Source organism: Bombina bombina, chromosome 5 (assembly GCF_027579735.1).
Source record: "Bombina bombina isolate aBomBom1 chromosome 5, aBomBom1.pri, whole genome shotgun sequence".
NCBI classification, from domain to species: domain Eukaryota; kingdom Metazoa; phylum Chordata; class Amphibia; order Anura; family Bombinatoridae; genus Bombina; species Bombina bombina.
This window is the reverse complement of record NC_069503.1, coordinates 159,022,618-159,094,706: the sequence shown is the minus strand read 5'-3', so window position 1 is coordinate 159,094,706 and position 72,089 is coordinate 159,022,618. Positions and strand designations below refer to the sequence as shown.

The 72,089-nt window shown below is 36.1% G+C and overlaps 1 protein-coding gene across 1 annotated transcript; it reads right to left on the bottom strand.

Moving 5' to 3' along the window:
• Window positions 1–25,027: 25,027 nt before the first annotated feature.
• Window positions 25,028–51,953, bottom strand: ZBTB47 (zinc finger and BTB domain containing 47). The gene is made up of 2 exons (XM_053715661.1): window positions 51,758–51,953; window positions 25,028–26,449 (listed from the first exon to the last, which is right to left on the bottom strand). Exons 1-2 carry the CDS (start codon window positions 51,758–51,760, stop codon window positions 25,028–25,030), a joined length of 1,425 nt encoding a protein of 474 aa, XP_053571636.1. The 5' UTR covers window positions 51,761–51,953.
• Between the last annotated feature and the right edge of the window lie 20,136 nt (window positions 51,954–72,089).

Sequence of the window (72,089 nt, the reverse complement as noted above, 5' to 3'; positions counted from 1 at the left end):
TTTTGTGCTCATTTTGCAAGAAAAACAAGTTGTTTGCTGTTTTTTTTTTTTACACAATCTATTTCTTTTTATCTTTACTTTCATTTAGTTTCCTTTTTTTTTTTCTAAATGACTTTTATATCCCTTTGTGACCACACCAAACCACAGCCCGTAATATGTTCCACTAAAGCGAGTGCCAAAGTTTTTTGTTTTTTTCTAAAATCTCACTAAAGGACCATTAAAGGGACAGTCTAGTTCAAAATAAACGTTCATGATTCAGATAGGGCATGTCATTTTAAACACATGTCCAATATACTTTTATCACCAATTTTGCGTAGTTCTATTGGTATTAGTTGAAAGCTAAACCTAGGAGGTTCATATGATAATTTCTTAGACCTTGAAGGCCGCCTCTATTCTGAAATCATTTTGACAGTTTTTCACCACTAGAGGGTGTTAGTTGAGTGGAGTTACCTAGGAGCCAGCACTGATTGGCTAAAATACATGTCTGTCAAAAGATCTGAATTAAGGGGTCAGTTTGCAGAGGCTTAGATACAATTTAATCAGAGGTAAAACATGTATTCATATAACTGTGTTGGTAATGCAAAACTAGAGAATGGGTAATAAAGGGATTATCTATCTTTTAAAACAATAAAAATTTGGGTGTAGACTGTCCCTTTAAATACTAAAGAATTGGATAATCAACAAGTGCATAATAAAAAGACCATGCAATAGCACCTACTCTGAATTTTAAATGAGTGACCAATTTCAAAATGTATTTCAATTTGCTGCCCCTTGTATCATGTGACAGTCATTAGCCAATCTCACTCAGCTACGTATTGTGCACAAAATAATGGAAAATAGTATCTATCTGAATGCTGAAAGTTTATTTTTCACTTTAGTGTCTTATAGGAATTTCAAAAAGTATTTTATTAGTAAAGAAAACTTTACAATACACTTTCATTAATGTACTATGTCCCCTGAATGAATTTAGAAGTTAAAGAAACATGTTTCGGTTTTACATTTCACATTTAGAAACAAGGTTATTTTTCAGGGGTGTCCGGCTAATCTCCTACACCATCAAAAAGGCACTTGGAAACAATTTCTGAGAGTCAAAAGCTTGCGCAATAGGAGGCTCCCAGTGCAAAAGCGTGCATAATAGACAGCTCCCAGGGCAAGAACTTGTGCAATAGGCAGCTCCCAGGCAACAGCTTAAAGGACCACTCACATAATTAACATAATAAAAAAGACAAGGGAATAACACCTACTCTGAATTTCAAATAAGCAGATTTATTCTCCCATTTTCCACCCCCTGTATCATGTGACAAACATCAGCCAATCACAGACTAGTAAACATATACCCTGTGAGCTTGTTCCCCAGAAAGTGTGAACAAGGTCAAAGTAATCAGGTCTCTACATTGCAGGTTCGACTAGTCAGTTGGCAGTAAAGAAGCCGTTGCTAAGGTGGAAAAATAAGAAGAAAAAAAAATAGGCTTGACCATGGAGCACCACAAGTAGACTACTAAAGACTGGAAGAAGGTTTTATGGACCGATAAATCAAAATTAGAAATGGTCAATTCATCCTATGCAATAGGATGGTTCCTCATTGTGCAACACCAACTATCAAACATGGAGGAAGAGATGCGATGGTCTGGGGCTTGTTTGCTGGATCCAGAGTCAGTGACTTACACAAAGCAAGTGGCACCCTGAACCAGACAACCACAGCATTTTACAGCGCTATGCAATATCCTCTGGTATACGCCTAGTTGGTTGGTGGTTCATCCTACAGCAAGATAATGGCCAGCAAAGTGGATTTAAAAACAATAAAGAGACATTGTACACCATTTTTTTCATAAAGGTTGTCTAGACGATCCATTCATATAGCCCATCTTGGAGTATTTTTGTAAAAATGTATAGTTTTGCTTATTTTTAAATAATATTGTGCCGATTTTCAGACTCCAAGTCCTAACCAAGCCCCAAAGTTTTAGATGTATACAGACTTCAGACTGCTTCTGTTTGTATAATGTTTTTTTTCATATGCAGGGGAGGGGGGAGTGGCTGCTCTTCCTGCTTTCCAGACCATTTCAGTGGGTGCCCCAGCCTAACCTCATCAACAATGCTAAATTAGGAGCTTCTTAGTAAGTTTTTAAAAGGTTTCATACTGGTTTTTTATACTGTATCAGTATCTGTCCATATTCTTGTTTATAGCCGTGTCTATTTACATGCAGTTATATATGGTGTATACTGTACATTTAAATAGGATTTTTTATTTATTTTTTTTAAAGAAAATGCTTTTTTTAAAGAAACATACCATCTAAAGATAGTTTTCTATTGAAGATACATTATATCCCAGGGTTATTCATCCTGAAATCAGAGTTAGTTTTAATTATGTAGAATGAGGATAGATATTAATGACTAATGTTAATTACTCAGAGAATACAAATTTAAACAACTTTCAGATTTACTTCTATTATCAATTTTGAAACATTCTCTTGGTATCTTTTGTTGAAATAGTAACGCTACTGGGAGCTAGCTAAACATAATGGGCGAGTCAATAATAAGACGCATATGTGCAACCACCAATCAGCAGCTAGTTCATAGGATTCCAAAAGAACAAAGCAAATTAGATAATAAAGGCAAACTTCAAATGGGGAGTAGTAGATTTTGTTCAGAGAAATTTCAAAGTTCTGTCTATTTCCACTCCCCCTGTATCATGTGACAGCCATCAGCCAATCACAAATGCACGTATGAATATTCTGTGAATTCTTGCACATGCTCAGTAGGAGCTGGTGACTCAAAAAGTGTAAATATAAAAAGACTGCACATTTTGTTAAAGGAAGTACATTGGAAAGTTGTAAAAATTGCTGCTCTGAGTCATGAAAGTTTAATTTTGAAGTGTAATTCTAAACCCCATCAAGCTGGTTTAGGATGAACTGGACAGAAAGGGAAAGCAAAGCAACCTAAAAAGTACAACACATTTGTGGGAACTTCTGAAACAGGACTGTGAAGAACTTTCTGAACAATATTTGAAAGAAATCCACAAGTTTTTTCAGCTGCAAAAGGTCACTGTCGATGAGTAAAAAATTCTAGATGAAATATTGTTATGATGAATTCCTTTTTATTTCCAATTATTTATTTGTTCAATTAAGTACATTAAGACTTAAAGGGACACTCAAGTCAAAATAAAGTTTTATGATTCAGAAAGAGCATGTTTAAGACACTTTCCAATTTACTTCCATTTTCACATTTTGCAGTCTTTTTATATTCACACTTTCTTGGGAACAAGATCCTACTGAGCATGTGCACAATCTCACAGGGTATACTATACTAATCTGATTGGCTGATGTCTGTCACATGATACAGGGGGCCAGAAAATGTGAGAAAAATAAATAAGTCACACAAAAAAAAAAAGTTCTAGTGCGTTATCTTTATATTGTGCACTTGTTAATTATGTAATTCTACTGCATTGAGTGGTTCTTTAAAGCAGTGTTTTTCAACCAGTGTGCCGTGAGAGATCCTCAGGTGTGCCGCGGCAGACTGACAACAGTGCGGGGGTGTCCCTCTTTCAAATATTGGTAGGTATGTGACAGGCTCATCAGGCATCATTTACAACCATGACATTGACATTCATTCACAGACACTCATTATGATTGTTTGTGAATGAATGTCAGTATGTCATGTATAGTTTGTAGGAGGCATGGCATGACAGCACAGTACACTGTATATACGGTATATCCTGTATCAGGCTACAATGTGTGATTTGGTAAAATTTTGGGTTGGTGGCGTGCCACATGATTTTTTTAATGTAAAAAAGTGTGCCACGGCAAAAAAAGGTTGCAAATCACTGCTTTAAAGAGATAAGATACCCATATATTTAAAAAAAACTAAACTTTAAAATGTACTTTTATCATATTTACTTTGTTCCCATGATATCCTTCGTTGAAGTGGTACGTAGGTAGGTGCCTGGAGCACTACATGGCAATAAACTCTGCATAAATACCCCCCAGACCAACCAGAGAAACAATACAATAGTTATTCCTAAGCAACGTTGGAGGAGTAATAGTGATGGTTCCCCATGAGCCAATGTTCTTCACAGAAACTTTTGCCAGCCAGGTGGCATTATGAAGAAGCCGGGTGGGGGCATTGTAATTATTTTCTAATATTATATCATTTTCTGCTATCCAAAGCACAAAATTAATTGCATAATTTAACGCAGGGCTCGACAAACCCAGGAGCCTGGGAGCCACTGGCTCCTAGAATTTTACCCCTGGCTCCTAACTTTTTGGGTTATTCTCCATATATCTATATACAAATCCAACTGTCTGGCGCCTAAAAATATGCCTGGCTCCTAAATATTCTTACTGGCTCCTAATTTTTAACATATTTGTCAAGCACTGATTTAACGTAAGTGTAGTTCATAATAATTTGCGCAAAAAAAAATATAAAAAATGTGAACATTTTTAATATTGGCTAAAATGTTAGCCGATGCGGTTAGTAAAATGCGCTATTGTTACAGGATAATCACATTTTAAATGCTCAATGGGGTGATGCAGAAATGTACCCACTAGATACTGACACTAAGGTTTACATGCTACAGCAAGGTTAGTAGTGTACAACCTATTCAGACCATTCCCCCTTACAGATCTCTTAGCTGACCCTCCAGGACCATTCGCAGGCAGAGGTCCAGACAATGGTCATAGGGTGGCTGTAACCTTGCAATATGTAGCAGGGCGTTCCCCACCGCTCTGACTTCTGGGAAGTGTTTACACCTACTTCAAGGGACATGAAACCCCATTTGCACTACTGGGAGTTAACTGAACACATCAAGGGAGCCAATGATAAGAGGCATATATGTGCACCCACAAATCAGCAGCTAGTGCATTGTTGCTCCTAAGTCTACCCAGGTAACCCTTTTTACGTCCCTTTCTTTTAGGATTCAGATTGAACATACAATTTTAAAAAAGTTTCATATTTCTATTATCAATTTTGTTTCATTGCCATGGTTTCCTTTGTTGAAGGAGTAGTAATGCACTGTACACATTGAGTGAGCCAATGATGAGGCATTTATGTACAGCCACCAATCAGCAGCTAGCTCCTAGTAATGCACTGCTGCGTCTGAGCCTACCTAGATATGCTTTTCGACAAAAGGATACCAACAAGATCCTGCAGGAGAACATATGACTATTTTCTTTACCAATCATCTTTATCCAACACCAACCAATCATTTGATCCAATTTAGAGATCACAGGACTACCAAACCCAATGAAATTTGTTAAAAAAACAGGACCAACATCTTTAGAGATCATATGATCAATATTACCCAATCAATTCCATAGAAAAACGGAACATACCATTTTTATATTTAGGAGAGTAAAGTCGCAATTGGACATTCATGATTTAGACGGAGTATACAATTTTAAACAACTTTCCGATTTACTTCTATTTAATTTGCTTCCTTCTCTTGTTATCCTTTGCTGGAAGGTTTATCTAGGAAAACTCAGGAGCAGCAAAGAACCTAGGGTCTAGCTGCTGATTGGCGGCTGCATATATTTACCGATCGTCAATGGCTCACCCATGTGTTCAGTTAGAAATCAGTAGTGCATTGCTGCTCCTTCAATAAATGATACCAAGAGAATGAAACACATATATTCTCTATCTAAATCATGAAAGAAAATTTTTGGGTTTCATGTCCCTTTAACTTGATTTTATCACATTTAATGAAAAGTAGGTTTACCTTAATACAATGTATGGTTTTATCTATATCAATAATTAGGCAATAGCTAAATATATATTACTACTATTATAGTAAACCAAACAGGAAAATCTGTATAAAAGGCGCTCATTGTTTATAGCCAAATATGCCTGAAGAAGCAGCTAGTTTAAATTGAGAAACGCGTAGCATATATTTTTATATTTCCCTTTTACCTAGTTTTTTTTAGCCTTTACTACTTTGGATCTTCCTGTTTGTCTTTAATTTTTGGAGCAAACAATAACCTTCAGGTAGAATCAGCATTGGATTTCTCACCCTGGGAGAAAAAAAGGAAATAGTCAGCTGGAGACTATGAAGCCCAGCCTGCTCTATATGCACTTTTTCACGTGAGTAACCATTTGTGATAAGTATCATTATTATCTCCATCTTTAGTATTTCTGCTTGACAAATATGTTAAAAAATTAGGAGTCAGACAGTTGGATATGTATATAGATATATGGAGAATAACCCAAAAAGTTAGGAGCCAGGGTTAAATTCTAGGAGCCACTGGCTCCCAGGTTTGTCGAGCCCTGCGACTATTGGGTGCTTTTTTCTCTTTTGTTTTCCACTTTTGAAAGGACAGAAACATCACATTCCCCCCGAGCCAACAACTCTCACCAGTTCCTGGGCGACAGCCTTATACAAGTCAGCTGGAGACTTAGACACCCAGCCTGTGCCAATTGCACTCTCTCACAGTGCAGATCTCCATGCGAGTAGCCATTTTATTTGGTTATTAACCCTTCACAAACCAAGATTTCTGCACCATGAGGCGCTCTTTCTTATTTCATTTATAGATCATCCCTGCAAGCCCAATCCGCTGGAAGAAGCGCTGACTTTTGGGCTCTATTTATTGTCAGACATTATTTGATTTACTTATTAATACTATTTGCCTTTTTTCCCTTATTTCATTGTTCTATTTGAATATAGCGCCCTCTACCTTTTTCTCTTCCTTAGAGAAAATTTGTGGTTCCATCAAGAAAATTAAAAGGGACAGGAAAGTCAAAGAGCAGGTCATTTTAAAACGCTTTTAAAATTCACGTCTATTTGCAAAATGTGCTTCGTTCTCTAGGTATCCCTTGTTGATAAAGAATACGCACATATCCTACACTAGTAGGAGCTAGCAGCTGATTGGTGCCTGTACACATTTGTATTTAGTGATTGGCTAACAAGATGTTTTTCCGCTTTCTGCCAGCAAAGGATAACAAGAGAATTAAGTAAATTTGATAACAGAAGTAAATTGGAAAGTTGATTAAAATTGTACGTTTTATCCAAATCATGAAAATGTTTGGGGTTCCTGTCCATTTAAGTAAATTAGATTAGAGAAATACAAATGAAAATTTAAACTTGCATGATGCCCTATCTGAATCATGAATGTTTGATTTTGCTGTCCCTGTCAATGGTCAGAGGACATCTACCATTAGTACTGATATGGTGTCTCAAGAAGATGAACAACTATTAAAGGGACATGAAATGAAACCCACAAATATTCTTTCATGATTCAGATAGAGAATACAATTTTAAAAAACTTTCCACTTTACTTCTAGTATTTAAGTTGCTTCCTTCTGTTATCCTTTGCTGAAAAGTGTATCTAGGCAAGCTCGTGAGCAGCAGAGAACCTAGGTTCTAGCTGTTGATTGGTGGCTGTATATATTTAGCGATTGGCTCGTTCATGTGCTCAGATACCATTAGTGCATTGCTGCTCCATTAAAAACTGATACCAAGAGAATGAAACACATTAGATAGTAGAAGTAAATTAGAAAGTTGTTGAAAATTGTATTCTCTATCTGAATCATGAAAGAAAAAAAATTGGGGTTTCATGTCCCTTTAAATCAAGTCCAGTATGTTTATATGCCAAGAACAGTGTAATAATAAAATGTCTAACATTTACTTTTTGCACTTCTGTCCCTTTAAAAAGGGACCGTACACCGTAAAATTGTTTTCCAATGAATGTATTTTAATGACTTGTTATACCAGCTGCAGAGTATAAAATGCATGAGAATTTGCATTTTCAGGTTTATTTATGTATAGGATTTAGCTGGTTTTGTGCTTTTAACCCACAGCCTATTTCAATGGGTTGAGCTTTAGCTAATATCTCATTTTTTTTATCACTTTTTTACACAGATTTGCTTCCTTATCTTATATCTGTTTGTAAACCAAAGCTCAACACTTAGAAAGAACAATGTAAAATGATCATTTTATTACTTAAACTATCCTGCACCACACAGAGTGTAATTTCTTCTGATGGCTGTGTTTAGTCTGTCAATAGCATATACTCCAGTAAAGGTTGGGAAACCACAAGCTAAATCAGCTATTTCATATGCTGAAATAGGGGTAAAGGTGCTACTTGTAAACAATTTAATACACTACAGCAGGTAAAATTCCTCATTGGGAACAATTTAAAAAGGGGAGAAAAAATTTGGGTGAACTGTCCCTTTAAGGTGTCACAGAAAGAATTGGCCATGTATTTATGTTTAACCCTTTAGATCACACCACTGACTCTCTATGGAGCAGGACCTTTAAATCCATCAGACCCAGCCTGACTTCCTCTGTATTGCTCTGCAGAACCCCTCGGGAGTAGCCCTTTAAACTAAGTCTACATTTGGTTGCTAATGCATGTGGTATGTAGAAATGTCATGAAAAACTCATTTCCTGCCTTACACAGTGATACAATTAACGTATTTGAATGACACAGGTGTTTAAAGGGACAAATACTAATTACAGTAAAAGCAGGCAAATACAAAATGAACTTATATTACAAAATTGTTGTTGTCTTTCATACAAGTTCCATGGGGGTGGCAGCGTTTTGGGGTTAATGTATTTCTTTAGAAGGATGTCTAGTATAGTAGGTAGTTCCCTTGGATATCACTGACGCAGAGGTCCTGGTGCACAGTACTTGCTGTCTGCACCAGCTTTTGATTAATAAAATGACAGTGGTAATCCTTGCCTACTACAGCAACATGTAGTGATTCACTCCTCCCAATTAGCTATTGAAAAAAAAAACAACTGCAGCAAACAATGCTAATCTATATACAGGTAGCCCTCAGTTTACGCCGGGGTTAGGTTCCAGAAGGAATGGTTGTAAATCGAAACCGTTGTAAATCGAAACCCAGTTTATAATGTAAGCCAATGGGAAGTGAGGGAGATAGGTTCCAGACCCCTTTCAAAATTGTCATAAGTAGCACCTAATACATTATTTTTAAAGCTTTGAAATGAAGACTTTAAATGCTAAACAGCATTATAAACCTAATAAAATAATCACACAACACAGACTTCACTTGCATTTTTCTGCAAACAGTTCTTTCTATGCATTCCAATCTGGACTGATTTATAGACAGGAAGATCTTGTTCCTTTGAAATCTGCTCGATAGCTCAGGTCTGGTTAAACTGATTAATTTCAGCTTGCTTGGCTTTGCTGCAACACAAGCGGACAGCTCCACCTACTGGCTATTTTAATAAATGCACTGCTTCTCAATGCTTTTCAATAGCAGTCACATGACTGGAAAAAAAGGTTGTTATTCTGAAACGGTGTAAATTGAACCGTTGTAAAACGAGGGCCACCTGTACAAAGCTTTCTGCCTGTATATAAATTAATTGCAACACAGAACTAAAGTCTTGAAAATTACAAGGTGTTTTTTGTCACTTAAAAGGGACATGAAACATAAAGTCTTTTCTTATTTTCTTGTTTAGACAGAGCATGCAATTTTAGACAACTTTCTAAATTTACTTCTATTATTAAGTTTTCTTTATTCTCCTGGTATCTTTTGTTGAAAAACAGGGACGCAAGCTTAGGAGCCATCCCATTTCTGGAGAACTATATGGCAGCAGTTTAGCAGAAAACGTAACCATTTGCAAGAGCACCATTTCCTGCCATGTAGTGCTCCAGATGCTACCTAGGTATCTCTTCAACACAGAATTTTATGGGAACAAAGCACATCTGGTAATAGAAGTAAATTGGAAATCTCTTTTAAATGAAATGCTCTGTCTGAACCACAAAAGAAAGAAAAGGACAAAAACCACTAAATAAAATGCTAGATAGAATGATATACTCAAAGCAAAGTTAAGACCAGTTGGGAGCACAAAGTCACAATATAGTATTACTTTAGCGCACACAGTGTCACAATATAGTATTACTTTAGCGCACACAGTGTCACAATATAGTATTACTTTAGCGCACACAGTGTCACAATATAGTATTACTTTAGCGCACACAGTGTCACAATATAGTATTACTTTAGCGCACACAGTGTCACAATATAGTATTAATTTAGCGCACACAGTGTCACAATATAGTATTAATTTAGCGCACACACAGTCACAATATAGTATTACTTTAGCGCACACACAGTCACAATATAGTATTACTTTAGCGCACACACAGTCACAATATAGTATTACTTTAGCGCACACACAGTGTCACAATATAGTATTACTTTAGCGCACACAGTAACAATATAGTATTACTTTAGCGCACACAGTAACAATATAGTATTACTTTAGCGCACACACAGTGTCACAATATAGTATTACTTTAGCGCACACACAGTGTCACAATATAGTATTACTTTAGCGCACACACAGTCACAATATAGTATTACTTTAGCGCACACACAGTCACAATATAGTATTACTTTAGCGCACACAGTCACAATATAGTATTACTTTAGCGCACACAGTCACAATATAGTATTACTTTAGCGCACACAGTCACAATATAGTATTACTTTAGCGCACACAGTCACAATATAGTATTACTTTAGCGCACACAGTCACAATATAGTATTACTTTAGCGCACACAGTCACAATATAGTATTACTTTAGCGCACACAGTCACAATATAGTATTACTTTAGCGCACACACAGTCACAATATAGTATTACTTTAGCGCACACACAGTCACAATATAGTATTACTTTAGCGCACACACAGTAACAATATAGTATTACTTTAGCGCACACAGTCACAATATAGTATTACTTTAGCGCACACAGTCACAATATAGTATTACTTTAGCGCACACAGTCACAATATAGTATTACTTTAGCGCACACACAGTAACAATATAGTATTACTTTAGCGCACACAGTCACAATATAGTATTACTTTAGCGCACACACAGTCACAATATAGTATTACTTTAGCGCACACACAGTAACAATATAGTATTACTTTAGCGCACACAGTCACAATATAGTATTACTTTAGCGCACACAGTCACAATATAGTATTACTTTAGCGCACACAGTCACAATATAGTATTACTTTAGCGCACACAGTCACAATATAGTATTACTTTAGCGCACACAGTCACAATATAGTATTACTTTAGCGCACACAGTCACAATATAGTATTACTTTAGCGCACACAGTCACAATATAGTATTACTTTAGCGCACACAGTCACATTATAGTATTACTTTAGCACCCACAGTCACAATATAGTATTACTTTAGCGCGCACAGTCACAATATAGTATTACTTTAGCGCACACAGTCACAATATAGTATTACTTTAGCGCACACACAGTAACAATATAGTATTACTTTAGCGCACACACAGTAACAATATAGTATTACTTTAGCGCACACACAGTAACAATATAGTATTACTTTAGCGCACACAGTCACAATATAGTATTACTTTAGCGCACACACAGTAACAATATAGTATTACTTTAGCGCACACAGTCACAATATAGTATTACTTTAGCGCACACAGTCACAATATAGTATTACTTTAGCGCACACAGTCACAATATAGTATTACTTTAGCGCACACACAGTAACAATATAGTATTACTTTAGCGCACACAGTCACAATATAGTATTACTTTAGCGCACACACAGTAACAATATAGTATTACTTTAGCGCACACACAGTAACAATATAGTATTACTTTAGCGCACACAGTCACAATATAGTATTACTTTAGCGCGCAGTCACAATATAGTATTACTTTAGCGCACACAGTCACAATATAGTATTACTTTAGCGCACACAGTCACAATATAGTATTACTTTAGCGCACACAGTCACAATATAGTATTACTTTAGCGCACACAGTCACAATATAGTATTACTTTAGCGCACACAGTCACATTATAGTATTACTTTAGCACCCACAGTCACAATATAGTATTACTTTAGCGCGCACAGTCACAATATAGTATTACTTTAGCGCACACAGTCACAATATAGTATTACTTTAGCGCACACACAGTAACAATATAGTATTACTTTAGCGCACACACAGTAACAATATAGTATTACTTTAGCGCACACACAGTAACAATATAGTATTACTTTAGCGCACACAGTCACAATATAGTATTACTTTAGCGCACACAGTCACAATATAGTATTACTTTAGCACACACAGTCACAATATAGTATTACTTTAGCGCACACAGTCACAATATAGTATTACTTTAGCGCACACAGTCACAATATAGTATTACTTTAGCACACACAGTAACAATATAGTATTACTTTAGCGCACACAGTCACAATATAGTATTATGGTACTTTAGCGCACACAGTCACAATATAGTATTACTTTAGCACAGACCTCTTAAAAAGGTTGCCAGAACCTGGATTACACTGAGAATAATATGCAGATTTTCTAATATTCTATTAGTTGTTTAAATATAAAAAAATAAAGAAAAGTTTTAGTGCCCATAAAGCAACAGGTGCTGCCATATTTAAAACAAAAGGTTCCTTCTCTGCTGAGGCCAATCAGACAGTTATACATAGGTCAGTAGAGTGTACAACCAATGGCTGTGTGTAATATAGCAGTGTTAAATCTGCACATCTACTCTTAACAGGAACTGGAAAGGCCTCAGTTTCTGGAATTACAAGAAAAAGGGCAAAATTAAAAGTATATGAAAATTTCCTTGCAATATAATATGTTTTATTATAAATCTGTAAAAGTATTTAACTTCCTTAAAGTGAGAATTGCAAAGTGTGTTAAGTTCCAGGTATTGCTGTATCACATTAACAATCCGACAGTGTATAAATTATTCTGAGCCAATTTGATTTTTCAAAACAAATCCCTGAATGATGATATCTACCATGACTTGAAATAGGGCAACTTTTTCATGATAAAAATGATTAATAATAGAGAACATTTCACATAAGAGTAATGTAACATAGGGTTTACAATAGAGAAAGGAAGGCTGAACACTTGTTTATATACATTTTCAGGTTATTAAAGCAACAAACGGCCAACTGCTGCCTATCACACCCGCATATAGGTTAGTGCGTGCTAAACAGCGCCTTATTACTAGGAGACATATGGAAACAGATGGGGAGATGAAGCCGTTTCACGGGACATTAACAATTCTACACAAATGATCTTGTTCAATGAGGCAGTGAGCAGGGCAGCAGATTGTGACCCACAGCTGAATGGCATTTGTACAAAATGACGCTGTCCTTGAAAATTTTCGTAAGTGAATCAGCAGCAGAAAATAAAACCTCTCTCCGTAATAGCAAAGTCTCCTTACAGCATATGACACAAGCATATACGAAAATAAAAAAAATAGGATCTGACATTAAACAAAAACATTCTCTAATGCACATAAAAAAGTACTATTTAAATATTCTTTGCTTTAATAAGGTTGTGTTAAAGCAGTTTAAATGGATAGTAGGTTTATGCACAAATCATCCTAGGAAAAGAGGTAAGCAAAAGATTAAAAATCCCATTAAAAAGGACATGGAACCCAAAACTTTTCCTTCATGATTCAAGTAGAACATGTCATTTTAAAACAACTTTCCAATGTATTTTTATTATCCAATTTGCTTTGTTCTCTTTGTAGCCTTTGTTGAAAAGCATACCTAGGTAGGCTCCATCTGAATTAAGTATTATATGAGATCCATAACTACCATTATTTTTTTCTGGATGTAATATTTGAAAAATAAATCCAACACACAAATTAAATGCTCACTTTTTAAATTTTATTTTTGCTTTGTTTTTTAAACCCAAATATTTAAAATCTTTTTAAGGAAGTACCTAAAACACGTGGTCTTTTCTGCCAATCCTCAAGTTGAAAAAAAAAAAAATAATGTAATAAAGTTAGGAGGAAAAAACAAAAACTAAAAGAATAGAATTTCTGGAAGGTAAAACATCGGACAGATTTACATTGCGTTACCTGCAGGGAAATGTCTGGACTTCGGACACCACCTGAAGCTTTTAGTCCGGCACGAACGCTGCCTAAATGTCCTGCAGTCTCTATGTAAAGACATGGGAAAGAATTTTCCCTTTGCCTTAAAACGCCTCCCAAATATAAAAAAAATAAATAAAGTAGTGTGTGATAACAGTGACACTTTGTAACTAGTTACCACAAATAAGTGCTATTTAGTTACTGTAGGAGCAGCTGTTTTATTAAAAAAAACAAAAAAACACAGACTCACAAGGTCACGGTTTGTCCTTCCGACTGAAGCAACATTTACAAGGTTTTCTTGATTTGAGAATGAGACCGTCATCCGTTAAAATGATAAAGAATACACTTCCTAATCTGTGCAAGTAACAATACTGTTACACAAAACACCATATTACCCTCATATACCTCTGCCCTGTTGGCAGACAATACAATGATAATAATTATTGCAATATTAGTGATATTAGAGCAATTATTGATACATTTATTTAAAACCTGGAAGCAAACTATAAATTTCTCTGGGAGCTAAGCAACAATAGATATAGGATGAAGTAAAAATCTAAAATAAATAATACAATTAAGAAATCCAGGGTGCAAGGGCAACACCACTATGAATTGGAACAAACAGCTTTTATTTAAATATATTTAGGCATGAGAAATTTATAGCATGCGAGAGGGCTGCACAGAAAATATTTAAAACGTTTTAAAACAAAATTAGCCTTGTTTTGCAGTCCAATAGCACACCCCTTTGTCATTATCTTTGCTTCTTTTCTGTGGCCATTTAGAGACCGATATAAACGAGATGGTGCACATATAACTCAGTCACTTTGCAGCATGCAGGAGGTCATCATTTTGAATTTCACAGAATTCATTCATGTCTCTCGGGGGTAGTGGAAGAACTGAAATTTTTAAATTTAAATGGCACTAAGTGTGCAAAATGTAGAATGAAAGAAAAAAGCAAAAGGTTACGTGAACAATACAAGTAAGTGCATGGGTTTGAGTCATAGAACAACTTTCTAATTCTCTGATTAAATTTGCTTCATTATCTTGGTATCCTTTGTTGAAGGAGCAGTAATGCCCCAGTTTAAGCTAACTGAACATAATGAGTAAGTCAACAACAGGCATATGTGTGTGTAGCCACTAATCAGCTCCCAGTAGTGCATGGCTGCTCCTGAGCCCACCTAGGTATGCTTTTCAACAAAGGATGCCGAGAACTAAGCTAATTAGATAATATAAGTAAACTGGAAAGTTATTTAAAATGACATGCTCTGTCTAAAGAAAGTTGAGTTTTGACTTGACTGTCCCTTTAATATTTTAATCTTTATGTACATGTAATGTGACCCACAGCTGAATGGACAGCTGCCAGTACCCAAGATGGCGCCCATTAAGGCAGAGGGGGAGGGTTAGAGAGCTCTTTGGTGGGGGATCAGTAAGGCTGGGGGCTAAGGGGGGATCCTACACAGCAGCATATGTAAATATGCTAAAATAAAACACAAAAAAAGCCCAAATATAGCTTTTATTTTAGTACTGGCAGAGTTTCTGCCAGTACTTAAGATGGCGGGGACAATTGGGGGGTGGGGGAGGGAAGAGAGCTGTTTGGGAGGGATCAGGGGGTCTCATGTTTCAGGTGGGAGGCTGAGCTCTACACTAAAGCTAAAATTAACCCTGCAAGCTCCCTACAAGCTACATAATTAACCCCTTCACTGCTAGCCATAATACACGTGTGAAATGCAGCGGCATTTGGCGGCCTTCTAATTACCAAAAAGCAACGCCAAAGCCATATATGTCTGCTATTTCTGAACAAAGGGGATCCCAGAGAAGCATTTACAACCATTTGTGCCATAATTGCACAAGCTGTTTGTAAATGATTTCAGTGAGAAACCTAAAATTGTGAAAAATTTTACGTTTTTTTTAATTTGATCGCATTTGGCGGTGAAATGGTGGCATGAAATATACCAAAATGGGCCTAGATCAATACTTGGGGTTGTCTACTACACTACACTAAAGCTAAAATTAACCCTAGAAGCTCCCTACATGCTCCATAATTAACCCCTTCACTGCTGGGCATAATACACGTGTAGTGCGCAGTGGCATTTAGCAGCCTTCTAATTACTAAAAAGCAACGCCAAAGCCATATATGTCTGCTATTTCTGAACAAAGGGGATCCCATAGAAGCATTTACAACCATTTAAGCCATAATTGCATAAGCTGTTTGTAAATAATTTCAGTGAGAAACCAAAAGTTTGTGAAAAAATTTGTAAAAAAAAGTGAACGATTTTTTGTATTTAATCGCATTTGGCGGTGAAATGGTGGCATGAAATATACCAAAATGGGCCTAGATGAATACTTTGGGATGTCTACTAAAAAAAATATATATACATGTCAATGGATATTCAGAGATTCCTGAAAGATATTAGTGTTCTAATGTAACTAGCGCTAATTTTGAAAAATAATGGTTTGGAAATAGCAAAGTGCTACTTGTATTTATGGCCCTATAACTTGCAAAAAAAGCAAAGAAGATGTAAACATTGGGTATTTCTAAACTCAGGACAAAATTTAGAAACTATTTAGCACAGGTGTTTTTTTGGTGGTTGTAGATGTGTAACAGATTTTGGGGGTCAAAGTTAGAAAAAGTGTGTTTTTTTCAATTTTTTCCTCATATTTTATAAAACTTTTTATAGTAAATTATAAGATATGATGAAAATAATGGTATCTTTAGAAAGTCCATTTAATGGCGAGAAAAACGGTATATAATATGTGTGGGTACAGTAAATGAGTAAGATGAAAATTACAGCTAAACACAAACACCGCAAAAATGTAAAAATAGCCTTGGTCCCAAACGGACAGAAAATGGAAAAGTGCTGTGGTCATTAAGGGGTTAAATTGATTGTTACAGCACGTGCCACTTAAAGGGACACTGAACCTACATTTTCTTTAATGATTCAGATAGAGCAGGCAATTTAAAGCAACTTTTTAATATTGTCCTATTATCAATTATTCTTCGTTCTCTTGCTATCTTTATTTAAAAAGCAGGAATGCAAAGCTTAGGAGCCAGCCTACTTTTGGTTCAGAATCTGGGTTACACTTACTTATTGATGGCTAAATGTAGCCACCAATCAGCAAGCGCTTTCCAGAACGCTGAACCTAAAATGGCCTGGCTCCTAAGCTTACATTCCTGCTTTTAAAATAAAGATAGCAAGAGAATGAAAAATAATTGATAATAGGATAAAATTTAAAAGTAGCTAAAAATTGCACGCTCTATCTGAAAAACATGAAATAAAAAAAATTAAGTTTGGGTTTAATATTCCTTTAAGCACTACTATGCCAGATGACAAAACAGGAATTTGTCACAAGCAACAGTTTCCCCCACAAATCATTAATACTACGTAACACAGGGCTCAACGTCGTAACAGTTAAAAGCTATTAATATCGTGGAAAGAATCCACAACAATCGCATTCTCTAGTGTTTGTTTCCACGGGGGCTGAAAGCACTGAATGCCACGTTCTGTACCACAGCTCCATTTATAATGCATCCTTGGCAAAAGGGAATCAAACAGAAAAGGTCATCGGACAGCAGGACGCACAGAGGCTTCTTCTAATCAGAAACAGCAGTTTTTATTATCGGACTATACAGGCACACACACATATCAATCTCTGTATATAACAAGATACATCTCTGTAAGATAGTAGTGTGAAAACCTTTTATAAACACTACCAACATAGGGGTGGAGCACTAATTAATGCTTCCGCTCAAGCGTTAAAGGGACAGTCTACACCAGAATTGTTATTGTTTTAAAAGATAGATAATCCCTTTATTACCCATTCCCCAGTTTTGTATAACCAACACAGTTATATTAATATACTTTTAACCTCTGTGATTATCTTGTATCTAAACCTCTGCAATATGCCCCTTTGTTTCAGTTCTTTTGACAGTTTAACCAATCAGTGCCTGCTCCCAGATAACTTCACGTGCATGAGCACAGTGTTATCTATATGAAAAACATGAACTAACACCCTCTAGTGGTGAAAAACTTAAAATGCATTCTGAAACGAGGTGGCCTTCAAGGTCTAAGAAATTAGCATATGAACCTCCTAGGTTAAGCTTTCAACTAAGAATACCAAGAGAACAAAGCAAATTTGGTAATAAAAGTAAATTGGAAAATTGTTTAAAATTACATGCTCTATCTGAATCATGAAAGTTTATTTTGGTCTAGACTGTCCCTTTAATTGAGCTAGAAGTAAGCTTTTGTGCTTGTCGGGGGGTTGCGCTCGTATCAGCAACCGTGTGAAAACAGTTTACTTTCAACTCCTAACCAGACAAGCGCAAAAAGGCGAACTTCGAATGTTGCAGGTGTGTTCAACACTCTACTCGCCCACAAACTTGATTGCATATTCTCATGAGCGCTAACCAGAAATGAAAATTATTATTTTTCACATTCCATTGTTCTTCACATAAAAGAATATGTTCTATTTGTTCATAAATAAATATTTCTCTATTTATCCGATGGTATTTTAGTACAATATATAATTATACATACACACTTACAACATATTCTGCTATGTGCAGAACATTGGAATGTCAAATATTTACAGTAAATACCCCAGAACACCCCCAGATGGGGCTTTGTGCACCGATATTGAAGCATGTATGCCTGCTATTCACCAGCTGTATACTCATCTGGAATGTCACAAGGTCACAATAATGTATTTTACGATTTGTTTAACCTTTGCAAAATGGTTAAAGAAAGAAATGCCTTTAAAGCAATTGGTCTTTAATGAAAAAGCATTTTTTTTTTCACAATAGACTGGTCCCTTTAAATATCTGTGCAAAAGGCAAAAATAATTGGCAAGATCAGATGAGAACATAGAGAAGGGGACAGTGCCCACTAAAATCTCCTTGGCCTTAAAGAGACAGTGTACACCAATTGTCATAACTGCATGTAATAGACACTACTATAAAGAATAATATGCACAGATACTGATATAAAAATCCAGTATAAAACAGATTAAAAACGTACTTCGAAGCTTCCAGTTTAGCCGTTTAAAAAGGTTACTGGAAGACCCACTGCAATTGGGAAATTTAGCTGTTTAAAAAGGTTACTGGAAGACCCACTGCAATTGGGAAATATCAGACCCTCCCCCTTATTGTGCATATGAAAAGACCCTTTACACAAACAGGAGCAAGTTGGAGTAGGTATACGTTGGTATTCTCCTAAAACTTTGGGGCTTGGTTACGAGTCTGAAAATCAGAGCAATGTTATTTAAAAATAAGCAAAACTATCCATTTAAAAAAATAAATAAATAAATAAATAAATAAAAAAAAAAAAAAACAAACAAACAAACAAACAGTGAAAGCTATATAAAGGGATCTACAAAACATTTATAAACTACATTTTTTTCTTTGCATAATGTCCCTTTTGTGTGTTTCTAATGATCCATTTTACCTGCTGGCGTGTATTAAATTGTTTATAGATAGCCTCTTTGCCTTTATGTTGTCATTTAAAATGGCTGATTTTGCCGTTTGTATACTCCTATACTAAATAACACCTATGTAAACACAGCCAGAAGAAGAAAATACAATCACAGTGGGGAGTAGGAGAACAACTAAAAATGAACATTTTGGAACACTAAGTATTGTATACAAACAGTAACAAGAAAGGGCCGTATCTGAAGAAAAAAAAAAATAAAGGATGCCCGATCTCTCTACAAGCTTAGCCTATTTTGATGGGTTGTAGTTTGAAAGAGTAAAGCCTGCTATTTCAGTTATACAAATAATAAAGGAGCAATTTATCATAGCTTTTATACACTGCATCTGGTATAACAAGTCTTTGGAACAGATTAAGTGGAAACCAATTTTACAGTACACTGCCCCTTTAAAGGGACACTAAACCCAAATGTTTTCTTTTGTGATTCAGAGACAGAGCATGCAATTTTAAGCAACTTTCTAATTTACTCCTATTATCAATTTTTCTTCGTTCTCTTGCTATCTTTATTTAAAAAGCAGGAATGTAATGCATAGGAGTCGGCCCATTTTTGGTTGAGAACCTGGGTTATTCTTGCATATTGGTGGGTAAATGTAAGCCTCCAATAAGCAAGCGCTATCCATGGTGCTGAACCTAAAATTGGCTAGCTGCTAATATTTACATTCCAGCTTTTAAAATAAAGATAGCAAAGAAAAAATTTATTGCATGCTCTATTTGAATCATGACAAAAAAAAATTGGGTTCAGTGTCCATTTTACTTGTTAGGTGAAGAGCAATAAATTGTGAGTAGACTATATGGATGACAAAAAGGAACAAAACCTTGGAATATTTTTGACTACTACAAGTTGCGTCACCTTTTCACAATACATAGACACATTAAATCCTTTTGTCACCAGGACTAACACAATTAAGCATACATGGTTTATTAGACAGACCATGTGATTTGAAACAACTTTCCATTTAACGTCTAGTCTCAAATTTTCTTTGTTCTCTTGGTATCCTTCCTTGAAGAGTAAACCTAAGTAGACTTATAGGAGCTGAGAAGAGTGCACGTGTTTCTCGCTTTCTATGGCAGCAGCGTTTGCAACAATGTAGAACAGTGCTACAAACATCGTTGCAAGCATAGGTATGCTCTTTAACAAAAGGATACAGAGAAACAAAGAAAGTAAATTTGGAAAGTTATTTAAAATTGCATGTTCTATCTGACCTGATCACACAAAACTCACGCTCAAAACTAAAGGATGCAGAAATGTACTATTAATTTCCCTCTAGCACCTAGCGGTGCTTATCAACATTTCCTGTTGCTCACAATTTTTATTTAGTTTCTAATTATTTTTTTATTATTATTATTATTATAGAAAAAGCAATACTAATTTGAGTTACGATATAGATAAAACCATGAGATTAAAGTCCTCCATTACATTAAAGGGACACCAAACCCAAATTATTTATTTAATGATTCAGATTGAGCATGCAATTTTAAGCAACTTTCTAATTTACTCCTATTATTAATTTATATTAATTTTCTTGCTATCTTTATTTGAAAAGCAGGAATGTAAAGCTTAGAAGCCGGACCATTTTTGGTTTAGCACCTGGGTAGAGCTTGCTGATTGGTGGCTAAATGTAGCCACCGATCAGCAAGCGCTATCCAGGGAGCTAAACCAAAAATGCTTCTAAGCTTTACATTCCTGCTTTTCAAATAAAGATAGCAAGAAAACAAAGAACATTTGATAATAGGAGTAAATTAGAAAGTTGCTTAAAATTGCTGCTCTATCTGAAGCAAAGAAAAAAATTGGGTTTAGTGTCCCTTTAAAGATAGAAAATTATTGTATAGAAAATTTAGGCAAGTATCTCCACTTGCTTTCACTTAGAAGTACTCTGTGTGAGATATTGTATATCTAATTTGCATATCTTACCCAGAGTTCACCTGGTGCATTGGTAACATGTATACAGAGTACTTCTAGGGGAAAGCAAGCAGTGATACTTGCCTAGATTTTTGTGTGTGTATGTATATGTATCATATTTTATACTTGCACTTTATATTGTTTACCGGATCCGAATGAAATGTATGTTTGGCTTCTCAACATCTTATTTGGTCCCTAACTGCAAGACAGCAAGTGTCTGACATACACTGTGCAAATCATAGTTATTTTTTTATAAGCTACAACCAGCTCAGTTGTGCCAAGTTTCATTGATTTGCATTAAAACCCTTAAGGGCCGGGCACTTCAGACAAAAACTTCCCCAAAAGACCAGAGAATTTTTAGTATTTGACATCACTACATTTAAAAAGAGAAAGACATTTTTTTTTTTACCCATCAAAACTATATTTTTTTTTTAGTAGCCAACCCAAAGAATTGATCTAGTCCCATTTTAGTATAGATTTCATGCCACCATTTCACCGCCAAATGCGACCAAATAAAAAAATAAATCTAACTTTTTCACAATTTTAGGTTTCTCACTGAAATGATTTACAAACAACTTGCACAATCTTGGCACAAATGGTTGTAAATGCTTCTCTGTGATCCCCTTTGTTCAGAAATAGAAGACATATATGGCTTTGGCATTGCTTTTAGGTAATTAGAAGGCCGTTCAATGCTGCTGCGCACCACACTTGTAATATGCCCAGCAGTGAAGGGGTTAATTAGGTATCTTGTAGGGTTAATTTTAGCTTTAGTGTAGAGATTAGCATCCCACCTGACACACCCCAACCCCCTGATTCCTCCCTGACCCCTCTCAAACAGCTCTCTTCCCTCCCCCACCCCCCAACACGCCCATCTTAAAGGGACAGTCTACACCAGAATTTTTATTGTTTTAAAAGATAGATAATCCCTTTATTACCCATTCCCCAGTTTTGCATAACCAACACAGTTATAATAATATACTTTTAACCTCTGTGATTATCTTGTATCTAAGCCTCTGCAAACTGCCCCTTTGTTTCAGTTCTTTTGACAGACTTGCAGTCTAGCCAATCAGTGACTGCTCCCAGATAAACTTCATGTGCACGAGTACAGTGTTATCTATATGAAATACGTGAACTAACACCCTCTAGTGGTGAAAAACTGTTAAAATGCATTCTGAAAAGAGGTGGCCTTTAAGGTCTAAGAAATTAGCATATGAGCCTCCTAGGTTAAGCTTTCAACTAAGAATACCAAGAGAACAAAGCAAAATTGTTGATAAAAGTAAATTGGAAAATTGTTTAAAATTACATGCTCTATCTGAATCATGAAAGTTTATTTTGGCCTAGACTGTCCCTTTAAGTACTGGCAGAAAGTCTGCCAGTATAAAAATAAAAGTTTTTTTTTTTTAATTATATATTTTCTGCAGGGTAGTAACCCCCCTTACCTCTCAACCTCCCTGATCCCCCCCCAAACAGTTCTCTAACCCTCCCCCATTTATTTACAGCCATCTTAGGTACTAGTATATTATACTCATTTTCTGTAGTGTAGGCGCTGGTTGTTAAGGGGTTAATAAAGAAAGAGTTAAGTGTAAATTTTCTTTCAGGATTCAGAGCATTCAATTTTACATAACAATTTAAAGGGACATAAAACACAATTTTTTTTCCTTTTATGATTCAGTTAGAAAATACAATTTTAAACTTTCCAATTTACTTCTATTACTTCTATTACTTCCATCATCAAATCATGTTCGTTTTCTTGTTATCCTTTGTCGAAAAGTAGGGTGGTAAGTTCAGGAGCGTGCACGTGTCTGCAGCACTATTTCCTATCATGTAGTGCTCGAGACGTGCAGCTACCTATGTAGATATCTCTTCAACAAAGAATAACATAAGAAGAAAATTTGATAATAGAAGTTGGAAACTTTAAAAAATATTCTCTAGCTCAATCATGAGAAAAATGTTTGGGTTTCATGCCCCTTTAACATACTTTTCTTATGAAATTTGTTTTGTTATCTTAGTATCCTTTTTACAAGGAGCAGCAATGCACTGCTGAGAGCTAGCTGCTGATTGGTGGCCACACATTTATGCTGCTTCTAATTGGCTCACACAATGTGTTCAACTAGATATCAGCAGTGAATTGCTGATCCTTCAAAAAAAGGATACCAAGAGAATGAAACAATGTATAATAGAGTTAAACTGGAAAGTTGCTTAAAATTGTATGCAATGTTTCTAAATTATGAAAGGGAGAAAAAAAAATTAAGTCAAAGTGAAAGAATCTGGATAGAGCATAAACAAAAAAATAAAGCTATTTTCCCATTTAAATTCTGTCAAATTTACTACTTCCCTTCGTATCTTTTGCTGAAACTTAAAAAAGTGACAGTAAACACATTGAGAGTTTTATATAATATGTTTAGCTATGTATAATGAGATATATTTTCCAATATATACCCTTTATCTTGTATCCTTTATCCCCCCTTTATGTAATTTAGCTCTGAGATTTAAGAAATATAATAGGAGTAAATTAGATAGTTGCTAAAAAAATGCATCTATATCTGAATCATGAAAGGAGAAATTTGGGGTTTGTGTACCTTTAAATTGCACCTTGACTTCAAGGCCAACTCTGCTATATATCTTTTCCTAATGGGCTTTATGAGATAACTGCTAAACAGTCTCCTCTATACTAACATAGCTGAGACTAGCCTTGATGGCAAATGGTAGGTGGAGTTGGTCTATTGATAAACAGTTGCAGTAAAAAGGATTTAAATGGGTTTTAAAAACGTTAAAGGGACACTCAGGTTAAATTAAATTTACATGATTCAGATACAGCATGTAATTTTAAACAACTTTCCAATTTACTTCTATTAAAAAAAAATGTGCACAGTCTTTTATATTTACAATTTTTGAATCACCAGATCCTACTGAGCATGTGCAAGAATTCACAGACTATACGTATATGCATTTGTGATTGGCTGATTGCTATCACATGGTACAAGGGGAGTGGAAATATACATAACTTTGAAATTTGTTATAAAAAAAAATCTACTACTCATTTGAAGTTCAGACTAAGTGCTATTGCATTGCCTTGTTATCTTGCATTTGTTGATTATGCAAATCTAATGTGTTGACTGGTTGGCTGATATGTTATTTTATTGCAATACAGCAGAAATGTCTTGTAATTACAAGGTGTTTACTGTCCCTTTAAAGGGACACTAAAGTCAAAATAAACAAAAAAAAAAAATTCAGGATTCAGATAAAGTATGCAATATTTAAAAACGTCCTACTACACTTCAATTATCAAAATGTGAAAATTATTTTTACATGCTCCCTTTGAGGCTCCGTCTTCCAACTGAACATGTGAAAAATGTAACTGGTTAATGGCTGTCAGATAAGTGGGAGGGAAAATATTCTACTGTCCATTTCAAATTTAAAGTAAAGTGTTATTGCATTGGCTTTAAATATTTTGTATTTGTCAATTATTCAATTCTACCATGTTTAGTGGTCATTTAACACCTTTCCAAGACAGAATATCTTGGTAGACCCAGGAGCATGCATGTGTCTTCAGCATTATTATATACAAATTGAAACGAAACATGCACTCTTGAGCCTACCTATATATTATCTCATGAAAATGAGGTAGGTTTTAAAAGAAAAGTCAAATTTGATCAAATGTAAATTAGAAAGTTTTTGTTTGTTTTTTTAATTGTATTTGACTCATTAAGGTTTTTTTTACTTCCATCTCTCTTTAAAAGCTAATTAGACAAATTATATTATTCAAGTTTGCACAATTACAAAAGGTCTGTTGGCTTCTAGAACACCAAGACTCACCTGAATGTTCTTTTCACAGTCTGTCTGGTGATGCAGCATCAGTTCACTTTCCAATAAAAATCTCTTCCCACATTTATCACAAATCCTCATGCGACTGTGGGTGACGTTCATGTGCTTTTCAAGGTACCATCTATTGTTGAAAACTCTAGGACACTTTTTGCAAGGATAGTTCTGCTTCTCCTCAAATTTGGATTTTTGCCCCAACCCATCCTGCCCCTTCTTCCTCTTTTTTCCTCCCCCACCCAAACCTTTTTGATTTTGCGTTATATTTGTGTTATTATTTTCACTGGTTAACATTCCCCCTTCTACTTGGGAGTTTTCATCTTTGGCCAACTCTGAAGCTTCATCATCAATGTCCTTTTCTTCATCGTCATCATCATCGCGTTGCTCTTCCATGTCCTCCTCTTCACTATGTATAATATCATCCTCATCCTCTAACATATCCATAAAGTCATCCTCTTCCTCAAGACCACCTTCTCCCTCCTCATTTTCCTCATCTCCTTCTTCTGAGTCTCGATCATCTCCATCTGACCTATCTAAAACAGTTACTGCCTCAGAGGGAGTCTTACCGTCTGTCCCCTTAGAGACATTTAGTGTCTGGTTATTTAAGTTGACCTCTACAATAATCTGCTGTTCTCTGTTGTAAGAGGCCTGATTTTCAATGTCCTCTTCAGAATCTGCGCCTTCTATTTTACAGATCCTTGAACCACTTCTATCCTCATCTTTAAAATACTGCTTGGGTGATGCTGTACCAGGGAGATGTCCTTTGGTCATACTGTCCTCTACTCTAACTGAGTAAGGATCATTTCCTTCCCTGGCATAAATTTTTGTTGAAGGTGCATCCATTTCCTGTTTGATTTCCCGGTAAAACTGTGGAGGCATCACAGAAGCTGTATCATTCCTATTGTCCTCTACATCCAAGATATCATTCGCTAATGATAGATTCAAGGACCTACTATGTATAAGGTCCTGACATGATGTAACAATCTCATTCATCTGCAACACAGCTGCAGCATTTAAAACGTCCTGTACATTACAGCCATTGACCAGCAGCTTAGAAGTATAGATGAAATTAAGGATCTGTTGAAAGCCTCGAGATGTTAAAGCTTCTAGGGATAGTTCCACCCTCTGAAGCTGCTTGTTCTGTGTGAAAAGAGAATGGAAGAACTGGCTATAAGCAGCAAGGACACCTTTATGAGCAGGAAAGGTGCTTTTTTGCTGGACCAGCACAATGTCAACATCACAGAGGTCTGGTTGAAACAAGCGTTGCTCATTGAGTCTGTCCATCAAACATGTGAAGTGGAGGGCCACATCTTCCACAAGAGAGTACTCTGTGGAAGGGTAATCCGTTGTCTTTTCAACTATCAACTGTTAAGAGAAGAAAGAAAACAAAATGAGTATGAGGTGGAATAAATGTGCAATTTCATCATCTTCTAAAATTAAAGAGACATGACACCCAAAGGAATTATTTCACGATTCAAATAGGAGCATACACATTTGAACAATTTCCTTCTTTTATCATATCTGCTCCATTCTCCTGGTACCCTTTGTTGAAGAACCAGCAGTGCACTACTGGGAACTAGCTGAACACATGGGCGAGTCAATGACAAGAGGCAAATATGTGCATTATGTAGCCTACCTAGGTATCCTTTTAACAAAGGACACTAAGAGAACAAAGCAAACAGTCATCATTTTACCCCTGGCTCCTAACTTTTTGGGTATTTCTCTATAAAAATACCAATGTCTGGCTCCTAAATTTTATATATATTATTGCTGGCTTCAAAATTACAAATAAAAAAAAATGTGTTAACATCCATAATAAGGAAAGCTGCATGTATAGAAACTTAATTTATAATAGCTGAAGATGGTGTGTATTGCTTCTGTGCCATACAAGCCCCACTGACTCTGAGAAGCTGTGGTGATTGAATACTGGTGCAAGGCCCTCACAGGATGTGCGTTTGCTGCTGAAAAATACTAAGAACTTTTACTAGAAGCATTTTTTCTAATGTAAGTCTATTGCAAAAATGCTTCGATTTCACATTAAAATACACATTTACATTTTTACCTTTCTATCCCTTTAAATATCAGCAGTTATCACTGGCTACACAAACTCTTGTGCAACTATTGTGACAAGATTACCATACATTTATTAAAACTTTTCTCTAATATAACTTAAAAGGATATAAATTTCCAGAAAGTACAATGCTACAATGTGTTATTGGTGTTAGACCATTATTGCACATTATAGTGTTTAACCCCTGCAAGTCAGCTCTAGAGCAGTAATACACTACTGGGAGCCAGCTAAACACATATGGTGAGCCAATAAAGAGAAAGACATGTGTGTGTTTAGCCAATCTTTTTTTTTTTTTTTTTTTACACGTTTTTATTTAGTAATCAGCTAAAAATTTGAAAATACAAATACATCCAAGCTAAATTAGCCTTACACAGACTTACTTCTGCCGACACCCACTTCCACATAACCTCTCACCTCCACATCCTAGGACAGCTTGTGGAGTACAATTTAACACCCAGACTCCCAAAAAAGGGCGACATGACTTTGAATGGGAATACACTGCAGACCTCTCAGGAAGCCAAGGAGTTAAAATTGTGTCCCTCATGTTAAAGGGACAGTCAACACCAGAATTTTTGTTGTTTTAAAAAGATAGATAACCCCTTAATTACCAATTCCCCAGTTTTGCATAACCAACCAGTTATAATTATACACGTTTTACCTCTGTAATTACCTTGTATCTAAGCCTCAGCAGACTGCCCCCTTATTTCAGTTCTTTTGACAGACTTGCATTTTAGCCAATCAGAGCTGTCTCCATGGTAAATTCACGTGCATGAGCTCAATGTCATCTATATGAAACACGTGAAATAATGCCCTCTAGTGTTGAAAAAAAACGGTCAAAATGCATACAAATTAGAGGCGGCCTTCAAGGTCTAAGAAATTAGCATATGAACCTCCAAGGTTTAGCTTTCAACTAAGAATACCAAGAGGAAAAAAGCAAAATTGGTGATAAAAGTAAATTAGAAAGTTGTTTAAAATTACATGCCCTATTTGAAACATGAAAATGTTTTGGACTTGACTGTCCCTTTAATAGGCAAAAGAAGATTGGTTTCCCAAGCCTGCATTCCCTTAAAAAAAAAGTCTGGCAAAAACGTTAAATAGTTGTAGTAGCTGTATTAGTCCAGTACACACACACACACACAAAGATGTAAATTTACATTTTTACATATTTGAAATAGATGGCTTTGCTCTTGTAGCCACAAACCACTGCTACCAAAGAGTATGACAATTTAAAATGGGCTGACCCTGCAATGCCAGCAGACCCACTTATCCGTCTCTTTCGATAACTAGTTTCCATTATGGGTGATGATTGTTGGGGAAAAAAGAATAATATGGTCTCCCTTTAAGTTTCCAAACAAGGAAATCCTGAAATTAAACCCCTCCCAAAATCGTAGAATTTAGAAATATGATATATTTTTTTTGAGTTCAGTTCCCAAATATTTATGCTTTATCATTTTTGCACTGAACAGTCAGTCATTGCAGTAACAAATCCGCCAATTTATCAAAGAATTCTGATCTACAGGAAAGAAACAGACACCAGCGATTTTTATTCTTCTCACTCCCTTGACAATGAAATGAGCATTATATGTAGAAAAATAAATCAGATCAGACAAAAATGCTGATCAGTCAGTGCACACAACAGAGACATTTGTATTTCCAAGCAATAAACTAGTTTACAAGATTTGGTCTTCACAAATCCCAGAGGACAGAAAGTACCGGCTGCTATAATTTTACTTCTCGCTTCAGATTTTTTGGATATAGTGTATATAATACGGATTTATGTATCAGAGTTATTGTATAGAAAATTAGCAAATCTAGGCAAGTATTCCTGCTTGCTTATCCCCAGAAGTATAGATTGTTACCAATGCACCAGGGAACTCTAGGTAAGATATGTAAATTAGATACATCTAATGCTTTTTGCTTCCAATGATTGTGTTTAACCACAGCGATATATACACGCGCATTTACATATATACACACATATATATACACACCTGTAATTACATATACTCAGGTTCTCTGAGCAAGTGTTGTGTTTAAAATCTAAGGTGCTTGTATCAACTAATAGTGACTCAATTAGCAATGATAAATCTACCTCTGTGCCATTCAGGGAGGGTATAGCTTGCCAACGATTAAAGGGACATTAAACACTAAATAAATGCTAGATAGAATGATGCATTCAAAGAAAAGATTAGTCCATGACTAACATGTAGATGTATTTTTTAAAGTTTCATTAGTTGTTTAAAAAGTGACAATAAGTGTAAAGTTTTAGTGTCTATAAAACACTGGGAGCTGCCATATTGTAACTTAGGTTACCTTCTCTGCTGTGGCCAATTAGGGTCAGTCATAAATAGGTCACTAGAGTGTGCAGTCAATGGTTGTGCTGGATTTAACAGTGTTCTGCACTTCCATTTCTAACAGGAACTGAAAAGCTCACAATTTCAGAATGGAATTACAGGCAAAGAGGACAAAATAAATAATGAAAGTATATTGCAGAGTAGTTTAATTATATACAATTTATCATTTTATATTACCATCTCAAAGTGTTTAATGTCCCTTTAAGATGCTAAATTAAATATTCTTTTTAAAACTACCTATATAAATAAGAAAAAAAATAAAATTGCCCACACATTTAAACAAATTAGAACTGTAAAAAACTGTAAACATTTTGGACAAGCACAATAATAAACCGGAAATATTTATTTCCATTAATTTTCTGGAATTGTGTAAATGATCACTAGATATTTTTAGATATCGTTATCTAAGCTGATTGGAACGATCATCTCAATTTCTCCACACGGGCAACATATAAATACCCCAGCCGCTCTAATTAAAGAGAAATCCTAAGCCTCAGCCACAGGGTCAAAGCAGACAAAGGGCGTCATTTATCAAATACTTCCAAACACTATAATGAAGATTCATTACTGGTCACTCAGGGACTCAGCAGTCTGGTTACTGTAGTTGTGTGTCGGATAAACAATCTCAAGTAACAATAAATAAAATCACATCAATAGTTACAACATAGCTCATAGTATCGGGCTCTATTTTACAGTTTAGTCAAAATTAAATTCATGATTCAGATAGGGCATGCAATTTTAAACAACTTTCCAATTTACTTTTATCAATTTTGTTTGTTCTCTTGGTATTCTTAGTTTAAATCTAAACCTAGGCAGGTTCATATGCTAAATTCTAGGCCCTTGATGGCTGTTTCTTATCTTAATGCATTTGACAGCTTTTCACAGTTAGAGGGCATTAGTTTATGTGGGCAATATAGAAAACACTGTGCTCACGCCTGTTGAGTTACTTATGAGAGGGCACTGATTGGCTAAAATGCAAGTCTGTCAAAAGAACTGAAATAAAGGGGCTGCCTGTAGAGGCTTAGATAAAAAGGTAATCACAGAGGTAAAGAGTATATTAAAAGGGACAGTATACTGTAAAATAGTTTTTCCCTTAATTTGCTGCCAATCACTTTACCAGTTGCAGAGTATAAAACGTATGAGAATTTGATTTTTTAAGGTTTATTTGTATATATGAATTAGCTGGTTTTGAAGCCACAACCTAATAAAATGGGTTAAGCTTTTAGGTATAAGCAGATCTCGTCACATTGTGTACATATACATGTTTCTTTATTTTATATCTGTTCATAAACCAAATCACCAATACTTGGAGAGAACAATGGAAAATTAACATTTTATTACCGTATCTCTTCTATACCCCACTGGGAGTGTAATTTCCTATAATGGCTGTGTTTACACAGCTTGGCCTTAAAGGGACATTACACTCAGTTTTTCTTTGCATAAATGTTTTGTAGATGATCTATTTATATAGCACATAAAGGTTTTTTGTTTTTTTAAAATGTATAGTTTTGCTTATTTTAAAATAACATTGCTCTGTAGCAAGCTACATTGGAGTTTATTGGCGCAAGTGCAAAAAGTTCACAGTGTATACATGTTTTTGTCCGTGATTGGCTGACTGCTGTCACATGATACAGGGGCAGCACATTTAAACTTAATTTCAAATTTGTCTGGAAAAATGTTTCATTTTGTAGATGATCCATCTATATGGCCAATCTGGGAGAGTTTTTGTAACAATGTATATATATTTATTTATTTTTTTTAAACATTGTGCTGATGTTCAGACTCCTGCTTTCTCCGTTTGTGTAATGGGCCTTTTCATATGCAGGGGAGGGGGGTGTGCTCTTACGGCTTTCTCAGCCAAATCAGAGCTAAACTGGGAGTTCCCAAGTTTTTAAACGGATTTATACATCAGTATCAGTGCATATTCTTCTTTATAGTAGTGTATATTACGGTACATGCAGTTATATGAAAAGTGCTGTACACTATCCTTTTAAGATGTAGTTATAGGTTTCATTTTAAAAAACATTTAAACAACCACCTAGAATGAAAATGGTACATATGTACTGGCCTTTGAGTACATATACAGTGAATATAAAAAGTCTACACACCCCTGTTAAAATGTCTGGTTTCTGTGATGTAAAAAAATGAGACAAAGATAAATCATTTCAGAACTTTTTCCATCTTTAACCCCTTAATGACCGGACCATTTTTCAATTTTCTTACCCTTAATGACAATGGCTATTTTTACATTTCTGCAGTGTTTGTGTTTAGCTGTAATTTCCCTCTTACTCATTTACTGTACCCACACATATTATATACCGTTTTTCTCGCCATTAAATGGACTTTCTAAGGATACCATTATTTTCATCATATCTTATAATTTCCTATAAAAAAAAATATAAAATATGAGGAAAAAATTGAAAAAAAAACACACTTTTTCTAACTTTGACCCCCAAAATCTGTTACACATCTACAATCACCAAAAAACACCTATGCTAAATAGTTTCTAAATTTTGTCCTGAGTTTAGAAATACCCAATGTTTACATGTTCTTTACTTTTTTTGCAAGTTATAGGGCCATAAATACAAGTAGCACTTTGCTATTTCCAAACAACTTTTTTTCAAAATTAGCGCTAGTTACATTGGAACCCTGATATCTGTCAGGAATACCTGAATATCCCTTGACATGTATATATTTTTTTTTAGAAGACAACCCAAAGTATTGATCTAGGCCCATTTTGGTATATTTCATGCCACCATTTCACCGCCAAATGTCATCAAATAAAAAAAAAAAGTTCACTTTTTCACAAATTTTGTCACAAACTTTAGGTTTCCCACTGAAATTATTTACAAACAGCTTCTGCAATTAAGGCACAAATGGTTGTAAATGCTTCTTTGGGATCCCCTTTGTTCAGAAATAGCAGACTTATATGGCTTTGGGGTTGCTTTTTGGTAAGTAGAAGGCCGCTAAATGCTGCTGCGCACCACACGTAAATTATGCCCAGCAGTTAAGGGGTTAAATTAGGTAGCTTGTAGGGAGCTTGCAGGGTTAATTTTAGCTTTAGGGTAGAGATCAGCCTCCCACCTGACACATCCCACCCCCTGATCCCTCCCAAACAGTTCTCTTCCCTCCCCCACCCCACAATTGTCCCCGCCATCTTAAGTACTGGCAGAAAGTCTGCCAGTACTAAATAAAAGGAGTTTTTCTTTTTTTTAATAAAAAAAAATAAAATGTTTTAGCTGTGATGGACTCCTGCCTTAGCCCCAACCTCCATGATCCCCCCCCCCAGCTCTCTAACCCTCTCCCCTACCTAATTGCCGCCATCTTGGGTACTGGCAGCTGTCTGCCAGTACCCAATTTGCCCCCCAAAAAAGTGTTTTTTTTATCTTTTATTGCCAGTTTAAATTTTTCTGTAGTGTAGCAGCCCCCCACAATACCCCAACCCCCTCCCCGATCCTCATATATTTATTTTTTCCCCCCTCTTCCCTCCTCATTGGTGTCAGTGTGGGTAGCTAATCGCGCACGCGCATGCGCGCCCCCGCACGCTCCCGGCACCCGGCGTGCACATTGCACTTACAGGAGCCAGATGCCGGGTAGCGATGGGCCGCCCACCCGCCTCCCTGTTGCGCTCCCACCCACCAACGAACCGGCACCATCGCTACCGGTGCAGAGAGGGCCACAGAGTGGCTCTCTCTGCATCTGAGTCTTCTGAAAGGGTATTGCAGGATGCCTCCATATGGAGGCATCACTGCAATACCCTGAGAGCTGCTGGAAGCGATTGCGATCGCTTCCAGCACTCTCTTAGACAACTGACGTACCAGGTACGTCTATTGTCATTAACTGTAAGTTAATGCATGACGTACCTGGTACGTCAGTTGTCATTAAGGGGTTAATGTGACCAATAAACTGTACAATTCAATTAAAAAGCAAACTGTAAATCTTTTAGGTGGAGGGAAGTAATACAAACTAAAATAATATGGTTGCATAAGTGTGCACACCCGTAAACTAAGACTTTGTTGGGGCACCTTTTGATTTTATTACAGCACTCAGTCTTTTTGGGTATGAGTTTATCTGCATGGCACATCTTGACTTAGCAAGATTTGCCCACTCTTCTTTGCAAAAACACTCCAAATCTGTCAGATTGCGAGGGCATCTCCTGTGCACAGCCCTCTTCAGATCACCCCACAGATTTTCAATCGGATTCAGATCTGGGCTCTGGCTGGGCCATTCCAAAACTTTAATCTTCTTCTGGTGAAGCCATTCCTTTGTTGATTTGGATGTATGCTTTGGGTCGTTGTCATGCTGAAAGATGAAGTTCCTCTTCATGTTCAGCTTTCTAGCAGAAGCCTGAAGGTTTTGTGACAATATTGTCTGGTATTTGGAACTGTTCATAATGCCCTCTAGCTTAACTAAGGCCCCAGTTCCAGCTGAAGAAAAACAGCCCCAAAGCATGATGCTGCCACCACCATGCTTCACTGTGGGTATGGTGTTCTTTTGGTGATGTGCAGTGTTGTTTTTGCGCCAAACATATCTTTTGGAAATATGACCAAAAAGTTCAACCTTGGTTTCATCAGATCATAACACCTTTTCACACATGCTTTTGGGAGACTTCAGATGTGTTTTTGCAAAATTTAGTCAGGCTTGGATGTTTTTCTTGGTAAGAAAAGGCTTACGTTTTTCCACTCTACCCCATAGCCCAGACATATGAAGAATACGGGCGATTGTTGTCACATGTACCACACAGCCAGATATTCCTGCAGCTCCTTTAATATTGTTGTAGACCTCTTGGCAGCCTCCCAGACCAGTTTTCTTCTCATCAATTTTAGAGGGACGTCCAGTTCTTGGTAATGTCACTGTTGCGCCATATTTTCTCCACTTGACGATGACTGTCTTCACTGTGTTCCATGGTATATCTAATGCCTTGGAAATTATTTTGTACCCTTCTCCTAACTAATACCTTTTAACAATGAGATCCATCTGATGCTTTGGAAGCTCTCTGTGGACCATGGCTTTTGCTGTAGGATTCAACTAAGAAAATGTCAGGAAAGACCTACTAGAACAGGTGAACTTTATTTGGGGTTAATCAGAGGCATTTTAAATGATGGCAGGTGTCTACTGACTCCTATTTAACATGATTTTGAATGTGATTGCTTAATTCTGAACACAGCGACATCTTCCCCCAGTAAATCACATAGCAGGGACTAAGAAAGCACATGTCTGAATATATATATATACATACATACATACACACACATATATATATATATACATATATACATACACATACACACACACACACAGAGAAGCCCCGGGGTTCCTCTTAACATTGTGCACCCTTTAGTTGTCACGCATTATGTGTGGTATATTTGTACAGTTGGAATAGACCACTCCAGTAGATATTCAATATAATATATACACCGGTTAATATATTTTATTGGAGCACAACATATATAGAATAATGTAAGAGGATTAATCAAATATTCCCACACTAATGAGTCACGAATCATACGTTTACTATAGCACGCATTATGTGTGGTGTATCTGTACAATTGGAATAGACTACTACAGTAAATACAATAAAGTCACTAGCTAATATATTTTACTGGAGTATAATACATATCGAATACTGTAGGAGGATTAATCAAATATTTCCATACTAATGAATCACGTATCATACGTTGACTAAAGCAATCATATTGCAATTTATGGAGTTTGCACCTAATACACAGTATACTATATTTGCTGATTAAAGCGCTCTATAGGAGGATCAACAGTCCAAAACAATTTTAAAAAATATATATCTAGTTGTCAATCCTGAACAAATTTCTAAATTATCTTAAGATAATAACACTTATTGTGTAATCCATCATATCTCAGTATAAGAGATATTATTGTGTGAAATTGGTCGAACACACTAGTTATCCAGTTGTTTATCTAGGACTAATTTCTCAACCATTTTTAGATACTAGAACATATAACATTCATTGTGTAATCCATAATATCTTAGCATAAGGGATATTATTGTGTGAAATTGCTCTAACACACTAGCTATTGGTATATCTATTATATCAGACCATACAACTATCTCATAATATATTAAATGATAGAGCTCTCTATACATGATATACCTAGCATAACTAGGGGCTGATTAATCTGATTATATAAAGGGACCATTTGGTTCCAGTATGGCATCCACTATATATCATTGATACTGTTTAGAGGAGAGTGACTTAAAATGAAAGCAATAACGATGTAACTTGATACTCAATAAACAGTACCTATGACTATTAGACATTTATTATCTGCCTTAGTACGCTCAGAATTGCAGGTACAAATACTCTACCCTTATGCTTAGGCCAATATTGTGAGACTAATATCGGAATCCTCCTATAGTTAGGTCTTATCACACCATACGTTTTTTTTTTATTAGAACAGCCAATAGGATTGAGCTTGCATACTATTGGCTGATTGGAACAGCCAATAGAATGCGAGCTCAATCCTATTGGCCGATTGGATCAGCCAATAGGATTTTTTTCTATCTTAATTCCGATTGGCTGATAGAATTCTATCAGCCAATCAGAATTGAAGGGATGCCATCTTGGATGACGTCATTTAAAAGGACCCGTCATTGTTCCAGTCGGCGTCGAAAGAAGAGGATGCTCCGCGTCGGATGTCTTGAAGATGGACCCGCTCCGGATGGAAGAAGATAGAAGATGCCGCCTGGATGAAGACTTCTGCCCGACTGGAGGACCACTTCTGCCCGGTTGGGTGAAGACGTCTCAAGGTAGGGTGATCTTCAAGGGGGTAGTGTTAGGCTTTTTTAAGGGGGGATTGGGTGGGTTTTTAGAGTAGGGTTGGGTGTGTGGGTTGTAATGTTGGGGGGGGGTATTGTCTTCTTTTTTTTTACAGGTAAAAGAGCTGATTACTTTGGGGCAATGCCCCGCAAAAAGCCCTTTTAAGGGATATTTGTAATTTAATATAGGGTAGGGATTTTTATTATTTTGGGAGGCTTTTTTAGATTAGGTGTAATTAGTTTAAAAAACTTGTAATTATTTTATTATTTTCTGTAATTTAGTTTATTTAATTGTAATTAATTGTAGTTAATTTAGTTAATTTATTTAATTATAGTGTAGTGTTAGGTGTAATTGTAACTTAGGTTGGGTTTTATTTTACAGGTATATATTTGTCTTTTTAATAGCTACCTAGTTAAAATATAGTTAATAACTATTCTACCTAGTTAAAATAAATACAAACTTGCCTATAAAATAAAAATAAACTTTAAGCTAGATACAAATGTAACTTTTAGTTATATTGTAGCTATTTTAGGGTTTATTTTATAGGTAAGTATTTAGTTTTAAATAGGAATAATTTATTTAATTGTAGTAATTTTATTTCGATTTAAATAATATTTAAGTTAGGGGGGGTGTTAGGGTTAGACAGATTTTGGGGTTAATAAATTTAATATAGTGGCAGCGACATTGGGGTCGGCAGATTAGGGGTTAATAAATGTAGGTAGGCGTCGGCGATGTTAGGGACGGCAGATTAGGGGTTAATAATATTTAACCCGTGTTTGCGAGGTGGGAGTGCGGCGGTTTAGGGGTTAATACATTTATTGAAGTGGTGGCGATGTCCATTTACGCAGATTAGGGGTTAAAAATTTTAATATAGTGTTTGCGATGTGGGGGGCCTCGGTTTAGGGGTTAATAGGTAGTTTATGGGTGTTAGTGTACTTTTTAGCACTTTAGTTAAGAGCTTTATGTTCCGGCGTTAGCCCATAAAGCTCTTAACTACTGACTTTTAAATGCGGTATCAGTCTTGACAGGAGAGGCTGTACCGCTCACTTTTTTCAAGACTCGTAATACCGGCGTTAGGAAAATCCAATTGAAAAGATAGGATACGCAATTTACGTAAGTGGATTTGCTGTATGCTCGAGCCGCGCAAAAAAAAGTGAGCGGTACACCTGTACCTGCCAGACTCGTAATACCAGCGGGCATTAAAAAGCAGCGTTGGGACCTCTCAACGCTGCTTTTTAAGGCTAACGCAAGACTCGTAATCTCTAGGCGATTGTCTTCCTGTGAGAGCTGCTCACTATACTACTCTAACACAAGGGTTGAGAATCTATCTCATGAGAAATATCAGAGCGGAAAAGGATCCTGATGAAGGCTTTGAATGTTCTTGTTACCTACATACTGTATTTAACTGTAATAAAATGGGCCAGTTACATGCCGCAAGCAAACAAGAACATATAAATCAAGACCACAAATAGAGAAAACCCACTTGGCAAAAACATTGTTCTAATGCCTGTGCATTTCTGTTTATAACCCACTACAGTACTTTTGTTTAGGAAACCACATGCAACAATTTCCTTTTCTTTTTAATCCCTTAAAGTGATAGTCTAGTCAAAATTAAAATTTCATGATTCAGATAAAAGCAGGCAATTTTAAGCAACTTTCTAAATTACTCCTATTATCATTTTTCTTTGTATCTTTATTTGAAAAAGCAAGAATGTAAGCTTAAAAGACAGCCCACTTTTGGTTCAGCACCTGGGTAGTGTTTACTGATTGGTGTGGCTCCTAAGCTTACATTCTTGCTTTTTCAAATAAAAAGATACCAAGAAAACTAATAAAAATTAATAATAGGAGTAAATTAAAAAGTAAAAAGTTGCTCTGAACCATGAAATTTAAATTTTGACTAGACTATCTGTAGTACCTGTACATCGCAAGTGGTTACGATTTTTCCAGCCTTTAATAGTGCAGGTCTTGTTGCCAGCAGCAAGACCGAATTATATATACCCTCCCTCTCTCCTGCAGGCCTCCTGAAATAGCAACAAGCCCCATAGAAAGAAAAGTGAAGTACAGGTAGCCCTCAGTTTACGCCGGGGTTAGGTTCCAGAAGGAATTGTTGTAAATTGAAACCCAGTTTATAATGTAAGTGAATGGGAAATGAGGGAGTTTGGTTCCAGGTCCCTCTCAAAATTGTCATAAGTAACACCTAAACATTATTTTTAACGCTTTGAAATGAAGACTTTAAATGCTAAACAGCATTATAAACCTAATAAAATAATCACATAACACAGAATATATAATTAAACTAAGTTAAATGAACAAAAACATTTGCTAAACTACATTATAAACCTAATAAAATAATCACACAACAGATTTGCATTTTTCTGCAAACAGTTCTTTCTATGAATTTCAATCTGGAATGATTTATAGACAGGAAGATCTTGTTCCTTTGAAAACTGCTCGATAGCTCAGGTCTAGTTACACAAATTAATTTCAGCTTGCTTGGCTTGCATATCTTTGCTGCAACACAAGCGGGCAGCTCCACCTACTGGCTATTTTAATCAATGCACTGCTTCTCAATAGCAGTCACACGACTGAAAAAAAAAGGTTGTTATTCTGAAACGGCTTAAATTGAACCGTTGTAAACCGAGGGCCACCTGTATAGGGTACATCGCTGGTCTCTAAGGGGTTAATGATATTATATCCAGTAAACCCTATTTAGTATAATAAGAGGTTAGCATTGGGTGAAATGGAAGTAGCTTCATTATCTGAATGGAACAAATCTCCCCAATATGTACAGAGATATCTTTATACATTTTTTGGATTTAAGATCGTAGAAGTTACAGCTACTTTAATCTACAAGATATTAAAGGGACAGCATAATGTAAAATTGGTTTCCCCTTAATGTGCTTCCAATGAGTTGTTATATCAGCTGCAGAGTTTAAAATGTATGGGAAATTGTTCATTTTAGTATATGAAATAGATATTTCTGCTAAATAGAATGGGCTGAGTCCTCATTATCTTATTACCCACATTGTACACTAAGACCAATATGTTCAAAAACTCTCCAAATCCGGCATGGAGAGAAATCTCACAAAATATTTGGTTTCTTTTGTGAGCCTTATATTGCAATGTAGCTGTGTCCCCTTCACATCCAGAGCTCTGCATAGTGAGATAAAAAGCGCACAAGCCCAGAGGCAGAACTTTTTTCACTTTTTGCGATGAGATGTTTAGTTCATTTTTTTTCTACTGGCCATTTTGAAATTCAATTTTAAATTGGGTAGTTACAGTAAAAGCACCAGCTCAGTTGCAATGTGTTCATTGGATAATAAGGCAATTTTTAAATTTGTATAATATATTGTAGCAGTTAAAGGGACACTCAAGTCAAAATTAAAGGGATATTAAACCTTTTTTTTCTTGCATGATTCAGATAGAGTATACAATTTTAAACAACTTTCTGATTTACTTCTATTATCTAATTTGCTTCATTCTCTTGATATTCTTTCCTGAAAAGCATATCTAGATAGGCTCAGTAGCTTCTGATTGGTGGCTGCACATAGATGCCTCATGTGATTGGCTCACCAATGTGCATTGCTATTTCTTCAACAAAGGATATCTAAAGATTGCAGCAAATTAGTTGTTGTTAGTTTAAAATTGTATTCTCTATCTGAATCCTTAAAGAAAAAATTTGGGTTTAATGTCCCTTTAAAAAGTTTCATGATTCAGATAGAGCAGCCATTTTTAACAACTTTACAATTTACTTCCATTAACAAAATGTGCACAGTCTTAATATTTACACTTTTTGAGTCACCAGCTCCTACTGAGCATGTGCAAGAATACATAGAATATACGTATATGCATTTGTAATTGGCTGATGGCTGCCACATGATACGATGGGAGTGGAAATAGACATAACTTTGAAATTTATTTAATAAAAAAAAAAAAAAAATCTACTATTCATTTGAAGTTCTGACTAAGTGCTATTGCATTGTCTTCTTATCATGCATTTGTTGATTATGCAAATCTACTGTATTGACTGGTCCTTTAAAAATAGCATTGCAAATTAGCTGCAAAGAAAAAAAAAAGAAATTGTTGTGTACAATGTGGGTAATAAGATAATGAGGACTCAGCCCATTTTATTTAGCAGAAACATCCCTTTAGTTATAAGGTAAAAATGTAGTAATAAAACAAGGTGCACTGCTCTTAAAAGAATGCCAGGAGTCACAGCTTTGCAGATTGGGAAAGGTTAACTGACGGGGTTAGAAGAAAAAAATAAAAAAAAATCAATGTGCATTGATCCGCAAAGCATGCAATAAAAAAAGAAAAACACAACACTTTTCAATACACGTCCATTATCAAAAACCACACATACTCTTTATGCACACTTTCTGAGGCTCCAACACTTACTGAGCATATATGTATAAGCATTGTTATTGGCCGATGACTGTCATATGATACAGGGAGAGAGAACATTGGATTACTTTTGAAAATGTGCAAGAAATTATTCTACTGCTCATTTTAAATTAAAGGGATAGTAAATCCTAAAATGTTCTTTTATGATTTGGATAGAACATACAATTTTAAACAACTTTCCAATTTACTTCTATTATCAAATTTGCTTCATTCTCTTGTTATCCATTGCTGAAGGGACAGCATTGCACTACTGGGAGCTAGCTAATCACATCTAGTTAGCCACTCACAAGAGACAAATGTGTGCAGGGACCAATTAGCAGCAGCTCCCACTAGTGTATGATACATGCGTATTCATATTTAACAAGGGATACTAAGAGAACGAAGCACATTTGAAAATAAAAGTGAATTTAAAAAAGTAAAGTTTTACTAAACATTTTATATTAAAAAAAGAGCAATGAACATATCGAGATCTGAATTCAGAGGCCAAGTGCTGAAGCTCAGCAGGACACACAAATAGGAATCTCTGTACCACACGCACTCCCTCGCCCATATGTCACACCGTTTAAATGGCTGCCTGGAACAGTGAGGGATCTCTGCATTCAAAGACACAAAGATCCCAGCACTGGTTTCAAAAGGTAAGAAGTGACAATTTTATTGCAACATTGAAAAAAAAAATGCAGCAGACAAGGTATAATCAATATATTAACATATCAGCAGAGTCTAAATGTCTGCAGAAATATGTAATGACAAGGTTTTTACTGTCCATTTAAAACAGTTCCTTGTTTTTGTAACCTTGCCTCTGAAAAATGTGATTGCTTGGCCAATGCAGGTGCCCGTTCATATCTATACCCAAATGCCCACAGCAGAGATAAACATAGTGAGTTTTAAGGGGCATGCACTGAAAACTAACTTTTTTATTCTTTTTAACATGTATTTTATAAGCAAAAGTAATTAAATTAAAGAAATATACTGCACATATTATTGGAAACTATGGATGCATTCAGAATGCTGAAGAGCAAGCCAAAAGAAGAGACAGGAAAGTATTTATATAGATAAAGAAAAAAGTCAAAAAGATTTAAAGTGATGGTTATCTGAGCGTTAAATTTAAATAATAAAAAAAAAAAAAGCTAGGATTTACCATCACTAAAACTATACAGTAGTTTCATTCAAGGTTTTTTTCTTTTTCTTTTTAAAGTAAGGGGGGGGGGGGGGGGCGGAGGGTGCTAAACTCTTTCTGTGAAGTGGTAGCTCGTTAAAGTCAGCGGCTCCAGCCACCCACGGAACAGCGTTCTTCTTCAATGAGGTGACGTTTTCACCTCTAAACCAATAGCAGTGTGTGTCATCTGACATCCTAGCACGGCTATTGGTTTAGAGGTGGAAACATCACCTCATTGATAAAGAGCGCTGTGCCGTGGTCATTTGAGTTAAATGGACAGTAAAATCCTTGCCATTGCATATTTCTGCAGACTTTCAGACTCCGTGGATATGTTAATAAATTGATTTTAAAATTTGTTTGCCCCATTTTTTTATCTTCTTCAATGGTCAAACTCCACACACCTGTTTAATTATTTGGAGGAGCCATTCTGGACACAGAAGGGCGAGTTTAGCACCTTTTTTAGTAACTGATGACAGTTTATTTTTTAGCGATGGTAAATCCTTGCGGTTTATTTAAAGCTCTGATTTACCATCTCTTAGAGAATTAGAATTTTTGGGAAGCTCCCTGTGATTTAACAAGCACTAGTTTTATATATGTTCATTTACACACTAACAGGAAAAGTAAGGGACTGTGAAGGCAATACAATTCATGCACAGAATGGGTTAATTGGCAACATTTTCTTTTTATGACTTAATGAAATGCTCCCTTTAACTGTGCTGGAGGATAATAAAGTACAGAATGACTACCGTTGTGGATCTTAGCCAAGTAAGAATTAAGTATATAGCGTAAATACAAGCCGACAAATAAAATTTGCATTCTGGTATGAGTCTGGCATCAAAACGGTTAATCTGTAAAGTAAAAAACAATCTTAGCTTTACAAGATTTTACCATTACACATATAAGTGACATTGCAGGCCTACAGGGAGCCTTGGAAGTGCCCACAGCTCGGACACGAAACCAGTACCCAGCTGTGTGTGTGCTATTCTCTAACCACCAGTAATAAGGCAACACAGGGATCTGTATACACAGGGGGCCGTCTCCACTGGAGAGGATTAGGTAGCATTATGGGAAAAGAGCAGAGGTCACCAGCTGTGGCTATTGAAGAAACCCAATTATATCTGCTGGGCAAATCAAATGTGTGGTTACTGTCAGACTTCCTTCCAATTAGTTACGTTTGATGGTAACCAGCACACTATATAGATTATATAAAATAAGTGACTTGATACCTACATATAAACCATTGATTACTAGTAACAAACCAGTGATTTAATCCTTCAATTTCACCGCTTTGCATCTCTAAGGCAGCAAATGCGTTAGAGGGACAGTAATGTGTTCCCAATGAGTCATATTAAAATGTTTACAAATGACTCTTATTTTATTGTTTGAAATAGCTGGTTTTACCTATTGAAACCACCATCTATACTAAAAAAGGAGAGAGAGAGAGGAGAGAGGAGAAAGAGAGAAAGAGAGAAAGAGAGAAAGAGAGAAAGAGAGAAAGAGAGAAAGAGAGAAAGAGAGAAAGAGAGAAAGAGAGAAAGAGAGAAAGAGAGAAAGAGAGAAATATATACATACAAATACCATTGTGGCTTCTAAAAGTATGTCTGGATCCTAAAGATTCTTACTAGCTACTAAATTTTGAACAGATTTGTCGACCACTGCTTTCATGCAGCTACAAGCTCATATGTAGGTCCCAAACAACCTATGCTCCTGGCTGTCAAGAGTTCACTTTTGTATTCTACCAAAACAACAATAGATATAGATACAGCCATAGAAGAAAATGTGTGTGTGTGGGGGGGGGGGGGGGGGTTTAGAGCTTTACCCCATGGCAGAATATACAGTTATCTGAGATGCCATCGCAGAAAATGCAGCATGTCTGCAGAAAGAACAGAACCCATGCAAGTACTTTTAGTGCTTTAACTTTGCAGCTCTGCTCCACATTAGACAGTTCTCTTCAGAGTTGTGCAATGGTTGCACTGTGTAAGTTTTCCTTAACACAGTGCATCCAGAGCAAAGTGCTGTTTGAAGTTAACAGTCATATATGCAGTAGCGCTGCAAAGCAGCAGTGCATTGATTATTTACTGGCTCTCAGAATTTTTTTCAAACCCTCCCCTAGCCTTTCCAAGTCTGCAAAGCTGTTTGTTCTGAATGTAAGACGTTCTTATGAACATTGCACCTTTTTTATTACTACATTTCTATGTTAGACGAAGAGAAAAGGAAACAAATTTATTCAAGAGACATTTTACAATTTAATTTTTTTGTCTAATTTGCAATGCAATTTTCAACTACTGCACTATATTATAAAACGTTAAAATTTGTTTTATTATTTAGTTAACCAACACATTGCAATTGAACTGGTGCTTTAGTGTAACTTCCTAACTTAAAATTGAATTTTACTTAAAATTACCTGCAGAAAAACTTTCACTAAAAAAATCTCATCGCAGAAAGTGAAAAAAAGTTCTGCCTCTGGGGAGCTTTATAATTCAGAAACTTAAATGAAAGGGCTAATGGCGAGGCACTGCAGTATAAATGCAGCAACAATGCACTACTGTGAGGTAGCTGACCCCATCTGGTGAGCCAATGACAAAAAGCTTATATAGCTATAGCCACTAGTGCATTGCTGCTCCTGGGCCTACCTAGTTATGCTTTTCAAAAAAGGAAACCAAGAAAAGAAAGTAAATTAAATAGAAATAAATTGGAAAGTTGTTTTAAAATCGTATTCTGTATCCAAATCTTAAAAAAAATAATAATATATATATACATATATATATATACATATACATATATATACATATACACACATATACATATATATATATATATATATATATATATACATATATATACATACATATATATATACACATATACACACATATATACACATACATATACACATACATACATATATATATATATATATATATATACACACATACACATACACACAGTGGATATAAAAAGTCTACACACCCCTGCTAAAAATGTCAGGTTTCTATGATGTAAAAAAAATGAGACAAAGAAATCATTTCAGAACTTTTTCCACCTTTAATGTGACCTATAAACTGTACAACTCAATTGAAAAACAAACTGAAATCTTTTAGGTAAAGGGAGATAAAAAAAAAATAAAAAAATAATATGTTTGCATAAGTGTGAACACCCTTTTATAACTGGGGATGTAGCTGTGTTCAGAATTAAAGGGACTGTCTACACCAGAATTGTTATTGTTTTAAAAGACAGATAATCCCTTGTTTACCTATTCCCTAGTTTTGCATAACCAAAACAGTTATATTTATATATTTTTTACCCCTGTGATTATCTTGTATCTAAGCCTCTGCAGACTGCCCCTTTATTTGTTCTTTTGACAGACTTGCAGTTTAGCCAATCAGTGATGGCTCCCAGGTAACTTCACGTGCACGAGCACAGTGTCATCTATATGAAAAACATGAACTAACACCCTCTAGTGGTTAAAAACCTGTTAAAATGCATTCTTAAGAGGCGGCCTTCAAGGTCTAAGAAATTAGCATATGAACCTCCTAAGTTAAGCTTTCAGCTAAGAATACCAAGAGAACAAAGAAAAATTGGCGATAAAAGTAAATTGGAAAATTGTTTAAAATTACATGCTCTATCTGAATCATGAAAGTTTTTTTTGGACTAGACTGTCCCTTTAAGCAATCACATTCAAAATAATGTTAAATAGGAGTCAGTACACACCTGTCATCATTTAAAGTGCCTCTGATTAACCCCAAATAAAGTTCAGCTGTTCTAGTAGGTCTTTCCTGACATTTTGTTAGTCGCATCCTACAGCAAAAGCCATGGTCCGCAGAGAGCTTCTAAAGCATCAGAGGGATCTCATTGTTAAACGGTATCAGTCAGGAGAAGGGTACCAAAAAAATTCCCAGTCATTTTTATCGTGCAACAGTGACATTACCAAGAACTGTATGGCCCTCCAAAATTGATGAAAAGACGAGAAGAAAACTGGTCTGGGAGGCTGCCAAGAGGCCTACAGCAACATTAAAGGAGCTGCAGGAATATCTGGCAAGTACTGGCTGTGTGGTACATGTGACAACAATAGCCCGTATTCTTCATATGTCTGGGCAATGGGGTAGAGTGGCAAGACGGAAGCCTTTTCTTACAAAAAAAAAAAAAAAACATCCAAGACCGGTTACATTTTGCAAAAACACATCTGAAGTTTCCCAAAAGAATGTTGCAAGAGGTGTTCTGGTCTGATGAAACCAAGGTTAAACTTTTTGGCAATAATTCCAAAAGATACAATGCATATCACCAAAAGAGCACCATACCCACAGTGAAGCATGGTGGTGGTAGCATCATGCTTTGCGTCTTTTTTTCTTCAGCTGGAACTGGGGCCTTATTCAAGGTAGAGGGAATTATGAACAGTTCCAAATACCAGTCAATATTGGAACAAAACCTTCAGGCTTCTGCTAGAAAGCTGAACATAAAGAGGAACTTCATCTTTCAGCATGACAACGACCCAAAGCATACATCCAAATCAACAGAGGAATGGCTTCACCAGAAGAAGATTAAAGTTTTGGAATGGCCCAGCCAGAGCCCAGACTTGAATCCAATTGAAAATCTGTGGGGTGATCTGAAGAAGGCTGTGCACAGGAGATGCCCTCGCAATCTGACAGATTTGGAGTGTTTTTTTGCAAAGAAGAGTGGGCAAATCTTTCAAGTCAAGATGTGCCATGCTGACTCATACCCAAAAAGACTGAGTGCTGTAATAAAATCAAAAGGTGCTCCAACAAAGTATTAGTTTACGGGTGTGCACACTTATGCAACCATATTATTTTATTTTTACTTCCCTTCACCTAAAAGATTTCAGTTTGTTTTTCAATTGAGTTGTACAGTTTATAGGTCACATTAAAATGTGGAACAAGTTCTGAAATGATTTATCTTTGTCTCATTTTTTTACATCACAGAAACCTGACATTTTAGCAGGGGTGTGTAGACCTTTTTATATCCACTGTGTGTGTGTGTGATGTAAAACTAGGGAATGGGTAATAAAGGGATTATCTATGTTTCTAAACCTGTCATGCCATTATGACGCCCCATGCTGTCCATACAGCACGGCATAGAATATCCTATCTTTTAAGGCGTCTTGCAGCCTCCCCCTTTTTTATGAACTTAAGATAAGACTGTGGGCGTACCTAGCAACGTAGGCAGTCCCCAATGATCCGATCCCAGCCTTAATCACGTGACTGCATTGATGGTCGCGTGATTTCATTTTTGCAGTAAAGGGACACAAGTTAAAATTAAACTTCATAACTCAGCTAGAGCATGCAATTTTAAACAACTTTCCAATTTACTTCAATTAACAAAATGTGCACAGTCTTTTTATATTTACAGTTTTTGAGTCACCAACTCCTACTGAGCATGTGCAAGAATTCCCAGCATATACGTATAAGCATTTGTGATTGGCTGATGGCTGTCACATGATACAGGGGGAGTGGAAATAGACATTACTTTGCAATTTATTTAACAATAATCTACTTCTCATTTGAAGTTCAGACTAAGTGCTATTGCATTTGTTGATTATGCAAATCTACTGTATTGACTGGTCCTTAAAGGGACACTGAACCCAATTTTTTTCTTTTGTGATTCAGAATGAGCATGAAATTTTAAGCAACTTTCTAATTTACTCCTATTATCAAATTTTCTTCATTCTCTTGGTATCTTTATTTGAAATGCAAGAATGTAAGTTTAGATGCAGGCCCATTTTTGGTGAACGACCTGGGTTGTTCTTGCCGATTGATAAATTCATCCAATACAAAAAAAAGTGCTGTCCAATGGTCTAAACAAACAAAAAAAAAAAGCTTAATGTCTTTTTCAAATAAAGATAGCAAGAGAATGAAGAAAAATTAATAGGAGTAAATTAGAAAGTTCCTTAAAATCGCATAGTCTATCTGAATCACAAAAGAAAAAAATTTGGATTCAGTGTCCCTTTAAAGGACCAGTCAACACAGTAGATTTGCATAAGCAACAAACGCAAGATATCAAGACAATGCAATAGCACTTAGTCTGAACTTCAAATGAGCAGTAGATATTTTTTCTGACAATTTTAAAAGTTATGTCTTTTTCCACTCCCCCTGTACCATGTAACAGCCATCAGCCAATCACAAATGCATACACGTACCATGTGACAGCCATCAGCCATTCACAAATGCATACACACTTATTCTTGCACATGCTCAGTAGGAGCTGGTGACTCAAAATGTTTAACTATAAAAAGACTGTGCACATTTTGTTAATGGAAGTAAATTGGAAAGTTGTTTAAAATGGCATGCTCTATCTGAATAATGACAGTTTAATTTTGATTGAGTGTCCCTTTAAGTGTTTACTTCGGAACTTTGTTTCCATGTTAAACACTTGTGCCGGGCATGAAGGGGTTTAACAATAACAATTCTGGAGTAGACTGTCCCTTTAAGATTTGTTCTTTTTGTTGCTACAGTTTAAAAAAAAACAAAAAAAAACTGTCATAAGCGCGTTCAAATAAATGTAGCGCACTCACACACAGGGTAAAGCTGCAGCACATGAAAGTTAAATAAACTTTTGGGTGGATAAATCTTTAATATCACATACTTTGGTTATCCTTATGTTACAATAATATTTTTATGTAAGCTGTCCCTTTAATATACTTTTTAACCTCTACAGTAAAATCCAGACTAGTGTAAAACACTTATCAATGACAGTCCTGCAAATTGATCACTGTACATAACGTAAAATAGGACTTACACAGGTGGAATATAGTTAACCCCTTCAAACCGGTGTTCTGTTATATTTGCCTACTGTGTTACGTTATCCTACCTACGTTATGCGTTCGGCCAGAGAGAGCACTTCCATATCCACCATTTTAGTTTGAAACGGAGGCTGATGTCAAAATATTTATCGGATGGTGATATTTGGCTGTTTGGAGTGCAGATCTCGCTCAAACATAAAATATTAAAACATAAACACCAAATATTATGTATGTTATTAGCATTAATTTTGTAACTATTTATTTTTCAGGGTACAGATGTTTCCATTGTTTTTTGTTACATAGCCTGAAAAATACATTTATAAAATGAAAGCTATCATCATAAGCTAATACCATACAAATATTTGGTGTTTATGTTTTAATTATTTATGTTTGAGCGAGATCTGCACTCAAAACAGCAAAATATAAGGTGGTAGGAAAAGTATACAGAATATGATCACTATCTAAACATCAGCCTCCTTTTGAAACAAATATGGCGGATATGAAAGTTCTCTATCTAGATGTAGGCTTGGCCGTACATGTTATGTAAGTAGGACAATGTAACAAGGTAGGGAAATATTACAGAACACCTGCATCAAAGTGTTAACATCGGAACAAAGGCCATACTAACAGTTTTAAAGCCCAACGCTCTTAGGACAAGGAATGGGTTAAAAAGGACAGTATACCCAAAAATGTTCTCCCCTTTTGTTTCCAATGATACATTTTACCCGCTGGAGTGTATCAAATTGTTTAAATAAAGCTCTTTCACCACTCTATTGATACAGGTAGCCCTCAGTTTACGCCGGGGTTAGGTTCCAGAAGGAATGGTTGTAAATCGAAACCGTTGTAAATTGAAACCCAGTTTATAATGTAAGTTAATGGGAAGTGAGGGAGATAGGTTCCAGGCCCTTCTTAAAATTGTCATAAGTAACACATAAAACATTTTTAAAGCTTTGAAATGAAGACTTTAAATGCTAACCAGCATTATAAACCTAATAAAATAATTACACAACACAGAATATATAATTAAACTAAGTTAAATGAACAAAAACATTTGCTAAACAGCATTATAAACCTAATAAAATAATCACACAACACAGACTTCACTTGCATTTTTCTGCAAACAGTTCTTTCTATGCATTCCAATCTGGACTGCGTTAGACAGGAAGATCTTGTTCCTTTGAAATCTGCTCGATAGCTCAGGTCTGGTTAAACTGATTAATTTCATCTTGCTTGGCTTTGCTGCAACACAAGCGGACAGCTCCACCTACTGGCTATTTTAATCAATGCACTGCTTCTCAATGCTTTTCAATAGCAGTCACATGACTGGAAAAAAAAGGTTGTTATTCTGAAACGGTGTAAATTGAACCGTTGTAAAACGAGGGCCACCTGTATTTGAAATAGCTGATTGTGCCTGTGGTATCCCTACCTATAATGAAAGTTCCTATACTAGCGTATAAGCTGGAGAAAAGCTGTGCAAACATAGCCAGCAGAAGAAATTACACTCCCAGTAGGAGGTAGAAGTGAATTGTAATCTCATATTGCACTTTGGTTTACAGACAGAGATAATATAAAGAAGCATATGTGTGTACAGAAAGTAATAAAATAAGGATATCTGAATTCTCTGCAAGCTCAACCCATTTTGATGGGTTGTGGTTTCAAATATAACCCCCCCCCCCCCCCAGCTATTTCAAATACTGGTTGGTTTATCAAATCATTGGAAACACAGTACACTGTCCACATGCTGCTCCTACAGACATATAAACATTTAGGCAATACCCTTGCAAAATACTGAAATATCCTAGCTGTTGCTGTTCCCCATGAAGTTAATACAAACACATGCAAACATCACTTACTCAGCTTCATAAATTATGCAGATTTAAACTTCATACAGACTTCAAAGTTGGTTGCAGGATGCAGATCCCTTCACTAGCATTACAGATAAATGTGTTTATCTGTGTTTGACCCATTTTTTTTAAAGGGACACTAAACCCTAACATTTTCTTTCATTATTCAGATAGAGAATACAAATTTAAACAACATTACAATTTACTTAATTTTTTAGATATTCTTAGTTGAAGAAAAAGCAATGCACATGGGTGAGCCAATCACAAAAGGCATTCTATGTGCAGGAACCAATCAGCAGCTACTGACCCTATCTAGATATGGTTTTCAACAAATAATATCAAGAGAATAAAACAAATTAGATAATATAAGTAAATTAGAAAGTTGTTTAAATTGGCATGCTCTTTCTAAATCATGAAAGAAAAAAAATGTTGGTTTCATGTCCCTTTAAGGAAATTAAAAAATGTATAATATAGTGCATTTACAAAAAAAAAAAAAAAAAAGTATATTTTTCCATATAAAATTGTCTTTATACAAAAAAAAATCTGCTAAAACTAAAATGGGTAATACCTGCACAAATAAACTATAAAATGATAATGTGACTAACATAAAATATGATTTAATGCCCATTTTGATATACATTGTGCCACTGCAAAAAAATAAAGGCCACTGACTGTATACTCATTGCACCAAGGTATTGGTAACACCCTTAGCTGAAAGTGCAAACAGAATGCAAAGTTAAAATTAAACTGATCCTAAACTACAGCAATAATAAATAAGATAGCATTGACAATAGCTCACGTTTTTCCCTAACAAGTAAATATTAAGAATAATGAAGGGGTTAAAAAAACTTGCAGCTGAATCTCCCTCCAATACTTGTGCACTGTCGGTTGCTAAAGGCCCTGCTCCTGGTGTTGATATTAATTCATTGTGATCAAGGACATAAAGAGAAATGCATCATATAAACACATGCACAGGCGACCCTATAGCTCTATAAGGTAATTAACTATTTGTGTGCAACACCACAGCCATTGTTATTGCTACATCCCCAGATCATACCTATCCCTCCCTCCCTATTTTCCCCTCTTCCTTTCCTACTCTCTCTTTTTTTTCGGTAATTGTGTGCATCACCTATTTTCCTACCATCTCACCATCGTTAGGAACAATATTGCACAATAAAGCAGCCTGTATCGGTGCCTATAGGTGGGGAGAGCTGAGCAGGCCTGATCCTGCAATCAGATCACAACAGCAAACACAAAAAGAGAGAAATGATACAATGTTACAAATAGCAGATGTACCATTTTGCTGCAGGGTTATGAGAGTGGAGGAGTCCTGATCTTCAGGTGCATGCACCGTGTTACTAATCTCCATGTAGCGCGTCTGCATGCCCCCTGTACTGCTGCTGCCGCTGTCTTTTATTGTCCTACATGCTCCACTTCTCTGCATCCTTTGCCAGCGCCATGTTACATTCCCGGCCGGGGGGGAGGTGGAGGAGGGGAGGTGGCTGCAGGGCTGTGTCTGGGCCCAGTGCCTCAGTGGGAGTGATTGTACAAACTACAGGCTGGTTGGTCAAAGCAGATCACGTGAGCAAGTGCCCGAGCTCCCCTCCCATTTCAGCCACCTCATGGTGGGGGTGAGCCCAGGCCAGAATGCTAAAACACAGCAGTGAGATAGAGAGGGTTTGTGGTTTCTCGTGTGCGAGGCAATAAGGGAGAATAGTGGTTTGTTTGATAGGAGAAATGGTGAGGGGGAGTGTGTGTAAACAGTGTTGTTTTGCTAATCCTCTCACCATGTATAGAGGTAATGCTCTTGTGTGTAGTTACATGCCTGTTCACTAGTGATAGTAAGCAGTGTGTGTGCTCTGTGTATAACGGTCTTATGTACTGAGAGTCTGGGGTGTACTGTGTGCTTTAATGTAATCCAAAGGGGTATACAGCAGCTTATGTAGTATAAGGTATACTGTGTGTATAGGTAGTGTATAGGGGTATACATCAGTTTATGTAGTATAAGGTATACTGTGTGCATTGCTAGTGTATAGGGGTATGCATCAGTTTATGTAGTATAAGGTGTACTGTGTTTTAGTGTAATCCAAATAGGTATACAGCAGTTTATGTAGTATACGTTGTACTGTGTGCACTGCTAGTGTATAGGGGTATGCATCAGTTTATGTAGTATAAGGTATACTGTGTGCATTGGTTGTGTATAGGGATATGCATTGGTTTATGTAGTATAAGGTATACTGTGTGCATTGCTAGTGTATAGGGATATGCATTGGTTTATGTAGTATAAGGTATACTGAGTGCATTGCTAGTGTATAGGGGTATGCATCAGTTTATGTAGTATAAGGTGTACTGTGTGCATTGCTAGTGTATAGGGGTATGCATCAGTTTATGTAGTATAAGGTGTACTGTGTGCATTGCTAGTGTATAGGGGTATGCATCAGTTTATGTAGTATAAGGTGTACTGTGTGCATTGCTAGTGTATAGGGGTATGCATCAGTTTATGTAGTATAAGGTGTACTGAGTGCATTGCTAGTGTATAGGGGTATGCATCAGTTTATGTAGTATAAGGTGTACTGTGTGCATTGCTAGTGTATAGGGGTATGCATCAGTTTATGTAGTATAAGGTGTACTGTGTGCATTGCTAGTGTATAGGGATATGCATCAGTTTATGTAGTATAAGGTGTACTGTGTGCATTGCTAGTGTATAGGGGTATGCATCGGTTTATGTAGTATAAGGTGTACTGTGTGCATTGCTAGTGTATAGGGGTATACAGCAGTTTATGTAGTATAAGGTGTACTGTGTGCATTGCTAGTGTATAGGGGTATGCATCAGTTTATGTAGTATAAGGTGTACTGTGTGCATTGCTAGTGTATAGGGGTATGCATCAGTTTATGTAGTATAAGGTGTACTGTGTGCATTGCTAGTGTATAGGGGTATGCATCAGTTTATGTAGTATAAGGTGTACTATGTGCATTGCTAGTGTATAGGGATATGCATCAGTTTATGTAGTATAAGGTGTACTGTGTGCATATGTAGTGTATAGGGGTATACAGCAGTTTATGTAGTATAAGTTGTACTGTGTGCATTGCTAGTGTATAGGGGTATACAGCAGTTTATGTAGTATAAGGTGTACTGTGTGCATTGCTAGTGTATAGGGGTATACAGCAGTTTATGTAGTATAAGGTATACTGTGTGCATTGCTAGTGTATAGGGGTATGCATCAGTTTATGTAGTATACGGTGTATGTGTGCATTGCTAGTGTATAGGGGTATACAGCAGTTTATGTAGTATAAGTTGTACTGTGTGCATTGCTAGTGTATAGGGGTATACAGCAGTTTATGTAGTATACAGTGTGTGTGTGCATTGCTAGTGTATAGGGGTATACAGCAGTTTATGTAGTATAAGGTGTACTGTGTGCATTGCTAGTGTATAGGGGTAAGCATCAGTTTATGTAGTATACAGTGTATGTGTGCATAGGTAGTGTATAGGGGTATGCATCAGTTTATGTAGTATAAGGTGTACTGTGTGCATTGCTAGTGTATAAGGGTATGCATCAGTTTATGTAGTATAAGGTGTACTGTGTGTATAGGTAGTGTATAGGGTATGCATCAGTTTATGTAGTATAAGGTGTACTGTGTGCCTTGCGAGTGTATAGGGGTATGCATCGGTTTATGTAGTATAAGGTATACTGTGTGCATTGCTAGTGTATAGGGGTATGCATCAGTTTATGTATTATAAGGTATACTGTGTGTATAGGTAGTGTATAGAGTATGCATCAGTTTATGTAGTATAAGGTGTACTGTGTGCATATGTAGTGAATAGGGGTATACAGCAGTTTATGTAGTATAAGGTGTACTGTGTGCATTGCTAGTGTATAGGGGTATGCATCAGTTTATGTAGTATAAGGTGTACTGTGTGCATTGCTAGTGTATAGGGGTATACAGCAGTTTATGTAGTATACGGTGTGTGTGTGCACTGCTAGTGTATAGGGGTATACAGCAGTTTATGTAGTATAAGGTGTACTGTGTGTATAGGTAGTGTATAGAGTATGCATCAGTTTATGTAGTATAAGGTATACTGTGTGTATAGGTAGTGTATAGAGTATGCATCAGTTTATGTAGTATAAGGTGTACTGTGTGCATATGTAGTGAATAGGGGTATACAGCAGTTTATGTAGTATAAGGTGTACTGTGTGCATTGCTAGTGTATAGGGGTATGCATCAGTTTATGTAGTATAAGGTGTACTGTGTGCATTGCTAGTGTATAGGGGTATACAGCAGTTTATGTAGTATACGTCGTGTGTGTGCACTGCTAGTGTATAGGGGTATACAGCAGTTTATGTAGTATAAGGTGTACTGTGTGCATTGCTAGTGTATAGGGGTATACAGCAGTTTATGTAGTATAAGGTATACTGTGTGCATTGCTAGTGTATAGGGGTATGCATCAGTTTATGTAGTATAAGGTGTACTGTGTGCTTTAGTGTAATTCAAATAGGTATACAGCAGTTTATGTAGTATACGTTGTACTGTGTGCACTGCTAGTGTATAGGGGTATGCATCAGTTTATGTAGTATACGTTGTACTGTGTGCACTGCTAGTGTATAGGGGTATGCATCAGTTTATGTAGTATAATGTATACTGTATGCATTGGTTTATGTAGTATAAGGTATACTGTGTGCATTGCTAGTGTATAGGGGTATGCATCAGTTTATGTAGTATAAGGTGTACTATGTGCATTGCTAGTGTATAGGGATATGCATCAGTTTATGTAGTATAAGGTGTACTGTGTGCATATGTAGTGTATAGGGGTATACAGCAGTTTATGTAGTATACGGTGTATGTGTGCATTGCTAGTGTATAGGGGTATACAGCAGTTTATGTAGTATACGGTGTACTGTGTGCATATGTAGTGTATAGGGGTATGCATCAGTTTATGTAGTATAAGGTGTACTGTGTGCATTGCTAGTGTATAGGGGTATGCATCAGTTTATGTAATATAAGGTATACTGTGTGCATTGCTAGTGTATATGGGTATGCATCAGTTTATGTAGTATACGGTGTATGTGTGCATTGCTAGTGTATAGGGGTATACAGCAGTTTATGTAGTATAAGGTGTACTGTGTGCATTGCTAGTGTATAGGGGTATACAGCAGTTTATGTAGTACACAGTGTATGTGTGCATTGCTAGTGTATAGGGGTATACAGCAGTTTATGTAGTATACGGTGTATGTGTGAATTGCTAGTGTATAGGGGTATGCATCAGTTTATGTAGTATAAGGTGTACTGTGTGCATTGCTAGTGTATAGGGGTATACAGCAGTTTATGTAGTATAAGTTGTACTGTGTGCATTGCTAGTGTATAGGGGTATACAGCAGTTTATGTAGTATACGGTGTGTGTGTGCATTGCTAGTGTATAGGGGTAAGCATCAGTTTATATAGTATACGGTGTATGTGTGCATAGGTAGTGTATAGGGGTATGCATCAGTTTATGTAGTATAAGGTGTACTGTGTGCATTGCTAGTGTATAAGGGTATGCATCAGTTTATGTAGTGTATAGGGGTATGCATCAGTTTATGTAGTATAAGGTGTACTGTGTGCATTGCTAGTGTATAAGGGTATGCATCAGTTTATGTAGTATAAGTTGTACTGTGTGCATTGCTAGTGTATAAGGGTATGCATCAGTTTATGTAGTATAAGGTGTACTGTGTGTATAGGTAGTGTATAGGGTATGCATCAGTTTTTTGTAGTATAAGGTGTACTGTGTGCATATGTAGTGTATAGGGGTATGCATCAGTTTATGTAGGATAAGGTGTACTGTGTGCATTGCTAGTGTATAGGGGTATACACCAGTTTATGTAGTATAAGGTGTACTGTGTGCATTGCTAGTGTATAGGGGTATGCATCAGTTTATGTTGTATAAGGTATACTGTGTGTATAGGTAGTGTATAGAGTATGCATCAGTGTATGTAGTATAAGGTGTACTGTGTGCATTGCTAGTGTATAGGGGTATACACCAGTTTATGTAGTATAAGGTGTACTTTGTGCCTTGCGAGTGTATAGGGGTATGCATCGGTTTATGTAGTATAAGGTGTACTGTGTGCATTGCTAGTGTATAGGGGTATGCATCGGTTTATGTAGTATAAGGTGTACTGTGTGCATTGCTAGTGTATAGGGGTATGCATCGGTTTATGTAGTATAAGGTATACTGTGTGCATTGCTAGTGTATAGGGGTATGCATCGGTTTATGTAGTATAAGGTATACTGTGTGCATTGCTAGTGTATAGGGGTATGCATCAGTTTATGTAGTATAAGGTGTACTGTGTGCATTGCTAGTGTATAGGGGTATGCATCGGTTTATGTAGTATAAGGTATACTGTGTGCATTGCTAGTGTATAGGGGTATGCATCGGTTTATGTAGTATAAGGTATACTGTGTGCATTGCTAGTGTATAGGGGTATGCATCAGTTTATGTAGTATAAGGTATACTGTGTGCATTGCTAGTGTATAGGGGTATGCATCAGATTATGTAGTATAAGGTGTACTGTGTGCATTGCTAGTGTATAGGGGTATGCATCAGTTTATGTAGTACGTATAAGGTGTACTGTGTGCATTGCTAGTGTATAGGGGTATGCATCAGTTTATGTAGTATAAGTGTAATGTGTGCATTGGTAATATATAGGGGTATTCATCAGTTTATGTAGTATAAGGTTTACTGTGTGCATAGGTAGTGTATAGGGGTATGCATCAGTTTATGTATAGTAGTATAAGGTGTACTGTCGGTATAGGTAGTGTATAGGGGTATGCATCAGTTTATGTAATATAAGGTGTACTGTGTGCATTGCTAGTGTATGTAGTATATGGTGTATAGGGGTATGCATCAGTTTATGTAGTATAAGGTATACTGTGTGCATTGGTTGTGTATAGGGATATGCATTGGTTTATGTAGTATCAGGTGTACTGTGTGCATTGCTAGTGCATAGGGGTATGCATCAGTTTATGTAGTATTAGGTGGACTGTGTGCATTGGTTGTGTATAGGGATATTCATCAGTTTATGTAGTATATAGTGTACTGTCTGCATTGGTAGTGTATTGGGGTATGCATTTGTTTATTTAGTATATGGTGTACTGTGTGCATTGGTAGTGTATAGGTGTATGCATCAGTTTATGTAGTATAAGGTGAACAGTGTGCATTGGTAATGTAATCTGTAGGGTTATGAATTAGTTGTATATAGTATGAGGATGTACGTTGTGCTTTTGTAGTGTATTCTATAGGGATATGAATCAGTTGTATGTGTTTGTATATAGTATGAGGATGTACAGTGATTTTGTAGTGTAATCTATAGGGATATTACTCGCTTGTATATAGTATGAGGGTATACATTGTGCTTTTGTAGTGTAATCTGTAGGGATATGAATGTGTGTGTGTGTGTATATATAGTATGAGGGTGTACAGTGTGCTTTCTTTCATATAGGTGGCGAGAGTCTACAATTTGTTACGTATGGGATATACATTCCCACCAGGAGGAGGCAACGTTTCCCAAACCTCAAAGCTTTTAAATACCCCACCCACCTCACTCATATCTCAGTTTAAATTTTGCCTCCTTTGGAGGTGGTTCAAAGTATGATGTGCTTCATTTGATAGGTTCTTCAGTGTATATGGAATTCTGTTTTTTTCCCCCTCAGAGTACTTTGTAAGAGAGAAGTAAGGGGAGTTTGCCTACGGTTGCCATGTTTTTACCTCTGTTAAAACCTTTTTAAATAGGCTACCTGTAATCACAGAGATTCATCTCTTGTCTCCCTTTGCAGTTTAACATACTCCCATATTTGTACCTCTGCTGATATGTTTCAGCACTGGTTTGGCCTGTCTGTATTTCAGTGGACGAGTGTCTGCCGCAATTACGGTAAGTATAATTTCTTTTTAAGACAAACCTGGTACTTCTTTTAACCCTTCTTCTAGGTTTAAAAAATTGTATCCTTCACCTGTTGCTAATTTAGAGCAATGGGAGACTATCCCTAAAGTAGACATGCCTATTTCTTCTCTGGCTAGACATACTACGATTCCCTTAGAGGATAGTACTCCTTTCAAAGATCCTTTAGATAGGAAGCTTGAATCCTCTTTTTTTTTTTTTTTTTTTTTTAAAGAAGATCTTATTTACATATTGGTTATGTCCTTAGGCCTGCTATATCTATTGCTGATGTAGCTGCCGCCTCTACTTTTTGGCTTTCTAATCTTGTTAAAACTATGTCCTTAGCTTTTCTTTCAAGAAGAGCTTTATGGCTTAAATCTTGGTTTGCTGATATGGTTTCTAAAATTAGATTACGGTCTTTCTTTTCAGGGTAAGAATCTATTTGGTTCATAATTAGATTCTATAGTTTCTTCTATTACTGGAGGTGAGTCAGGTTTTTTTGCCTCAAGATTATAGGTCTAAAGGAAAATTCAAGGCTCCAAATACTTTTCGTTCTTTTCGAAACAAAGATCAGAAGCCTTCCCCCTCTCCAAAAGCCCCTGGCTCTAACTGGAGAGCTTCTTCCAATTGGAATAACCCTAAACAATTCAAGAAGCCTAATCCTGTCTAGAAAACAGCATGAAGGTGCGGCCCCAAATCCAGTTCTGGTAGTGGGCAGATTAAAACTTATTCAGAAAATTTGGTGAAAATCTGTCCTAAATCCCTGGATTCAAAATATTTCTCAGGGATATCGAATTGGTTTCAAAATCAAACCCCCAAGGGGACGGTTTTATTTAACCCATGTTCCAAAACATCCATTAAAAGCTTCAGCTCTTCTAACGCGTCTCACATCTACAAATGATGGGAGTGATTGCCCCAGTTCCTCTACAGGAACAAGGAAAGGGTTTTTACTCATATGTATTCATTGTACTAAAGAAGGAGAATTCCTTCAGACCAATCTTGGATCTGAAAACACTAAACAAATTTGTAAGAATTCCAACTTTTAAGATGGAAACTATAAGGACTGTTCTACCTTTTGTTCATCAATGTTTATATGTCCAAAATAGACTTACAGAATGCTTATCTTCACATCCCTGTTCATCCAGACCATTTTCAATTTCTGAGATTCTCTTTTCTAGAAAAGCATTTTCAGTTTGTGGCTCTTCCGTTTGGCCTAGCAACAGCACCATGAATATTTTCAAAGGTTCTCGGTGCCCTTCTATCTGTAATCTGAGAGCAGGGTATTGTGGTGTATCCTTATTTGGACAATATCTTAGTTCTAGCTCAATCTTTTAATTTAGCAGAATATCACACGACTCAACTATTTCTTCAAAATCATGGTTGGAGGATCAATTTTCTAAAGAGTTTCTTGATTCCTCAGACAAAGGTCACTTATTTGGGATTCCAGATAGACTCTGTGTCCATGACTCTTTCTTTAACAGAAAAGAGGCGAATAAAGTTAGTTTCAGCTTGTCTGAACCTTCAATCTCCATCATACCCTTCAGTGGCTATGTGCATGGAGGTGTTGGGCCTGATGATTGCAGCATCGGATGCGATCCCCTTTGCTTGTTTTCATATGAGGCCTCTTCAACTTTGCATGCTGCGCCAGTAGTGCAAGGATTATACTTTAATATCACAACTAATATTCTTTGATCCCAACACTCATTTTTCTTTGACATGGTGGCTAGACCACCAGTTTCTTCAGGGGGCCTCCTTTGTTCACCATACCTGGTCTGTAATTCCAACAGATACAAGTCTTACAAGTTGGGGAGCAGTATGGGGGTCCCGGACTGCACAATGAGTTTGGAATATTCAGGAAACGGATTCCAATCAATATCTTAGAACTCCGTGCTCTTTTTCAAAGCACTTCAAGCTTGGCCTCTTTTGAAGAACTAACCTTACCTTCATTTTCAAACAGACAATATCACAACAGTTGCATATGTCAATCATCAAGGGGGAAATCAGTTACCTAGCCATGAAAGAAGTATCCAGGAAACTATCTTGGGCAGAAACCAATTCATGTCTCATCAAAGGGATTCACATCCCAGGTGTGGACAACTGGGAGGCAGATTATCTCAGCTGTCAGTCACTTCACCCGGGGGAATGGTCTTTCCATCAGGATGTATTCTTACAAATTGTTCAGATCTGGGGTCTTCCACAAATAGATCTAATGGCCCCTCATCTGTACAAGAAACTTCCCAGTTACATTGCAAGGTCAAGGGATCCTCAGGCATTAATGACGGATGCTCTAGCAGTCCCTTAGTCATTCCAATATGCTTATATATTTCCTCCACTAGTTCTACTACCCAGAGTGATTTCAAAAATCAAGTTGGAACAATCATCTGTACCTCTGATAGCGCCTGCGTGGCCTCTCAGGATCTGGTATGTAGATCTAGTTCGGATATCCAGCTACCCGCCGAGGCATCTTCCTCTAAGAGCAGACCTTCTGTCTCAAGGTCCCTTCTTTCATCCAGACATAAAACCTCTGAACTTAATGGCGTGGAGATTGAACACCTAGTTCTCAGTCGCAGAGGTTTTTCAGACTCTGTAATTAATACTATGATTCAAACAAGAAAACCCATTTCCTGGAAAATTTATTATAAGGTTTGGAAAACTTATATTTCCTGGTGTTGTTCTCATAATTTTTCTTGGCATGCATTTAGAATTCTTCAGTTTCTTCAAGATGGTTTAGGTAAGGACTTATCTGCCAGTACTTTGAAAGGACAGATTTCTGCCCTTTCTGTCATGTTTCACCGAAAGATTGCTAGTCTTCGAGACATTCATTGTTTTGTTCAGGCTAGGTCTGGGCGATATGGGCAAAAATGAAAATCGGGATTTTGGACCCAAAAAATTGCAATTGCTAATCGCGATTTTCTTATAAATGACTAACACCTTTAATTTTTTTATAAAAAAATATTTAACACTACAGAATCTTAATGTACATGTTTCTCAATGTCCAATACACTCTTGGAGCATAAAAATACAAACCACAAAATAGTTAAAATAAAATTAGCTGCCTGTGCTGTGGTTACATAGTAGCCACTAGCCAGTTCTTAGGTCTTCTGACACAACGTTATGTTTTCTTGGGCAGTCATTCTAACTGTGGTATGATTAACATATGAACTTACCATACATCAGAAAAATATAGCTTTCAAAAATGAAGCCTCTTCTTTAAAAGAAAGTCTTGTTGAAGAGTTTAAAACACATTTCAGAATGTGCACCATGGAAAATAGATCAGTGAGTAAAAGTGCACTTGTACTTCACTGTCTGAGCTATTTTCTGTGGTGCACTTTCTGAACTGTTTGCGTCAATAAATACTTTCTTTTAAAGAAAAGGCTTAATTTTTTCTATGTAAACAGGCTTTATTTTAACTGTGTAGGCAGCTGTGACTGCTGTCATCAGAGCTGAGGCAATCAGGCAAATTCCTCCATTATGCAGATCCTGCATAGCCTCTCTACTCCCCACCACCCCCTCTTTTCCCTACAGAAGCCAGCGTGCAATTAAGTTACAGCCAGCCCTCCTGTTCGCCATAGGGGGCGGGGCTAAAAATTGCATACTCGCGTTTTTTTAATCGCGGCTTTAAATTGCATATGAGATTTAATTGTGCAGCCCTAGTTCAGGCCTTATCTAGAATAAAACCTGTAATTAAATCTATCTCTCCTCCATGGAGTATCAATTTAGTATTAGTCTTTACATTCTCCTCCTTTTGAACCTATGCATTCTTTAGACATTAAACTACTTTCTTGTTCTATTTCTTTTAGCTATCTCTTCTGCTAGAAGAGTTTCAGAATTATCCGCCCTTTTCTTGTGAAACGCCTTACTTGATTTTTCATCAAGACAAAGCAGTTTTGCGGACTACTTTTAAAATTCTTGCCAAAGGTTGTTAATTATAACAACATTAACGGGGAAATTGTTGTTCCCTCTTTGTGCCCTAATCCTAAAAATAATGCAGAAAAATCTTTGGATGTTGTCAGAGCTTTGAAATATTATGTTGCTGCCACTTAGTATTTCAGAAAGACTTCTAGTTTGTCATTTTTACTGGTTCACGGAAGGGTCAGAAAGCTTCTGCTATTTCTTGAGTCTCTTGGTTAAAACCTCTGATTCACAAAGCTTATTTGGAAGCGGGTCAGTCTTCACCTCAGAGAATTACTGCTCATTCTACAAGATCAATTGCCACATCTTGGGATTTCAAGAATTAGGCTTCAGGTTGATCAAATATGCAAAGCAAAAAGAGGGGGTGAGGAGTGAAGATTAGATCAGACTCAACTTGCTTCCCCAAGTCTGATATGCTCCCAATATCAGATGTGTGAAAGTGTGCAAGGTGGGGGTGGGGAGCGCTCAAAAAGAGCTGTGAGTTGGACTGTGATTCTAAACTATTCCTTAAAATCCTTCAAATCTTCTCACAAAAATCCTAAATTAAAGTGTTAATAAATTAATCACTATGCTATGTGGCGGTAGACGTTTCTACAAAAGAGTGTACTCCGTGTTAAAACTTATTTCCCCTAATCGGCAATTTTGTAACAATATATATTGTTTGAAACTTAGTTTAAAGTGCAGTGCGTGTATATATGTGCATTAGTAATATTCCCATCCGCAACAGATACTACTGGTATTTATCCTATTCCTTAATACTTCTATCCGTAATGTGTAAGCACAATGTTGTGAATACAATATTGTAAATATACTTATAAGTGAATGAAAAAATTATACAGTGGTTTAGAAAAAAACATTTACTTAAAACATGTTAAAATACAAATACTGTTGCTGAAGACAATTCATATGGTGTTCCGTATCTTTGTAATTAAAGCATATATTAGAGCATATCCATATCCTATGAAAAAAATGTAATTGTTTAAAAATAATGTTTTTCAGTGAGTTCAGATATTGTGATTCTTTAGTAATGTATCTGATAGGGTATTCTTAAGTTGTGGCCACAACTAGTCCATAGATTAAAAAGTCCCAAAGGTAAAAACAAATTGGCTCAACTCCCCCTAACCGGACCTCCGATATCCCTTACCTCCGTGATATTTATCGTGGTGCCGTGGGTTCTGGGAAGAGTGCTTCTGTGTACAAGCCGAGTTTGTTGTTTCTCCCGTCGGCGTGCCGCCGTTTGGGTCGCTTCCGCAACTACTTCCTACCCAGGTGTGTTTGATGTCCGTCTGACGTGGTGCACGGAGGACCTATCGGGTAGCCGGATCGTGGGGGGAGTGTTCCTGTGATCCTTCTGCTGGAGCTAATAGTATCCACACTCGATGTCGTTTTCTACGCGTTTCAGCGCTGTACCTTGCGCCTTTATCAAGACTGTATACTCAAGTTAAGCTCCTTTATAGTCTTTAGAAATTCGGATACTCCCCCTAATCAATTAGAGGTTGTGCTCTTAATATGCTGATGGTTTGTTAGATGTTGTTATCTTGTCTTATATATATATTATTCTAATAACAATATTAGCAAAAAGAGGTTAACAAAAAGAGATTAACAAAATGAGATGAAATACCAAGATATCAAAACTATAGGGAACATAATTCTGATTATAATAGACATCAAGGTAGGAACAAAGAAATTAGAGATTCACAAGGAAAGATAGAATTAAAGAATAGATATGAAGCATTAGAATCCTTAGATGAAAACACAAATGGAAACCAACATTTTTTAGGGATAGGACAAGAACACCCATCCACATCCAACACTTTACAGCAAGAAAACAGAGAGAGATTAAAAAATCAAAAGAAAAGAAGATTAGAGGTAGTAGAGGAAGAAGAGGCAGAGAGCCCAAGAAATCACAAAAAAGTGAGATAGACAGTTCAGCTACCAACAATACAAATAAAGGCATTTTTAATTTAAGTGACAAACCTTTAAATAAAGAACAGGAGAATATTCTGGCCAAAGGTTTATCATTTGCCCCAACTACACGGTTAAATAAATTTAATACTCTAATAAGTGCAAATCAATTTATACGCAAACTCACTTTAAAAAGACATTTTGTAAAAAATCCTCAAGAAAATCAATTACAAACCAAAAGAACTGAATACATCCATACATCACTTAAACCTAAATCATCATATTACCCAACACAGGATAAAGGAACACATATTGAAATGTTTGAAAGATTAATAAAAGAGGATATAAAAAAATTTGAAATTAACAAAAGGAAACCATCTAATCTGACTAGGAAGGAGAAAACTATCCTAAAAGAACTTAAAGAAGACCCAACAATTACAATAAAACAAGCAGATAAAGGTGGAGGGCTGGTCATACTAAACACCAAAGACTACATAATAGAAGCTAATAGAATACTAGGAGATACAGAAACCTATAGAAAATTACCATTCAACCCAATTCAAAAACAAACAAAAAATTTTGAAATAATCTTAAATACTGCTAAAACAGCAGGAATAATAAATAATCAAGAGTACCAATTCATAAATATACAACATCCAAAAACACCAGTTTTCTATTATCTCCCCAAAATACACAAAACATTAGATCATCCGCCTGGCCGTCCCATAATTTCCGGAATTGATGCCCTTACTTCAAACATGTCACAATACGTGGATACATTCTTGCAAAAATATGTACACAACCTACCATCACACTTAAGACACTACAGATTTTCTAAATATACTGACAACCATAACATGGCAAGAAGACTATACATTAGTTACATGTGATGTAAATTCATTATACACCAACATACAACATAAATTAGGAATAGAAGCTTCAGAACACTACTTAAATACAGATTATGAAATGAAAACCCCTCAGATCAAATTCATCTTAAACTGTATGCATTTTATATTAGAAAATAATTATTTTAATTTCAACAAAACATTCTATTTGCAATTACAAGGAACGGCTATGGGCACGAGGTTTGCACCCAGCTACGCAAATCTATTCATGGGGAGATTTGAGGATAAACATATCCTACACTCCCCATGGGGTGCAAACCTCGTGCTCTATAGGAGATTCATAGACGACATATTTCTGATCTGGAAGGGAGATCAAGAACTCCTGAATCTATTTCTAGAAGACATAAATTGTAATACTTGGGGTTTAAGTTTCACCCACGAATATAGTAAAACCAATATACATTTTTTAGATGTTCAAATAAACATAAAAAACAATACTATAACAACGGAAACATATTTCAAACCCACAGATACAAATAGTTATATACATCCCGACAGCTGTCATTTAGAAAGATGGATCAATAACACACCTAAAGGCAAGTTCTATAGAATTAGGAAAAACTGCTCAGAAGAAAACACATTTCAGAAACAGACTAATACTTTGGAAATGAAATTCAAAGAGAAAGGATATAAAGATACAATAATACAAGAAGCTAAAGCTCAAGCAACAAATAAAGATAGAACAGAATTACTTAAATATGCAAAAAAGAATAAAAATACATTTCAGAATCAAATATCATTTATTACAGAATACAATGAGGATCATAAAATTATAAAAAAGATTTTAGATAAACACTGGCACATAATCAGAAAGGACCCACTACTATCAGATATTGTTAAACAACGCCCAACACTTATATTCAGAAAGACAAATAATTTGAAAAATATACTAGCTCCCAGTCAGTTTAATAAAACACTAAAATCAAGAGATAAAGATCTACAGGGAAATACATTGCAAGGCTTCTTTCCCTGTACCAGCTGCAAAGCATGCAAATTTGGCAAAAAAAGTAAGGAAGTAATATCCTCTAATAATAATTACAAATATCCCATAAAAGATACCATTAGATGTTCTGACACAAACATAATATATTTAATTCAATGCCAGTGTAAATTACAGTACTTAGGACAAACGAGCAGACCATTACATGATAGGATCAGAGAACACCTTTCCAATATTAAAAGAGGCAACTGTAAACATTTACTTTCCAAACACTTTAAAGAACAACACCATAAAAAACCGGTAGGATTTATATATTGGGGCATAAAAAAAGTACATAATGAGAGGAGGTAACATGGAAAAAATGTTGTTATTAAAGGAAGCTGAATTAATATTTAAGTTTAATACACTCACTCCTAATGGCCTGAATGCAGAACTCAACCTAAATCCATTTATATAATAAAGGAAACTTACATTAGAATACCAATACACTCCAATCCTATAGGTATTATATATAAAATATTGGTTATACAAACAACTAGAGGAATGTTTGAATTTGTAAACACATCTCCTATATATATCCTATATGTATCCTATGCCAAATAAACAGGCAATATATATGGAATCAGCTACTTTGCCTATGTAATATATAATGTATATCAGAATATCTTTAGAATTTGTAATTCGAGGAACACATACTCTATACAGCTATTATATATCTTCCCACTTAGCATAAATCGCCATATACTATTTATTTCTATTTAGTGATTGTATTTCATCTCATTTTGTTAATCTCTTTTTGTTAACCTCTTTTTGCTAATATTGTTATTAGAATAATATATATATAAGACAAGATAACAACATCTAACAAACCATCAGCATATTAAGAGCACAACCTCTAATTGATTAGGGGGAGTATCCGAATTTCTAAAGACTATAAAGGAGCTTAACTTGAGTATACAGTCTTGATAAAGGCGCAAGGTACAGCGCTGAAACGCGTAGAAAACGACATCGAGTGTGGATACTATTAGCTCCAGCAGAAGGATCACAGGAACACTCCCCCCACGATCCGGCTACCCGATAGGTCCTCCGTGCACCACGTCAGACGGACATCAAACACACCTGGGTAGGAAGTAGTTGCGGAAGCGACCCAAACGGCGGCACGCCGACGGGAGAAACAACAAACTCGGCTTGTACACAGAAGCACTCTTCCCAGAACCCACGGCACCACGATAAATATCACGGAGGTAAGGGATATCGGAGGTCCGGTTAGGGGGAGTTGAGCCAATTTCTTTTTACCTTTGGGACTTTTTAATCTATGGACTAGTTGTGGCCACAACTTAAGAATACCCTATCAGATACATTACTAAAGAATCACAATATCTGAACTCACTGAAAAACATTATTTTTAAACAATTACATTTTTTTCATAGGATATGGATATGCTCTAATATATGCTTTAATTACAAAGATACGGAACACCATATGAATTGTCTTCAGCAACAGTATTTGTATTTTAACATGTTTTAAGTAAATGTTTTTTTCTAAACCACTGTATAATTTTTTCATTCACTTATAAGTATATTTACAATATTGTATTCACAACATTGTGCTTACACATTACGGATAGAAGTATTAAGGAATAGGATAAATACCAGTAGTATCTGTTGCGGATGGGAATATTACTAATGCACATATATACACGCACTGCACTTTAAACTAAGTTTCAAACAATATATATTGTTACAAAATTGCCGATTAGGGGAAATAAGTTTTAACACGGAGTACACTCTTTTGTAGAAACGTCTACCGCCACATAGCATAGTGATTAATTTATTAACACTTTAATTTAGGATTTTTGTGAGAAGATTTGAAGGATTTTAAGGAATAGTTTAGAATCACAGTCCAACTCACAGCTCTTTTTGAGCGCTCCCCACCCCCACCTTGCAAATATGCAAAGCAGCCACTTGGTCTTCTTTGCATACTGTTACCAAATGTTACCATTTTTATGTTTTTGCCTCTTCAGAAGCAGCTTGTAGTAGAAAGGTTCTTCAGGCAGTGGTCACTCGATGATTCTGTTGCCTATAAAAAATTCTTCAGGTTTTTTAGTTATTAAAAGACTTTAATTTGGATATTATTTTCAGCCAAAAAAGCTGTTTATATTTTATCCGTCACTTTTTATTTTGTTACTCGTGGTCTTCCACATCTTGGGTATTATATCCCATATGTAACAAATCGTGGACTCTCGCCACCTATATGAAAGAACCTAATTTATGTAAGAACTTACCTGTTAAATTCATTTATTTCCTGGTGGCGAGGTCCTCTCCCTATTATGAGTTGTTTTTAACCGTACACTTTTTTTTTTTTTTTTTTTTTTGGCATTTTCTTACTTTTTTACACCTCACTTATTGGCTATACGCTAAACTGAGATATGAGGTGGGTGGGGTATTTATAGGCTTTGAGGTTTGGGAAACTTTACCTCCTCCTCCTGGTGGGAATGTATATCCCATATGTAACAAATCGTGGACTCTCACCACCATGAAAGAAATTAATTTATCAGGTAAGTTCTTACATAAATTGTTTTTGTGGTGTAATCTATAGGGGTATGAGGGTGTACAGTGTGCTTTTGTAGTGTAATCTATAGGGGTATGAATGAGGTGTGTATGTGTATAGTATGAGGGTGTACATTGTGCTTTTGTAGTGTAATCTATAGGGGTATGAATCAGGTGTGTATATAGAATGAGGGTATGCATTGTCCTTTTGTAGTGTAATCTATAGGGGTATGAATCAGTTGTGTATAGTATGGGATGTGCTCTGGTAAACTATGGTCTAGGTGTAATGAGGGAGCATGCGACGCATGATTTGCAAATGTACAGGCTGATCACATTTTTGTGCTTGTTTTTGGTAGATAACGATTTTTAAACTTCTTCTAGTATTGTCAGTGGTTGTTTGTTTTTCTCGTATCGCAGTCCCAAAATTCTTCGGCTTTTAATACCTTTTGAAGCCCAGAATCATTACTTCCCCCCCCCAAAAACAAAATGTTTATCTGCGCCGTTATTCTCGCAAATTCATAATCCAGAAACTGTTTGCACAATTACATAATTTACAATAAAGATTGTGTGAGCTAAGTGATTACATTACAGGCCGAAGTTAATAGGTGATGTGTAATTAACATGTTGTGTTCTAAACCCTAGAGATATTTCTGTATGTGTCTTTAAGGCATTTGAACAGGGGCACTATTGGTATAGTGGCCAGAGTGGATATAAATCAATTATTATTTTCTTTTTTACTCCTTCAGGACCAATATGTCTGCAATTAATTTGCACAAAGGATCAGAGCTGTTTCGTTATTTTTTATATGTTTATTGTCAACCATGTTTCTCTGCTTTTATATATAGTGTGTGTTTCATAATTTACTATGAATAAAATGTATTTAATGCGAGGAAAAAAAACACAATTTGAAAATGAAAAATATCTCAAAATAAATGCATTTATCCTGAGTTTGGAAATATAGAAATACCTCACGTGTAGGTTTAGCACATATTTTTGGCCCTTAAAGGTCACCTAGCACAAGAAGTGCACACAATTTTTTTTTTTTTTTTTAATTGAATATGCCATTTGGTCTCAGCTTCAGCAATAACTGAAAATTGCTACACAAGAGTATACATTTTTAAGAAGACCTCTCACATTTCACATGGTCATTTGATTAACAATATCTGCCAGGATATGGGGTAATATTGTGTGTTTTTGTTGGGGGGGTTACACACAAACACATTGCATTTCCATTGTGAATATTGAAATGCTGATACGTACCACTGCAGACAAATTCCTCAATATGTGTTCATCTACATCTGCTGAGTCTGCCATTACCCCCCATGTATAGGTTTGTCTACTTTTTGTGAAGTTATAGGGCCCAATTAGGGATCTGCCCATTTCTGTTTTCAAAACAGGAAATTTTACAGGTTAATTTCTAGTGCTCATGTTCCATTTAGAGTAGTGCAGTAGCCTAGCAGCTAAAGATACTTCCATAATGCTACTAATTTCCATGTTAGACACCCCAGGAAATTTTGAAATAGGGCATTTTCAGCTTTTATGAACCACTATATCATCACCAATTTCTTCCAAAATTTTCAGTAAAAAAAACCCCAAAAACCTGTTTTTCACACACAAGTTGCTTTTTTCATCGTGAATATTGAAATCCTGATGTGTGCCACTACAGACAAATTCCTCAATATATGTTCAGCTACATCTTTAGAGTCTGTCGGTACCCCACATTTATAGGGTTGTTAGATATTAATGAAGTTACAGGGTTAAATTAGGGACCAGACTTTTTTTATATTTTAAATTTGGATGCTGGGCCTCTCTATTTTGGCGAGTTTATTGGAGCTCAGAAAGACCAAATACACCCTCGGAAATAATGGATGCTGTTAGCCGGAGTACAATTTTCTTCACTTTCTTTCACATGCTGCAATCCATAGATATTTTTTAATAGGTAGTACTTTGTATGGCTCCATTGTAATTTAATAGCTGTCATATTCAGTTATTTAAAATTAAGAAAAAATAATATAGTAGATGAGGTTGAATAAAGACCAAAGTCCATCAAGTTATACCTATACAAATCTTCTATACAAAAAAGCTCCAGTTGATCTTAAATTAATCCCACTAAAAGGTGACCTATTTAATACAAGCAATCATATCCATGAATTCTGTTTCTAGCCAGAAAATGTATCCAGACAATGTTTAAATGCATCTAGGGTATTGGCATTCACTACCTCCTTTGGTAATGAGTTCCACAATTTATTTATTTTTTTGCTCTTGCAGTGAAAAAATGTTTTCGTTGCAGGAGATTAAATCTCCTTTCCTCCAACCTTAAATTGTGACACCTGGTCACAAAAAAATTTCTTAGAATAAACAGAGCTTCTGCCATCTCTGTATATGGATCTGAAATATATTTATATAAAGTAATCATCACCTCTCAAGCGCCTTTTTTTTTTTCTAGAGAAAACAGACCCTGTTTGGCTAGCCTCTCCTCATAGCTTAAATTCTCAATTCCCCTTATTAGCTTTGTTGCCCTTCTCTGAACTTTTTCTAGTTCTGCAATGCCTTTTTTATTTTATAGATTGGTCCCCAGAACTGCACCCCATAGTCAAGGTGAGGTCTTACCAGTGATTTATATAGTGACATAATTATACTTTCCTCCCTTGAATCAATGACACTTTTTTTAATACATGCTAGTATCTTATTATCCTTAGAAGCCGCTGCCCTGCATTGTGCACCCATCTTTAGCTTGTTATCTATTACTACTCCCAAATCCCTTTTCTTCTCTGGTTGGCTAAGTCTTGTCCCATTTAAATAATACATTGCCTGCTTATTTTTACTTCCAGAATGTAGAACCTTGCATTTTCCCGTATTAAATCTCATTTTCCATTTACCTGTCCATACTTCTAATTTTTGCAGATCCCTTTGTAAGGAAAGTTCATCCTGCTCTGACCTAATGACCTTACTTAATTTAGTATCATCTGCAAAAATGGAGATGTCGCTATTTAATCCTTGCTCCAAGTTAAAATAAACCTTAATTAAAGGGAAAGTCAACTCTAAATGTTTATTGTTTAAAAAGATAAATAATCCCTTTATTACCAATTCCCCAGTTTTAGACAGAAAACATTGTTATAGTATACTTTTTATCTCTGTGATTACCTTGTATCTAAGCATCTTCTGACAGCCCCCTGATCACGTTTTTTCTATTTATCTTTTGACTTGCATTTAAGCCAATTAGTGCTGTGTTGTTAGAACCCACGGGCATGAGCACAATGTTATCTATATGGCTCACATGAACTATTACTCCCCTGTTGTGAATAGCTAATAAAAAAAAAAAGCATGTGATAAGAGGCTATCTTTAGTGACTTAGAAACAGACAGAAATTTAGAGGTTTAAAGGTTATAAAGTATATTAATATAACCATGTTGGTTGTGCAAAGCTGGGGAATGTCTAGTAAAGGCATTATCTATGGTTTTAAACAATAACAATTTTTGTGTTGACCGTCACTTTTAAGGATGCTTA